Source organism: Pseudochaenichthys georgianus, chromosome 7 (genome assembly GCF_902827115.2).
Source record: "Pseudochaenichthys georgianus chromosome 7, fPseGeo1.2, whole genome shotgun sequence".
NCBI classification, from domain to species: Eukaryota; Metazoa; Chordata; class Actinopteri; order Perciformes; family Channichthyidae; genus Pseudochaenichthys; species Pseudochaenichthys georgianus.
The window spans coordinates 22131854-22203942 of record NC_047509.1 but is presented as its reverse complement, the minus strand read 5'-3'; the positions used below and the strand labels follow the sequence as shown (position 1 = coordinate 22203942).

At 41.2% G+C, this 72089-nt stretch overlaps 3 protein-coding genes across 7 annotated transcripts; 1 reads left to right on the top strand and 2 right to left on the bottom strand.

Annotated features, from left to right (window-relative positions):
- Positions 1-37374: 37374 nt before the first annotated feature.
- On the top strand, positions 37375-44513 carry amigo1 (adhesion molecule with Ig-like domain 1). The gene is made up of 3 exons (XM_034086322.1): positions 37375-37456; positions 37576-37758; positions 39031-44513. The coding sequence occupies exon 3, from the start codon at positions 39134-39136 to the stop codon at positions 40676-40678; it is 1545 nt and encodes a 514-aa protein (XP_033942213.1). The 5' UTR covers positions 37375-37456; positions 37576-37758; positions 39031-39133; the 3' UTR covers positions 40679-44513.
- A 3144-nt stretch (positions 44514-47657) lies between these two features.
- atxn7l2b (ataxin 7-like 2b) lies at positions 47658-53132 on the bottom strand. Of its 5 annotated transcripts, XR_004552468.1 has the most exons (10): positions 52992-53132; positions 52277-52348; positions 51889-52198; positions 51145-51413; positions 50965-51047; positions 50639-50847; positions 50110-50290; positions 49666-49787; positions 48118-48801; positions 47658-47916 (listed from the first exon to the last, which is right to left on the bottom strand). XR_004552468.1 is itself a non-coding variant. In XM_034086880.1 (9 exons), the coding sequence occupies exons 1-9, from the start codon at positions 53086-53088 to the stop codon at positions 48189-48191; spliced, it is 1956 nt and encodes a 651-aa protein (XP_033942771.1). In that variant the 5' UTR covers positions 53089-53132; the 3' UTR covers positions 47658-48188. The 5 variants fall into 5 exon arrangements, 4 of the variants coding, with proteins under 4 accessions (XP_033942771.1, XP_033942772.1, XP_033942773.1 ...); XM_034086880.1 differs by having other exon boundaries at positions 47658-48801; XM_034086881.1 differs by having other exon boundaries at positions 47658-48801; positions 50110-50287.
- A 3356-nt stretch (positions 53133-56488) lies between these two features.
- On the bottom strand, positions 56489-60707 carry sypl2b (synaptophysin-like 2b). The gene is made up of 6 exons (XM_034086884.2): positions 60526-60707; positions 60328-60405; positions 59194-59312; positions 58881-59079; positions 57729-57920; positions 56489-57638 (listed from the first exon to the last, which is right to left on the bottom strand). Exons 1-6 carry the CDS (start codon positions 60541-60543, stop codon positions 57516-57518), a joined length of 729 nt encoding a protein of 242 aa, XP_033942775.1. The 5' UTR covers positions 60544-60707; the 3' UTR covers positions 56489-57515.
- Between the last annotated feature and the right edge of the window lie 11382 nt (positions 60708-72089).

Genomic DNA, 72089 nt, shown 5'->3' with positions numbered 1-72089 from the left:
GATTATATATCCTTTGAGAAATTCTTTGTCGATGAGCTGGGAACCTATGTTGGGTTCTTTAGCGGCTGACTATAAGTTTCTTGCTACGAAAGTCACTGTGGGAGATGGGAGGACCCCTACCCTGAAGCCTTGGGAGAGCCCTGACAGGAGATAGTCAACAAACACGGAATCTGGGTGAGTAGATAGCGCAGCTGCTAATGGGAGTGGAGGGGTGATATTCCAAAATGTTGTTTTTTTTTCTCCACAAGGTTTCTGGCGCAGAGCTACTGTGACGGCCCGTCCACACGGTGGCGTGCGTTAAAGCTTCCAACGCATCTGCCCATTCACTTTGAATGGGGTGACGTCACTTTTAGCAGAACTGTATTTTGGGAAGCGACGTGGAGCGTTGCTGGCGTTGCTCGCTTCAAAAGTTGAGCAATGTTCAACTTTTGGCGCCTCGGCAGAAGCGTCAGCCAATGAAATCCCGTTTATGCAAATCTGCCAGTAAAAGCGCTAGCCAGTCAAACCGCGTGTATGCTGGGAGAGACGACGCAGGTCATTTCCTCATATTCCAAAAATGGAGGGAAAATTCATTATAGCGGTAGTGAATCACCCGGTGCTGTATGATCAGTGTCTGTTCATCTACCGGGATACAAACCAGAGGAGCGAGGCATGGAGGGAGGTGGCAGAGACAGTGGGTGAAACTGGTAGGTTTTCGCCTGTTGGGGATTCTTTCCAGTTTACTTCGTTTTAACATTGCTATTGCTTTGTATGTTGGGGGCAAGAGATTCATGTGATTGGTTGTTGGTCGCTTTGCTCGCAAAAAAAAATCCCCAAGCTTCAGACACGCCGACCGCCAGATTTTTCTTCTGCGCATCAGAAGCTAACAACGTCCCCGCCGGTACCGGTGGCAGATTACTTTTAGAATACTTCCTTTTCTTCTCTTTTTTTTTTTTCCTTTCCTCTTCTTTCTTTTTCTTCTTTTCTTTCTTTTTTTCCTTCTTCTTCTTCTTCTTCTTCTTCTTCTTCTTCTTCTTCTTCTTCTTCTTCTTCTTCTTCTTCTTCTTCTTCTTCTTCTTCTTCTTCTTCTTCTTCTTCTTCTTTTTTCTTTGGAATACTTTCTTTTCCATAACAGATGGGTATGTTTTGGTGAACGGGAGACACGTATTTTACTGTTTTAATGGCTTATCAAGAGCACAAACACGACATCTTAGTGTCATTCTGGACAGCTCTCTCATCTGCACCCCACATAAAAAACTCACCCAGACTGCATTCTTTGTACTGTCTTAAAATCTTTCCTTGGAATATGTTATGCATTGTAAGGTGTCCTTAGGTGCTTTGAAAGGCGCCCCTAAATAGAATGAAATATCATTATTATTTATTATCTGAAACGATGTAATAACTTTTAAAACTTTTCCCAGTCACTTTCCCCATGCATTCAGCAGCAGCAGTCCGTTCAGTTTGATTTGATCCCGTTATAAATGTCATCATTTCGACAATAAATAAATGCTACATAAACGTTATCTTCCACGTTTTATCTAACCATCTCCGTTTCTACCTTTCAATATATTTTGAAGAGAACTCTCTCTCTCTCATCTGCGTGCGGGGGCGGGGCCTCACAGACACGCTGCATCTCTCGCTGCAGCACACGGTTCTGCCGGTAATGAATATTACATTTTGTGAGGAAACTTTTCCACCAATAATTCCAATAAGTATTCACTTCAGGTTTATGAAAGTAACTGTATTCAGATTACTCGTTTTTCAAATGTAACGCCAGCTGAATATACTTGATTTTTTGTATTCTGATTACGTAACGCCGTTACATGTATTCCGTTAAAACCCAACCCTGTGTAAGGGTGAGTGCAAACATTTTCGTTAAAACTAATACCTGAGTGCAACGGAAGTTGAAGCTCCTGTGACGGAGTAGAAGCTCCTGTGACGGAGTCTTCCAGGGCCTGGAGGCGAGCATTGATAGCTATCATGGAGCTAGCCAGGGATTGCAGGGAGCCGGCCACGCTACTCTCCAAAAGGGGTGTGTTAGTGACACTCCCGGACTGGCGAGCCTGGGAAGGGGTGGATTTTGGAGGTGGACGGGATCCTGGAGGGCTCGACTTCCTGCCCTTTTTTACCTCCGCGGCTGTGGCCGTGTCCTCGCCCTGCTCTCTGGGGAGCTGACTGGAGCTGCTGCCCCGGACTGGGGAGCTACACTGGAGACCTGGTCCGAGAGCTCTCGGAGTTGAGAGAGAGTGAGGCCTGGGGCTGTGGGAATGCCCTGCTGCAGGAGCCGGGCGATGAGGAAGTCTGCCTCTGTTGGTAAGCCGCTGTGGGGAGCCGAACCGGGATCGGAGACTTCCAGAGAAGGTTCGTGTTCCGAATTGTCCGAGTTGGACATCTTGAGCTAATTGTTTTCTTATGGTTTTTCTCATGAGGAGGAGTATTGTAGTACTACCACGGCGTGTAGTCAGCCTGTGCAGCAATTGGCTGCTGAGGGGTGACGCCCTCATATTTAATGAGGGGGGAAGGGAGCAATACACTCACTAACATGAGTGTAAGTGACTCATGTTAGGTCTTCCTTATTGAACTTACGCTAAAGCTTTCATTTAGTGTTACGGTGTGTGAAGCAGGCAGGAAGAGTCAGGGGGCCGGGCTCGAGGGCGAAGACCGCGGCTCTCAGGGGGCCGGGCTCGAGGGCGAAGACCAGACAGCTCCAGAGGCCGGGCAGGAAAGCGCTGACGGGACAGCTCCGGAGGCCAGGCAGGACCCAGTGTCGGCCGGACAGGAACCGGAGCCGGTGGGACAGGCTTCGGCAGGATCCCCCACGGAAGAGGACAAGGAGTTGGCAGGACCACCGGCGATACAGGTGATGGCGGGGCCATCAACGGAACAGGACAAGGGGTTGGCAGGACCCCCGGCAGAAGAGTTGACGGCGGGACCCCCAAAGGAACAGGACATAGGATTGGCAGGACTCCCGGCAGGAGAGCAGTCGGCGGGACCCCCAACGGGACTGGACATAGGGTTGGCAGGACCCCCGGCAGAAGAGTAGTCGACGGGACCCCCAACGGGACAGGAAATGGAGCTAGCAGGAACCCCAGCGGAACCTCCAACGGCACAGGACATAGGGTTGGCAGGACCCCCGGCAGAAGAGTCGTCGGCGGGACCCCCAACGGGACAGGACACAGGGTTGGCAGGACCCCCGGCAGGAGAGTAGTCGGCGGGACCCCCAACGGGACAGGACATAGAGTTGGCAGGACCCCCAGCGGAACCTCCAACGGCACAGGACATAGGGTTGGCAGGACCCCCAGCGTAACCTCCAACGGCACAGGACATAGGGTTGGCAGGACCTCCAGCGGGACCTCCAACGGCACGGACATAGGATTGGCAGGACCCCCGGCAGAAGAGTTGACGGCGGGACCCCAAGAGGAACAGGACATAGGATTGGCAGGGCCCCCGGCAGGAGAGCAGTCGGCGGGACCCCCAACGGGACTGGACATAGGGTTGGCAGGACCCCCGGCAGGAGAGTAGTCGGCGGGACCTCCAACGGCACAGGACATAGGGTTGGCAGGACCCCCGGCAGAAGAGTCGTTGGCGGGACCCCCAACGGGACAGGACACAGGGTTGGCAGGACCCCCGGCAGGAGAGTAGTCGACGGGACCCCCAACGGGACAGGACATGGAGCTGGCATGAACCCCAGCGGAACCTCCAACGGCACAGGACATAGGGTTGGAAGGACCTCTGGCAGAAGAGTCGTCGGCGGGACCCCCAACGGGATAGGACACAGGGTTGGCAGGACCCCCGGCAGGAGAGTAGTCGGCGGGACCTCCAACAGCACAGGACATAGGGCTGGCAGGACCCCCAGCGGAACCTCCAACGGCACAGGACATAGGGTTGGCAAGACCCCCAGCTTAACCTCCAACTGCACAGGACATAGGGTTGGCAGGACCTCCAGCGGAACCTCCAACGGCACAGACATAGGATTGGCAGTTAGTGACTAAAACCAGGCGAGCATTTAGAAGTTTAAGATCAAAATAACATTCTCAGAGGTTTGTGGAGATTAAAACTGAGCTAAAAGGAGAATGAAATGTTGGACATTCATCACAACTCAAAATGAATAATAATGTTGGCCCATAGCTGCTGAATGTGTCAAAAGCTAAGGTGTGCTAGCATGTTTAGCATATCAACTTAAAAGGTAAGGATAATATGTGTTGTCAGCATGTTTCTGTTGCCCCCAAGTGGCACAAATCTACATTGATGCAGAATTAAGTCAATTAATGTGTTATTGACTCATAAAAACTCATCATTACTGTATAACTACATGTAGCACTAGCAACGCCTAAACCTAAAAACAGAAATACAATGTTGCAGATGTATGAGATGGAGCTACTAGATGTCAACTACATACCGATCAAAGGGTTTGTTTTTACATTACTCACCTGGAAGGTAGTAAGTCCAGCTGTCAAAAAAAGATTGTGTATAATGGTTTCCTCCTATTGTAAATGTATTTTAGTAGTAGGGTGTACATAGGAACAGTAATTGAGTAAGTACTTACAATAGTTACTTGGCAGCACAGTGCAATGGGTTGAAAATGCATATATAATACATAAGGCTTTATTGAAGTCTCTAAAAACCACAACAAGAAAACACACTCAATGGATGCAGGAATTGTGTATCCAGCTTTTTTTTAAACTATAAAAAACCTACAGAAATTGCCAGATGAGAATCAACTATACTCAAATACATTTCAGATTGGTGTATTGTATGAGACAGTGAGTCTTTTCGCCCCAATACTTGTCACAGCTGAGTGTGCAGTCTTACTGGAAATTGGACCCATGGAATAGCAACCGAGGGCGAACCTGCACCTGAATAATGGATACATCCTTCCTCACTAAGGTAACTTCCTCATCGTAAAGGGCCCTCAGCATCAGTACACTACCCATTATATAACAACTGCAAAGGCCATCTGCAGCTTAACAGGGTCTGACTGTCTGGAGCGCTTGCTGCTGAATTGGCTTTTTTGGGCTGACTTCCCACTACTGCATCATGGGATTAAACAAACAACGCTGGCAGGATAGAGCCATGAATGAGAGGTTGTTGAAAGTTTAAAATCTGATTATAAAATCGTCTCACTCCTAATGGAGTCACTGAAGTGGATTCATGCGAGAGGAGTGTGTGTCTGGTTTTGTTTTAGCCGGCGCTGTGAATGCCAGAGTTCAGGGGGAATAAGAGGAGGTCAAGCTCATCGCAGAAAATAGTCAACAAGCTAATGATGAGAACCGAGAAGGTGCGTGCCTGAGCACTTTGAGGGTGATGACTACATTTAGTAGCAGCATAGAGCCACGACGTGTTCATGAGAAGTTCACTCAATTACATTTCCAAACACACATCGAGTCGTCTGACATTCTCAAAAACAAAAATAGAGAATTGATTGGCCGGCTGTGTCTTGACCTCTGCTGTCAAGGAACCTGCTCAGTGTGCTTTTTAATTTACAGCCCAATGAATAAAGGCACACAGTAAACACCTCTGCTGGCTCTAATGATGCAACAGGACACCCGTACAACTCCTTTTCGCTCTGCCAACATCCCTCTTCCATCAACCATCTCCCCTTTCAGCCCTGTGTGTCCTCTCGTGCTCCATCAAGGCCTCTAACGCTTCCCTCTGCCCTGCCACTGCCTTTGTTTGGGGGACATTTTATCAGCATTTCATGCAAAGTGCAGCAGGTTTGTGTTTTCAGGCTCGGTAATCTCCTATGACTTTAGAGGTAAAGCCTCTCAGCCTCTTAATTACACTCTATTCCTGTATCGTGTGGCACTCTACCCATCATAATGTAATGTTTGCATATTTAGCTCAGATCTGCAATAAAGATCTGCAATTAAGTACGATTTAATATGTGCAAGTTGTAAAAGCAAGTGTTGTTCCATTATGCTTTCATATTTTAAAACCGCATTGATGTTACTGTTGTTAATCACTTAGCTTCTTGTCTAAACATTTGAATCTACACATAGCACCACCATCTCCTGTTTTAACGCGATTCAGTACTGCACCCTGTTACTTCCTTGCATGCTTTTCTCTCAGCACTCCACTCCAAAACGCAGATGCAATTTTCTGCCTCCCCTGGAGCACAATCATTGCCGTTTGACTGGAGACTGTAGAGAAGACCTCTTGGCCCAGGCTTGATGTATCACCATTGGCCACAGGCAATGAGAAATGAAAAAAATAAAAGCCAACAGAGACTCAGCACACAAGACCAGCAGAACAGCATTTCAAGCTGATCACTTGATCAGCATGAAGGTTGTGTGTTGTCTTAGTCCTTTGCGAGAGATAGGAAGACCTCTCTGCCAAGTAATGAGCTGCGGTGACTGCTGCTGCACCTTTTTGACACAATCTTAAAATGGCTCAAGAGCAGAGTTATAAGAGACACGTCTAAGTGGCTTGTTATAAGAGACGCTGAGTGAAAAACTCAAGAAAGTGGAGAAAATGCTTTAGAGCTGAGTGATGCATTCAGGATTAAGTGTGTGTGAAAACCAGCAGCACGTACCTCCATGATTCGATCGGCATTAATTCTGAAATTCCTGATTATGAAACAAATAGGCAGGGAGTCAAAGACTATTTAGAGTCTTTTCCTGGTTTCTCCAGGGGGCCTCATTTCATTTCATTTCAAACCTTTATTTATACAGATAAATCCCATTGAGATCATTGATCTCTTTTCCAAGGGAGACCTGCACAAGTAGTTCCACATGAAACATAAAAACATAAATAGAACAACAAAAGGACATCATACAGCATCATTTACAAAATTATCCACATAAACAGGTACCAATAGCTTCCGATTGAGTAGCATCCAACCGAGCTTTAAAAACATTTAGTGGCACCAGATTGTTCAGTTTCCATTTAATTTGCAGACTATTCCAAGACAGAGGAGCTGCGCATCTAAAAGCTGTCTTCCCTAAGACAGTCCTAGCAGTTGGCACATTTAATAAAACCACAGCATTCGATTTCAGACAGTAGCCACTTACAATTCTCCGTGAGATCAGGGAGCAGATATAAGATGGAAGTTTCCCTAACATGGCTTTGTATATAAAAATGTACCAGTGACTGAGCCTCCGTACAGTTAGTGAAAGCAAACCAGCCCTTGCATACAGGGTACAGTGATGGGTTAATGCTTTACAGTTTGTCACAAATCTCAGTGCACTGTGATACGCAGCATCTAACTTGACCAGGCAATTGGCAGGTGCATTCATATAGACCAGATCCCCATAGTCCAGCACAGGTAAAAAGGTCACAGTGACTAGCCTTTTCCTGGCCTCAAGCGAGAAACAGGACTTGTTTCTGAAAAAGAACCCTAGCCTAACCCTCAGTTTTTTTAGCAGGTTATTGACATGAAGTTTAAAAGTGAGACAATCATCAAGCCAGATACCAAGGTATTTGTAACAGGCAACAACTTCAAGTTTTGTTCCTTGCGTAGTTACAATATCTAAAACAGGCTCTGGTGTCTTTTTTGCTTTTGAAAAGAGCATTACTTTGGTTTTATCCACATTTAAAAGAAGCTTTAATTCAGAGAACTGAGTCTGAATAGTGTTAAAAACAGCCTGTAATTTAACAACAGCCTCCTTAATGGTGGGACCTGCACAATACATCACAGTATCATCCGCATACAAATGTAAAGTAGCTTCATCCACATTATCACCTACGCTGTTAATATATATGGAGAATAAAAGTGGTCCTAAAACAGAACCTTGTGGTACACCATTAGAAATGTTTAACCACTCAGAAGACAGTCCATCAAAATGAACACATTGGGACCTTTCAGAGAGGTAGTTCACAAACCACCCCACTGCAAGGCTGGATATGCCAATACTGAGTAGCCTCTGCTTTAAGATGCGATGATCAACGCCGGTGTCAAACGCTTTGGAAAGGTCAATAAACAGAGCTGCACAACTCTGCTTATTATCTAAAATACTAGTAATGTCATTCACCACTTTCATTGTGGCAGTGATGGTGCTGTGTTTCTTTCTGAAGCCTGACTGATGTTTAGACAGGATGTCATTTGTACATAAAAACTCCTTTACCTGTTGTAAGGAAATATTTGTATGTATTCATGCAAACTGTGAAGAAGCTTGAAAATGATTTGTGTAGAAAACTGGGCTGGTTTTGGGCCTGCTAACATGTGGTTTTTTGAGGACAAAGGAAGAGGGGGAAGGTCAGGAGTTAACATACAGTCCTCCCTGATGTGGGGTGTTGATGATAATTTGGGCAGCCAATCACTGGTCTGGAAGGGAGGCGCAGATAACTCCTCCGGTCAGCGAGGTATTTAGACAGGAACCCCGTTGTGTGCTCGCCCTCTTTCTCCTCTGGCTGGCTGGCTGGCTGGCTGGCTGGCTGGCTGGCTGGCTGGCTGGCTCACGTGAGTATCAGGTAAATGTGGGATCCCACAGAACTGTATGTAATTTGTACTGTATTGATTGTACTTGATTGTATTGCATTGTATATTACCATTAAAGTGGATTATTGTTTAACGGTTAAGTGTATGCTCTGGATTCCCTTCATGTAAGATAACAGCTATGTTTAGGGACGCGGGGGGATTTGGAAATGCGGCCAAGTTATCATTTAAATCTCCTAACAAATGGTGATCTCGACATGCCGAATAAACATGAGCTGTGGAAGGATTCAGGCGACCAGACTAGGTCGGGAACAAACACTTTTAGACGCCTCGGACAATAGCAGGGCCCTGTAGGATTGTCTGTAGGCGTTTCAGAGTGTTTTTGAAGTTTGAATGGAGTATACAATGCATATTTTTTACCATGTTAGGAAAGTTATATATAACACGTGAACGTTGATCGCAAGGTATAGAGAGTCCTGCGTGACGAGAAATATAGAGCAGTTAGCGTGGATCTCAGGTAGTATATTCCTGAAGTGACGTAGAAGCGGTGCAGTTCGTGGGCTTTAGGTGTAAGTCCTACACGACGGAACCTGGATGATCGATATTTCAGATCGATCCGCCGTTTATAACTGGGGGTAAAATAAGAGTCCAAGACCAAATAAGCGAAAGTGTCAGCGGACTGTTATCTGTTAAATCCTTGGGAGAGAGCGCTAACGTCACCTACATTGTGACGAGACCGGCTCCCGTTTCCCTTGTCTGTAAAAATTAATTTGAAAGGCTGACGTAAACATAACGTTGATCGCAAGGTAGGCAGAGAGTCCTGCGTGACGACATATGTAGCACGTTATCAAGCCGGACAAACTGTACGGGGAATAAATCTGTGTGATTTTTACCTAAATAACCTGTGTGACCGATTGTCTGTGATAATCAGACATTCGCTCAGAAGAGTGAAGCTCATTTGTGCTCTGCTGCTGCCATCTAGTGGCTGAAAGGGGGGGAAGCACGTTAATTAAGTCAGATAAATAAAAGCGAAGTCAATATATTGCGTATATTTAAATAAATGAGCTGTCTGTAGGTTGTCATTGTTGATTAGTACAGACCTTGTTTTATGTTGGTAAATGTAATGATACAAAAGCAAGCTATTCATCACAATTGTATTTTTAGGTTATGAATAAAACAAAAAGTAGTGGCCTAAGGGATAAGCGGAAAGGTTTTTTGAACGCTTGTCAGTTAGGACAGGGGTGCTTATGCCCGCTTAGGTTTTCAATGTGCGCCATCATGTTAAAATAGGATTGGTGGCATTTTCAGTTCATTGCTTGCTTCCACACGCCTTCCCCCTCCTTGTCTCTTTCACGACTATAGTTAATGCATTAGAACGATTGTCGCTGTTCCGGAACGGCCTTTCAAAATAAAAGCCAAAGGCCGCTGTTCGCCAGAGAGGCCTTCACAATAAAACAGTAATTAGCTTAACAATATATTTAACTTATATTGCGTCTTTAAATATTGATTTTAATTCATTACAGATCTAACCTGCTTGTAACACAACTTTGATCAAAATAATAGGATAAGCAAGTGGTTAAAGGGGGTTTCCTGTCTGGCTCATTTGATTTAGAACTGAAGTAAGGGAGAATAGTGTTTTCATTCCTCATGGTTTATAGAGATAAATCATCAGTTTGTCTGGACTTTGATATAGAGATAGGATCATGGTGGAGAAGGAAGACCTTTTTTGGTTTCAAATTAAAGAAGAGTTTAAGGATGAAGTAAGCAGGACTTCAACTGGTCAAAAGAGATTTTAAAGTTTAATATTCTTGGTTAGCAACCAACACATCTGATTATTATGTCACACATGATAATCTTGTTATAGAAACTAGCTTAAAATATTGGAGAAAATATGTGGATGTTCTTTCGTAGTGTGTGGAATATGTGATGCTGGAAACATGTACGTTTTTCAATGTATAGGAGAAAATGGTTTCCTGAAACAGTTATGTTGGGTAAATATGTAGCAATGGATGAAACAATTTTTAGAGTGAGTTTGTAGTATCATTTGTAGACATCAATTAGGTTGTTTAGATGGCATTTAACAATTAAGACAGATAGTATGATTACAAAGAGTCAGAGTGGAAAGGGTTGGATTTATTTAACCTCAGTGTGCTAGATTTTTTATAGGTAATGCGTCCCGAGACCTGGACTCCCCCTCTGAGTTAGAAAAGGCTACGATCCCGACCCTCCAAGCAGACAAAAGACCTAACCCAACAGGCGACTCCTCCTTCTCCATCGAACAGACAGAGAACCAGAGCTGAAACAACAACAACAAGACTTGTTAGGAGATTTAAATGTTAATTAGGCCGCATTTCCAAATCTCCTCGCGTCCCTACACAAGCCATTATCTTACAGGAAGGGAATCCAGATCATACAAGTAACCGTTAAACAATAATCCACTTTAATGGTAATATACAATGCAATACAATCAAGTACAATAAATACAGTACAAATTACATACAGTTCTGTGGGATCCCACATTTACCTGATACTCACGTGAGCCAGCCAGCCAGCCAGCCAGCCAGCCAGCCAGCCAGCCAGCCAGAGGAGAAAGAGGCCGAACACAGCGGGGTTTCTGTCTATATCCCTCGCTGACCCAAGGAGGAGTTATCTGCGCCTCCCTTCCAGACCAGTGATTGGCTGCCCAAATTATCATCAACACCCCACATCAGGGATGACTGTATGTTAACTCCTGACCTTCCCCCTCTTCCTGTGTCCTCTAAAAACCACATGTTAGCAGACCCAAAACCAGCCCAGTTTTCTACACAAATCATTTTCAAGCTTCTTCACAGTTTGCATGAATACATACAAATATTTCCTTACAATTCCCTCTTTTGCACTCTTAAAAAAGAGAGTGCAATTTATACAAGGCACTTGCAAAAAACTGCATCCTTGTCTGCTGAGTCTCCATACTTTTTATTCTCAGTGTCCACAGTGAAGGGCACTCCGTCCAGGCTCTCGTTGCAGATGACGCAGCGGAAGCAACCGGGGCGGTAAGACTTCCCCAGGGCCTGCATGTCCATGATTAGATGTCCACCTGCATTGCACTTGTCTGCAGACTGCTGGAACCCAGAGTACAGAAAGTCCTCTTCACAGAAAACCCTTCCTGCGTCATAGTAGAACGCCTTCCCTCTCAGCCTTCGACTACAGGCGCTGCAGGTGAAGCAGCTGTCATGGTAGAGGCTGCCCATAGCTTGGCAGGCCTGGCTGGCTCCATACACCGTCTTGTTGCACTTAACCCACACTCCTGTTTCAGCGGAGAGTGGAGTCCCCTGTGCCATCCTGGCTTGCCGTGTCTTTGTCCCCTCTGATCCGCTGACGGCGGCTTCCGAGTCGATGCTGAATAGATGTCCTCCCGATCTTCCTTCTCCGGTCCGATGATGATGCCTCCTGGGACGACTGCTGGATGGATGATGGATGTCCTCGAGGTCCTTCTCCTCCAATCCGCTGATGACAGCATCCGAGTCGACCTCCATGACGAGAGCCAGATCTTCTTCTTCTTTCGTATAACGTTAGATGTCCAACTCGGTGTCGTGTAGCCATGCCCGCATCTCTGGTCCTAGGTCGAAGAGGCTGGCTTCCGAGGGTGGTCTATATAAGGGGCAGATGGTGATTATATGGACAGCGGTCTGCTCGGGGTCACCGCACTCGCATGCCGCACTGTCCGCCAAGCCCCACGTCTTCATCGTGGTTTTAAAGCGACCGCCAGCCAGATCTGTCCTGATGTCGTCTAGAGTCCTCGCAGGTGTTTTCCCCCGCCGCACACTGGCTCCGCACAGTGGTACCAGTTGTCCCCCTTTCCTTGTAGGCGGACGGCATGGGATGTCCTCTGGGTCACTCGGTCGGGGCCGGAGAGCCTGGGGTTGACAGTCAGCCTCCTGCGTCTCGGGTCACCCTTTTGGCATCCACAACCTGTGTGGAGAAATCTGATACAAATCCCTCAAGCCTACGCTCCGGGCTCTGGGGCCCTCGGCTGTTTGACCCACCAGTGCGTGGCAACTTGGAGCCTGTTGGTGGGGTGTCTTACAACAACCGACATCGGTGCACAGATTTTCTAAATTAATTGTGCAGCTTCAGAATCTTAATACTTGGACTGTGCCAACTAAATAAGAACCCCAACATCTTTAGGTAAACTAAATAACATATTTCAATAGCTCTGAATTTCTGACAAGCATCTGTATTTATTTAAATGAAATCCCTGAGATCCCATTAAAAATCTAAAAATATGATTTGAACTGCTAATGTTTCTGGTAAAGAAACACACTAATCTTATGGATTCAAAAACAACCAAAATCACAATACTAACAAAGTGAATGGCTTCCTGGTGATACTGCTTCTACCCGTCAGTTCTTAGATATTATCCTACTAAAAAATGAATACAAAATTCCAACAAACTGTCATCAAATGTCTTTCTATTACAAATGTAGATGAAATGTATATCCCCATAATGACCTAAACAATAAAGTCTATGGCTCTTACTTCTTTACCAGGCTAGTTACATGATGTTGTCTGAATTACATTGTGTCTCATTACATTACTATGTTTTAGCTTAACTGTAAATATGTTCTTTCTACATTTCAAACCTCAGTTACTTTAATACCTGTTGAAACATTAGTTGACACATTACTCACCGGTCAGCCTCTCCAGTATTTCATTCTGGACTTACATCTCTCTGGCAGCCCCTTGGCCACGGATTCTCTATCTGTGTTACCTGCTATAACTCAATCAATATTAGAGACATGTCAACATTCATCAAACAGTCTCTTATCCCCAAATATGGAGCAGGTCAATTCTAAAACTGTCAATCAATGGTCAGATTGAACAATGGAGTTGGGCAGCAGGTTCCTTTCAGTCCCTAAATGAAAAATGTACATTGTAAAGTTTACACTCCCCCTTTTTTACACATTTTCTCATGTGTAAACAAAAACCTGTATGGGAAGAAAACCTTCAGGTCATAATGGATTATAAGACAATACCAAACATTTTTCCCAGTAAACACTTGAGAGTGTTTCTCTCCATCATTCAGTCCTAAAAGAAACAGAATTCCAAATTTCATAGTTTGAGTTTCACATTCTTCAAACCGCCACCTCCTGTGGGAGTGAAACATCATGAAGCAGATTAGATACGGTTTCCCCTTTTGTGCAATGTTAGGAAACCTCTCATTTCACACATTATTATCACACAAAAATAATGTGTTAGTCCAAAACATGCTTGATTAGTCATCGTTTTAAATCATGCAGTTGCACTGATCAGGTGCAGACATACACTCACTCACACTCACACTGTCAGGTTGTAAAGTCAAGTTTGGTCAGGTTCACCGCAGAGTCAGTCATTGACAGTGCCTTCCCAAGTTACCCTGTCGGTCAGTTGGTCTCAGGTCAGTTGGTCTTTTTGGCCATGTGTCGTGCCCTGCAGAGATGTTCCAGCACAGGCCAGCATCCTCCGTCTATACAAATCTGTATATATGGAGCGCCATCATTTATTAATTCACAATTACAACTATAATGTTCAAGATATCTCCAACCTCTCCTTGCTGTTTCCCACATTCCCTGAAAAGTGTCTAGCCAAAAAAATGTCACTTCCTTATTGTACTATTACTATTACTGCAATTCATTTACACCTAATTAGTATTAAAATGACTAATAGATTTATTTCAGAAACATGTGTACATCACTATCTTGTGTCAAAACATTACTAGGATCGGTAAAGATCTGCTATGTATTCCATAACTCATTCTATCAATTTATCTTCAATTCTGGTGCACTTAAAGAACAATGTTACCCTCTTTAACCGTGCGTGGAACTCTGGGTGTCTGAACATGAAACCAGTACCTCAAATTGAAATACTATATTTTGTTTAGAACCAGCTTTCCCTTCAACATGACCTATATAAATAAATATTTATCTGATCTTATAGAGCTGTTACTAAAATTCTCCCTTTGAACTGATCAATACTGTAACAAATTAAAACACTACCAAATTCACACACGAATAAAAAGTCCAGTGCATACTTCCTTCATGCCCCCCCCCCTTTTTTGTATCAGTGTGTATTAGACTGATTTTCCACTTCCCTTTAATAGTTCCCCTCTTTTCCGCTATTTTTATTTACCACTTGACTAATTTATGGTCCATACATCTTCTTATCTTCACTTATTTATCAAGTCAATTCAAGTTCTTTACAATACATTAGTAGATACCTTGTGGAGTCTTCACAATAACTAATCCCCTCTAGGATATGAAATCCATTCATCTTCAAGCAGATACTATGTCCTTATTTATGTTTTGTTCACGATAACAATGGTATAACAACCACATGTCATCCATTCTGGTCCACCCAAAAACCAATGTTAAACTCTTTAGCAGTGTGTGGAACCCTGGATGTCCGAACATGCAACCATTCCTCCCTCCTTTATCAAGGATTTAAAAACAGAAGTCATTTCATATTTCCTATGGTAATAACTATGCTACAATGGTGAAATCAATTATTTAGATTGGAATACTATATCTGGCTTGGCACCAGCTCTCCCTTTAACATTATCCATACAGATAAAGATTTGTCTTATAGAGTGGTTCCTAAAACTATCCCACTACTTTATTCACACGTGAATAAAAATGTCAAAGAATATTTTGTTAACCTGATGAAAAGATTGAATGGTTGTATTCTGAACCCTCAATGTGTTCTCATTTTACTCTAATAGTTTACTGCTATTTTTAATTTAATAAATCTTTCTGCCTTTACGTATTTATGCTTTAAATGTGCGTTTTGTGAATAAGTGTGTTTATGTGCAAACTCACTCATTCCCGTTTTCCTTTTCTCCTCCTCTGGTTTTCTCAAGCCGTGACCCCGGCCTCCTCACTTCTAATCGACCATGCCAACTCCTCTGATTCTGTGTTCTCTTCAGTCCATCAGCTGTAACTTCATCCGCTGTCAGCCATTGGCCCAGTTACATCTACATGCGCCCACATGCCAATGTTCTTGCACTGCTTTACATTTCATCTCCTCCTTTACAGTCTCCCTGCTGTTTTTATGGAGGGCGGATTCTGCTCATGTCCCACACTTTGCGCTTGTGCTCAGCTTGGAACTTCATGGTCCCCTCTGAGGGACTGATGAGCGTAGATCTCTGCCCGTCAGCATGCTGTTTGGTTCTGGATGCCACAGGTGGAGATAGTTCTGGCTGCAGTCTTGTTGTTGTTGTTTCAGCTCTGGTTCTCTGTCTGTTCGATGGAGAAGGAGGAGTCTCCCGTTGGGTTAGGTCTTTTGTCTGCTTGGACGGTCGGGATTGTAGCCTTTTCTAACTTAGAGGGGGAGTCCAGGTCTCGGGACGCATTTACCTATAAAAAATCTAGCACACTGAGGTTAAATAAATCCAACCCTTTCCACTCTGACTCTTTGTAATCATACTATCTGTCTTAATTGTTAAATGCCATCTAAACAACCTAATTGATGTCTACAAATGATATTACAAAAACTCACTCTAAAAATTGTTTCATCCATTGCTACATATTTACCCAACATAACTCTTTCAGGAAACCATTTTCTCCTATACATTGAAAAACGTACATGTTTCCAGCATCACATATTCCACACACTACGAAAGAACATCCACATATTTTCCAATATTTTAAGCTAGTTTCTATAACAAGATTATCATGTGTGACATAATAATCAGATGTCTTGTTTGCTAACCAAGAATATTAAACTTTAAAATCTCTTTTGACCAGTTGAAGTCCTGCTTACTTCATCCTTAAACTCTTCTTTAATTTGAAACCAAAAAAGGTGTTCCTTCTCCACCATGATCCTATCTCTATATCAAAGTCCAGACAAACTGATGATTTATCTTCAGAAACCATGAGGAATGACTCATAAAACACTATTCTCCCTTACTTCAGTTCTAAATCAAATGAGCCAGACAGGAAACCCACTTTAACCACTTGCTTATCCTATTATTTTGATCAAAGTTGTGTTACAAGCAGGTTAGATCTGTAATGAATTAAAATCAATATTTAAGGACGTAATATAAGTTAAATATATTGTTAAGCAAATTGCTGTTTTATTGTGAAGGCCTCTCTGGCGAACAGCGGCCTTTGGCTTTTATTTTGAAAGGCCGTTCCGGAACAGCGACAATCGTTCTAATGCATTAACTATAGTCGTGAAAGAGACAAGGAGGGGGAAGGCGTGTGGAAGCAAGCAATGAACTGAAAATGCCACCAATCCTGTTTTAACGTGATGGCGCACATTGAAAACCTAAACGCCCTGTCATAACTGACAAGCGTTCAAAAACCTTTCTGCTTATCCCTTAGGCCACTACTTTGTTTTATTCATAACCTAAAAATACAATTGTGATGAATAGCTTGCTTTTGTATCATTACATTTACCAACATAAAACAAGGTCTGTACTAATCAACAATGACAACCTACAGACAGCTCATTTAGTTAAATATACGCAATATATTGACTTCGCTTTTATTTATCTGACTTAATTAACGTGCTTCCCCCCCTTTCAGCCACTAGATGGCAGCAGCAGAGCACAAATGAGTTTCACTCTTCTGAGCGAATGTCTGATTATCACAGACAATCGGTCACACAGATTATTCAGGTAAAAATCACACAGATTTATTCCCCGTACAGTTTGTCCGGCTTGATAACGTGCTACATATGTCGTCACGCAGGACTCTCTGCCTACCTTGCGATCAACGTTATGTTTACGTCAGCCTTTCAAATTAATTTTTACAGACAAGGGAAACGGGAGCCGGTCTCGTCACAATGTAGGTGACGTTAGCGCTCTCTCCCAAGGATTTAACAGAATAGCAGTCCACTGACACTTTCGCTTATTCGGTCTCAGACTGCTATTTTACCCCCAGTTATAAACGGCGGATCGATCTGAAATATCGATCATCCAGGTTCCGTCGTGTGAGACTTACACCCACATCCCACGAACTGCACCGCTCCTACGCCAATTCAGGACTAAAATACCTGAGATCCACGCAAACTGCTTTTATTTCTTGTTACGCAGGACTCTCTATACCTGGCGATCAACGTTCACGTGTTATATATAACTTTCCTAACATGGTAAAAATATGCATTGTATACTCCATTCAAACTTCAAAAACACTCTGAAACGCCTACAGACAATCCTACAGGGCCCTGCTATTGTCCGAGGCGTCTAAAAGTGCTTGTTCCCGACCCAGTGTGGTCCTCTGAATCCTTCCACAGCTCATGTTTATTCAGCGTCGAGTCACCATTTGTTAGGATATTTAAATGTTAATTAGGCCGCATTTCCAAATCTCCTCGCGTCCCTACACAAGCCATTATCTTACAGGAAGGGAATCCAGATCATACAAGTAACCGTTAAACAATAATCCACTTTAATGGTAATATACAATGCAATACAATCAAGTACAATCAATACAGTACAAATTACATACAGTTCTGTGGGATCCCACATTTACCTGATACTCACGTGAGCCAGCCAGCCAGCCAGCCAGCCAGCCAGCCAGCCAGCCAGAGGAGAAAGAGGCCGAACACAGCGGGGTTTCTGTCTATATCCCTCGCTGACCCAAGGAGGAGTTATCTGCGCCTCCCTTCCAGACCAGTGATTGGCTGCCCAAATTATCATCAACACCCCACATCAGGGATGACTGTATGTTAACTCCTGACCTTCCCCCTCTTCCTGTGTCCTCTAAAAACCACATGTTAGCAGACCCAAAACCAGCCCAGTTTTCTACACAAATCATTTTCAAGCTTCTTCACAGTTTGCATGAATACATACAAATATTTCCTTACAGACTGCAGCCAGAACTATCTCCACCTGTGGCATCCAGAACCAAGCAGCATGCTGACGGGCAGAAATCAACGCTCATCAGTCCCTCAGACGGGACCATGAAGTTCCAAGCTGAGCACAAGCGCAAAGTGTGGGACATGAGAGCAGAATCCGCCCTCCATAAAAACAGCAGGGAGACTGTAAAGGAGGAGATGAAATGCGAAGCAGTGCAAGAACATTAGCATGATGAGGCATGCAGATGTAACTGGGCCAATGGCTGACAGCGGATGAAGTTACAGCTGATGGACTGAAGAGAACACAGAATCAGAGTTGGCATGGTCGATTAGAAGTGAGGAGGCCGGGGTCACGGCTTGAGAAAACCAGAGGAGGAGAAAAGGAAAACGGGAATGAGTGAGTTTACACATAAACACACTTATTCACAAAACGCACATTTAAAGCATAAATACGTAAAGACAGAAAGATTTATTAAATTAAAAATAGCAGTAAACTATTAGAGTAAAATGAGAACATACTGAGGGTTAAAGGGGGCCACATGACAGAGTACAACCATATTCTTCAATCTTTTCATCATATTAACAAAATATTCTTTGACATTTTTATTCACGTGTGAATAAAGTAGTGGGATAGTTTTAGGAACCACTCTATAAGACAAATCTTTATCTGTATGGATAATGTTAAAGGGAGAGCTGGTGCCAAGCCAGATATCGTATTCCAATCTAAATAATTGATTTCACCATTGTAGCATAGTTATTACCATAGGAAATATGAAATGACTTCTGTTTTTAAATCCTGGATAAAGGAGGGAGTAATGGTTGCATGTTCGGACATCCAGGGTTCCACACACTGCTAAAGAGTTTAACATTGGTTTTTAGGTGGACCAGAATTGATGACATGTGGTTGTTATACCATTGTTATCGTGAACAAAACATAAATAAGGACATAGTATCTGCTTGAAGATGAATGGATTTCATATCCTAGAGGGGATTAGTTATTGTGCAGACTCCACAAGCTATTTACTAATGTATTGTAAAGAACTTGAATTGACTTGATAAATAAGTGAAGATAAGAAGATGTATGGACCATAAATTAGTCAAGTGGTAAATAAAAATAGCGGAAAAGAGGGGAACTATTAAAGGGAAGTGGAAAATCAGTCTAATACACACTGATAAAAAAAAGGGGGGGGGGGCATGAAGGAAGTATGCACTGGACTTTTTATTCGTGTGTGAATTTGGTAGTGTTTTAATTTGTTACAGTATTGATCAGTTCAAAGGGAGAGTTTTAGTAACAGCTCTATAAGATCAGATAAATATTTATTTATATAGGTCATGTTGAAGGGAAAGCTGGTTCTAAACAAAATATAGTATTTCAATTTGAGGTACTGGTTTCATGTTCAGACACCCAGAGTTCCACGCACTGTTAAAGAGGGTAACATTGTTCTTTAAGTGCACCAGAATTGAAGATAAATTGATAGAATGAGTTATGGAATACATAGCAGATCTTTACAGATCCTAGTAATGTTTTGACACAAGATAGTGAGGTACACATGTTTCTGAAATAGATCTATTAGTCATTTTAATACTAATTAGGTGTAAATGAATTGCAGTAATAGTACATTTTTTTGGCTAGACACTTTTCAGGGAATGTGGGAAACAGCAAGGAGGGGTTGGAGATATCTTGAACATTATAGTTGTAATTGTGAATTAATAAATGATGGCGCTCCATATATACAGATTTGTATAGACGGAGGATGCTGGCCTGTGCGGGAACATCAAAGTCTCTGCAGAGCACGACACATGGCCAAAAAGACTGAGACCAACTGACCGACAGGGTAACTTGGGAAGGCACTGTCAATGACTGACTCTGCGGTGAACCTGACCAAACCTGACTTTACAACCTGACAGTGTGAGTGTGAGTGAGTGTATGTCTGCACCTGATCAGTGCAACTGCATGATTTAAAACGATGACTAATCAAGCATGTTTTGGACTAACACATTATTTTTGTGTGATAATAATGTGTGAAATGAGAGGTTTCCTAACATTGCACAAAAGGGGAAACCGTATCTAATCTGCTTCATGATGTTTCACTCCCACAGGAGGTGGCGGCTTGAAGAATGTGAAACTCAAACTATGAAATTTGGAATTCTGTTTCTTTTAGGACTGAATGATGGAGAGAAACACTCTCAAGTGTTTACTGGGAAAAATGTTTGGTGTTGTCTTATAATCCATTATGACCTGAAGGTTTTCTTCCCATACAGGTTTTTGTTTACACATGAGATAATGTGTAAAAAAAAGGGGAGTGTAAACTTTACAATGTACATTTTTCATTTAGGGACTGAAAGGAACCTGCTGCCCAACTCCATTGTTCAATCTGACCATTGATTGACAGTTTTAGAATTGACCTGCTCCATATTTGGGGATAAGAGACTGTTTGATGAATGTTGACATGTCTCTAATATTGATTGAGTTATAGCAGGTAACACAGATAGAGAATCCGTGGCCAAGGGGCTGCCAGAGAGATGTAAGTCCAGAATGGAATACTGGAGAGGCTGACCGGTGAGTAATGTTTCAACAGACAACATCATGTAACTAGCCTGGTAAAGAAGTAAGAGCCATAGACTTTATTGTTTAGGTCATTATGGGGATATACATGTCATCTACATTTGTAATAGAAAGACATTTGATGACAGTTTGTTGGAATTTTGTATTCATTTTTTAGTAGGATAATATCTAAGAACTGACGGGTAGAAGCAGTATCACCAGGAAGCCATTCACTTTGTTAGTATTGTGATTTTGGTTGTTTTTGAATCCATAAGATTAGTGTGTTTCTTTACCAGAAACATTAGCAGTTCAAATCATATTTTTAGATTTTTAATGGGATCTCAGGGATTTCATTTAAATAAATACAGATGCTTGTCAGAAATTCAGAGCTATTGAAATATGTTATTTAGTTTACCTAAAGATGTTGGGGTTCTTATTTAGTTGGCACAGTCCAAGTATTAAGATTCTGAAGCTGCACAATTAATTTAGAAAATCTGTGCACCGATGTCGGTTGTTGTAAGACACTCCACCAACAGGCTCCAAGTTGCCACGCACTGGTGGGTCAAACAGCCGAGGGCCCCAGAGCCCGGAGCGTAGGCTTGAGGGATTTGTATCAGATTTCTCCACACAGGTTGCTGACGCCGAAAGAGGGACCCGAGACGCAGGAGGCTGACTGTCAACCCCAGGCTCTCCGGCCCCGACTGAGTGACCCAGAGGACATCCCATGCCGTCCGCCTACAAGGAAAGGGGGACAACTGGTACCACTGTGCGGAGCCAGTGTGCGGCGGGGGAAAACACCTGCGAGGACCCTAGACGACATCAGGACAGATCTGGCTCTCGTCATGGAGGTCGACTCGGATGCTGTCATCAGCGGATTGGAGGAGAAGGACCTCGAGGACATCCATCATCCATCCAGCAGTCGTCCCGGGAGGCATCATCATCGGACCGGAGAAGGAAGATCGGGAGGACATCTATTCAGCATCGACTCGGAAGCCGCCGTCAGCGGATCAGAGGGGACAAAGACACGGCAAGCCAGGATGGCACAGGGGACTCCACTCTCTGCTGAAACAGGAGTGTGTGTTAAGTGCAACAAGACGGTGTATGGAGCCAGCCAGGCCTGCCAAGCTATGGGCAGCCTCTACCATGACAGCTGCTTCACCTGCAGCGCCTGTAGTCGAAGGCTGAGAGGGAAGGCGTTCTACTATGACGCAGGAAGGGTTTTCTGTGAAGAGGACTTTCTGTACTCTGGGTTCCAGCAGTCTGCAGACAAGTGCAACGCAGGTGGACATCTAATCATGGACATGCAGGCCCTGGGGAAGTCTTACCGCCCCGGTTGCTTCCGCTGCGTCATCTGCAACGAGAGCCTGGACGGAGTGCCCTTCACTGTGGACACTGAGAATAAAAAGTATGGAGACTCAGCAGACAAGGATGCAGTTTTTTGCAAGTGCCTTGTGTAAATTGCACTCTCTTTTTTAAGAGTGCAAAAGAGGGAATTGTAAGGAAATATTTGTATGTATTCATGCAAACTGTGAAGAAGCTTGAAAATGATTTGTGTAGAAAACTGGGCTGGTTTTGGGCCTGCTAACATGTGGTTTTTTGAGGACAAAGGAAGAGGGGGAAGGTCAGGAGTTAACATACAGTCATCCCTGATGTGGGGTGTTGATGATAATTTGGGCAGCCAATCACTGGTCTGGAAGGGAGGCGCAGATAACTCCTCCGGTCAGCGAGGTATTTAGACAGGAACCCCGTTGTGTGCTCGCCCTCTTTCTCCTCTGGCTGGCTGGCTGGCTGGCTGGCTGGCTGGCTGGCTGGCTGGCTGGCTGGCTGGCTGGCTGGCTGGCTGGCTGGCTGGCTGGCTCACGTGAGTATCAGGTACATGTGGGATCCCACAGAACTGTATGTAATTTGTACTGTATTGATTGTACTTGATTGTATTGCATTGTATATTACCATTAAAGTGGATTATTGTTTAACGGTTAAGTGTATGCTCTGGATTCCCTTCATGTAAGATAACAGCTATGTTTAGGGACGCGGGGGGATTTGGAAATGCGGCCAAGTTATCATTTAAATCTCCTAACACTGTTCACTCACTAGGCGTTCAAGAACCTTAGCCAGAACTGACAATTTAGAGATTGGCCTATAGTTATTTAAAATATTGGCCTATAGTTATTTAAAATAGTTGACATAAGCAGACTTCCATACTTTTGGAATTGTATTTGTGCTGAGGGAGAGGTTAAAAAGAGAAGTAAGAGGTGGAGCAATAAAGTCTGCAGCTATCTTTAAAGAGAAAGGTTCTAAGTTGTCCGGGCCAGCCGGTTTCCTAGGATCTAGCTTAGATAAGGCTTCATGAACAACATCAACAGTAAAAGGAGTAAAACTGAAAGGGTTTTCCAGACCACGTTGTTCAGAGTCACAGACTGTAGTGTTCACAGAAGCAGAGTTAGTCACAGAATCAAACATAGAACCGCAGGACACAAAATGCTCATTAAAGCAATTTAGCATAGTGGCCCTGTCCGATATAGAGCCAGAAGCTGTGGTAAGGCACGGAAGTAGCTCATTACGGATCTCACCGGTTGATATCGATTTTATTGCTTTCCAAAATTTCCTAGGATTATTTAGGTTTTCTGTTGTAACTGACAAATAGTACTTCGACTTTGCACTTTTGACATTTGAAGTGAAGCTATTCCTTAGCTGCCTAAAACGCAGCCACTCTATCTCTGAGCCTGATTTCCTAGCCTTTGCCCAGACCTTGTTTCTCTCATGAAGGAGACTAGACAGCTCAGCAGAAAACCAAGGATTGTCTCGTCCCTTTACTCTAAATGTACGCAGGGGTGCATGTCTATCAATGATCTCCATAAAACCAAGATAAAAATAAGACCATGCGGTTTCCACATCAGCACACAGATCGATTTTACCCCAATAAAAATCAAACAGATCATGCACAAAACCCTGCTCCACAAAATGTTTTATGTCTCTCTTGATGATAATGCGAGGTTTAACCTTTTGGACCTTAGTGTCCCTAATTGTGGCTACAACACAGTGATCGCTCAGATCATTTGCAAATACTCCCACAGATGAATATTTATGGGGAACATTAGTTAAAATGAGATCAATTAGGGAGGATTTATTAGGGGACTTAATATTTGGGCGAGTAGGACTGTCCACAATCTGAGTAACATTCAATGAGATACAAAGGTTTTTAAAATCCTCTGACACTGCAGTTAACCAGTCCCAGTTAAAATCTCCAAGTAGGACTATTTCCTTGTAGTCTAGTTGTGATAAAAGATTTGCTAGTGAAGACAAGGAGTCTTTGACAGCTGAGGGGGGTCTGTAACAACTCACTACCATGACCTGTTGACCCTTTGCCACTTCTATATTTAAGGCTAAAAATTCAAATTGCTTACTGATCGATTTGGAAACTAATGTGGTTACACTGAACTTATTCTTAACATAAATTGCAACGCCACCACCTTTATTAGACCGGTCGGTACGATACACATTAAAACCATTTAAGGCAATGTCAGAGGCCAACATAGACTTATTTAGCCATGTTTCAGCCCAGATTTTGCCCAGATACGGACAAAATCTAGTTTAACAGACTGCGCACATTCAAGTGGATGAAACCCAACCCAGACCTAGCTTTAAAATCAGCAGGAGTAGCGATCTGACTACTACTACTGGGCGGACCAGGGTTAGGTTGTACATTTCCTGACAGTAATAACAACAAAAAAAACAGGCATCTTTTCCTCTTAAATGACACACATACATTGTCATCTAATTTAGAAACACCGGAGAAGTCTGCGAGAGTGTGATTAGAGCTTAAGAAGCAGTCCTGAAGAACCATCATCGCAGGAAAATAAAAAAGACAAACATATTTTGTCGAGCAGATTGACTGTGACAAGGCAACCGGTAATTCTTTGAGCAACACATTCGAACCTTTGCAGGGGATGCCCACTGCGGGTGGCAGAACAGACCTGAATCCAGTAGTCTTCTCAGAATGACTAGAGATCTTCTCATAGTCCAAAACTGTTAACAGGCACAGCAGAATCACGATATGGGCCATTTTCCCAGACCAGCACAGCATCCGGATAGGCGTGCAAGCAGGCCCGAAATGTGGAGGCGCTCCGTTCTCCTCGCGATATCCCCGGTGCAGAACCTCCTCAGTACAGCAGGATAGGCGAAGCAGGACCAGCTCGAGGCGTAGAGGCAATAGAGTCTGGCTGCAGACCGCAGCAAGGAGGCGGATCCTATAGGGGCGGATCCTATAGGGGCGTTTCCTATAGTGAACGACGGGAGCCGGCTCTCGCCCGCAAACGAGCCGTTTTTTGTTTTGTTTTTGCGGAAGGATCTAGATCGGCATGAAGGCACATTATGCAATGTGCAATGTGGACATTATCCCGCTTATTACACATGGCCACATTCTCAACAAAGTAACGACATGACTCCCAATAATAATTGAAATGCTTTTATGGATTTAGAAAAAGATTTTATTGATTTAAAAAATAGTTTTATGTATTGATTTAAATTGACATGCATCCGCTAAGAAAAGTAGTCCGTTGTTACTGTTTGAACTAACGTAACAACGGCAGGAACTGCTTCGATAGTGTTTTTGAGGAGCTTTTGGATTACAGATTTGAAAACATCGTTGCTTGCTTTAAAAGTAGCACAATTCATTATGTCAAACCTTGAAAGATATCCCTGCCCTAATGCCAAAAGTAACTGACAACTGAATATGTGTCGCCGTAGCTATGATGTCTATGTCTGGACCGCTGCGTAAAAAGGAGGGTTTCTGCCCCATTACTTCTCTTCTTACTTCTATAAGAATAAAACACGGAGGACGGAGATCTCTTTTTGTCCCCCTCTTCTCCCCGCTGCAGCTGATCTCAAAGCACGCTCCCCTCTCCTGCAGGGAGAAAAACTATATTTATATACTTTATATAGGTTGATACAGTAGCCCCTTTTTTTAAATAGTTTTTATAGGTGTTGCCATCTGTTTTGTGTAGCGTGGTTCTACAAGCAAGTCAATGCATTCATTGGGTGGTATCAGAGAGTTACACGGGTCTGTAAATGCAATGAAAACAATTGGCCACAGCAAATAATTTATATTAAACATGTAATTTTTATTTTTGAATACTTTAGTACAAAGGATGTCTTGAATAATTTAAGTGATATATGTGTACACATATAAATCATTAGTCAAAACAGGGCTACATTTTATTTAATTAAAAGGTATAATATGTGGTAAACTGAAGAGCCGGCTCTTCTTGGTGAGCCAAATGATCCGGCTCACCAAGAAGAGCCGGAATTCCCATCACTAGAACGAATGACTTCTTCTGCGAGGATTTATAAAAGCAGCTGGAATCCCTTAAGTTGCTATTGGATAAAAAAAGTTAGGAAACGCCCCTATAGGAAACGCCCCTATAGGATCCGCCCCTATAGGATCCGCCTCCTTGCTGCGGTCTGCAGCCAGACCCATCTCCGTAAAGGCGCTCCGGTCTCTCCGCGATATCCCCGTGGTAAAACGTCCTCGGCACCGTAGAGCACGACAGGTGGAGCAGGTGGATACAGGCCTCCACTACAGCAGGTGTAAAGCAGGCCGCAGCCCGAACGCGAAGCTGCTCCGGTCTCTCCGTTACGCCCCCCGGGGTAAAATCTCGCCAGGACAGCAGCACACGACAAGTGGAAGCAGGTCCCCACCACAGCACAACTGGGCAGGTGGAAAAAGGGGGCCCAAGCAACAACGTGCACCCGCTCCGTCTCTCCGCGACTTCCCGGGAAAAACCTCCCCACAACAGTACAGGTGCACAGGTAAACCTCCTATCCACGCCGACGGAAGAGAGGCAGCCCTGCCCCTCAATTTCCACGCTCCGTGAGGCGGATGAGAAAATGTGCTCCGCTCGCCAAAATGCGCTAATCTTGTTGGCCGAGTTCAGGGGCACTTATCGCAAAGACAGGGGATCAACGTTGTTTTCCCCCATAGTTAATTAGTAGAGAATCATCCGTTTCCTTTGGGAACAGATAGCATGCATCAACTCTTCTATCTCTGCCCTGAGGAAGGGATTAACAGGTATTAGAGGTAGGCTACAGACTGGGAAATGCCTCGTCCGCCAATATCTTTCTAATTCTCTCTCTAATCAGAATGTCAACATACATAAATATCTGTTTTTCTGTCTCTACAATTCACTTGATTGAAGATTTATTATTTCCCAAGCTTTAAATAGATATGTAATTGGTCCTTGGCTTGACATTTTCACCTGACAGAGATAATTATGCTCAGTTATAACTGCAAAGCTCGAAACTGCATCAGTGACAGCTTTAATTAGCGAGTGAAAACAGTGTGAGACCTGCCTCGTGATTGCAGCCATTGTTAATGCTCAGTGTATGCTGACACCTGCAGCCCTTTCTTCAGATTTGGAGTAGGGGTCTAACGTCTACATGGCTGATGTTCGGCCTGTTGCTAAGCAATGGGAGAAGACCAAGATTACAAACGGCTCTGCTTTATTGAAGCATGTGCATCCATAGATATATATATAAACACTAGATGACTCACCCGCGCTGCTGGCCAATTGAGACCGACGTTGCCACTTGGCCGCCATCTTGCTACAGGCAGTTCTCTCATTCATAACATTATGGTTTACTATTTAAATAACCATAGCTTGCTCAATTTTCAACCAATTTTCAAACGGTTTGGTTTTTTATAAACATCAAAGATGTAGTTATGATACTGCATACTTATAATCATGGACTTTCATATGAAAATAACATTAATCAGATAAAGCAATAGCTATACACACACACACAAGGTATTTATATTAAATATTTGCCGGTGTATATATTTCCATTTATTTTATTATATTGTTAATATTTCAAATAAATTATAAAATTAAAATACATTTATATTTTATATATAAAAATCGGTCTCATGTTACCACTCTGTAAGCCAAGAGTTGTTAATTTAGCAATGCCTTAGCTTTAAGAACAGGGACACAACTAATGACAATAGCATATGTTGGTATATTATTTAGATATTCACACCTTTATCAGAAGAACCAAACCAACATAAAATGTGCTCACAGACAGGCCAGTTCTGTCTAATTTATCACAATTATTTTTGACATGAGATCTTCATATCATCCTAGTTTTGTATTTAGTTTCTAGATTTGTAAACAAATCCAGAACCTTTGAAATATGTTATTGAAAAAAGACCAAGAATAATCTGTACCATGTGTCCTTCTGTAGTCCATTTGTGGTTTGTCTTGTCTCACCCCGGCTGATATATCACAAAATCCACTGTTTAAATTGTTCCCTATATTGTTCCCATATATTCCCTATGCAATATAGGGAACAATTTAAACATAAACTATCCTATGTGTCCTTGGGTGTTATGAAAGGCGGCCCCCCAAAATAAATGTATTATTATTATTAAGAAGAACACATGGCACACCAACAATCAATCACCGTCCAGCCTCAGCTTTGGTATTCTTTCACAACCATGTTATGGGTTTATTAGACTGAGCAAACATAAACATATGTGGGGAACATAGTGCTGCGTCTCCTGTCCGGTCAAATTCCTCACTCCTGAAGTGCTCACTGCAGAGCAGTGTACTGTCACAGGAAACAAAACCGTCCCTTCTTTGGGCGAGTTCCCACTGCCTCCTCCTCTCTTTGGTTTTGGGAAACCTTAAAAACATGAGAAAGGTAGCCAGATATATAAATTATTGTCAACATGTTCCTCCCTTCTTTCCTTTAACATTAAGGGTAGGACAAAAATACACACCGAAATTATCATATTTTTGGTATGTATGCATGTATGTATAGCCTACTTTAAGAATAAGACAACCACACTAAGAGTAATAAAAAAGGTGTCCAATAGAAACATTAAATAATTGTGTAAAGAAATGGTAACAACATATTCTAAAGAGGCTGGGTCAACAACAATCTTGCAATACTATTATCTCACATAGCCCCACTGATCCTGTGTAGCAGGACTTGTAATGTACATACATCCACTAATTAATTAACGATTATCCTAATTGTAGTCATAATATTGTCATATCTTACACGTGAAAGGTGATCCCACGGGTTCTTGTTTCCAGACTGCGGTGATTAGAGCATCCGTAGGCTGCACAAAAGTCCGGCATAGTCAGGTACTTCTGTAAACACAAAGCCAGCAAATTCCTGTATCATAATGCAAGATGTTTTTAACAAGCCAAACCACTTGGAAGAAATCATGTGTAACTTAAGTTGTGTTGAAAGAAAGAGCAGTTCTGCCTCTCCCACTGGTGGAGTTGTGGGTCAACTTTGTAATACTAGGTCTCACTGACAGCCTCTTGTTATTAGCCAGCTAATAAATACAACCACATACACAAAGAAAAGCTGCAATTTCAACATGTCCAAGCATCCTGTATCATAGCCATGCTAATCATGTTTCTAATAAACCAAACCGTTTGTAAATCAGTCAAGATTTCAGTGAGTTAAGAGTATTTTTGTGCAGATCACTCACCTTACAACAGCTACCATAACGCGAATCAGAGTAACTGTTGACTGTAGCAAGATGGCGGCCGGTCAGCTACGCTGGAAAATCTCCCATGAGCCATCTAGTGTTTATATATATCTATGTGTGCATCCATGTGGGCTTTTTCTCTGAGATATGATTGTTGAGTGACCTTGTTTTATCCCTGCTCATCTGATCAAAACCGAAAGTGTTGCCATGGAAACCAAGACCAGTCCAGACGTAGGCTAAACAAAGATTACGGTTACATTTGTGCTTTTTGTTATTGCTTTTGTTTCTCAAGGCTATTCCTGCATCCACATGTCTGAGGTCTGTTTACAAGCCACAGGGAAGTGATACTGAGCTCTGATGATCTAAACGCCTCCCTAAGCACAGCTTCCTGCGTCAGACACACAACCGTTCCACTGGTTTATTTATAACTATTTTACATTATTTACTTTGTCTTTGGTGCATGCTGTTCTTGTGTCTCCTGCAATAAAGAATTACACTAGCCAGGTAAAACCATCAAGAGCGAAGTGAACTATGTACATGGGAATAAATTAACCTGACATTAATCTTCATTTCATCAACATAAACTAGTTGTTAATAAAAATGTACAGTTATGACCCACTGAACTTTAGGATGCAAGTAAGTTGCTCCACAGGGCTTAGGTGACACGTTACTGACAAATCAGGGGAAAAGCTTAGTTTGCATATAATTACTAATATCAAACAAGAAAGGCACTGACCTCCACCAAGGCCATAAAATATATATATCCTTTATTTAACCAGGTAAAGACTCATTGAGATTGAAAGCTCTTTTCCAAGAGTGACCTGGCCAAGAAGGGCAGCATGAACAAAGTTACAAGAGATAAAACACAGACAATACAGGTAGACAAATACAGCTGTAAAACACAAATAAAATGGCACGTTAGCCAGTCAATATGCAAAATAAAAGAAACTATTAAAAATCATTAAAAACTTGCAAAATGTAAAACGACTTACATTTTGGGATATACGAACTCTCACATCTACCAATGGTTTCTTGTTTTCTGTCCTTTAAGATGGACTTGAATTCCCCCAAAGGTGAAAATAATCAACCCAGTCTCACGGCATTTCGTGTTCACCAACACGATTTTTAATCTATTGATTCGTGTGCACCAACACGATTTGCCCCTTTATTTCGTGTTGCACAGCACGATTTTAAAAGCAATGTATTTCTACTGCCTGCAGCACGTCTTTTTCTCCGGTCGGGTCGAGGAAGACCGGAAGCTGTGTGGTTCATAAAAACATGTTCTTACTCAATATCAAGCCACAGTTATTGCTTTTATTTGAAATCGTATAATTTCGGACTTTTGTTGCCGTCTGTGAGGAAAATAAATGGGGCTCAGAGCCTCAGGATACTGAAATCTGTATTTTTTAAATCCTTTTTTCCTTCTAATTCGTTATTCTTTTCAAAATAACACACTGTTATTTACTCACCAATAACACTCAATTATCCTTGCTTTTATTTATTGGTTTAATTCCATAATCTCGGGCTTTTTTGGCGTCCGTCAGGAACTACATTTCAAAATAAAAATAACCGGAAACAGACGTAGGCATTTCGAGCGATTACCCAAGATCCTCAGCTATGGTTTTAAACTCGCTTATTGGATGTTTTAGCCGCAATGCATGCTGGGATTTGGTGTTTATATGATATGAAATCCGGAAAACATTTTAAAATAATAAAATAATACTTAATTCCGAGTGTTCTTGCTTTTCTCTTTGAAAGTCATCACATAACGGCATTGTAATACACGGTTCGGCTGCATTGTATATTACAGATCTGCCGTAGTTCTTTATTTATAGAGCCCTGATGAGAAGACCTTTGGAAAAACTGAGAAAATGCCGCCGAAACTGAATACTTGACGTGGATCATAAATATATTCAACAATTAAACAACATCTTCAATTTCTCTTCACACAATACGTCTCCTTGCAGTATCAACACTAATTCGGCTGACTTTTACATTTGATCTAATTCACAGATAGGTTATATTTACACCATAACGGTGCACAGCTGATATAAAAGGACTGTAGTTTTTAAAGATATTACTGATTTTCTTTGAATGTAAGAATGTAAATACTGAGTCTGAAATAGTATAGCAATATGCTGTAAAATTATGTGAAAGCATGAATAAAACGTGTCCTACACTAATAATACAAAGTTATTATGGCTGTGTGTACCTTGTGTGCACCGCCTAGTGGTTAAAGCACGTTATTGAATTATTGTTTTTATGTGTTATAATATAACACATAAAAACAATAATGGACTCTTAATATTTTTTTCATCAAATATTATTTGAATATTTGAATAAAAATATGAAGAGTACATACTTTCATAGGGGGAAAGTAGAAGGTCTGTGATAGAAATATAGAATATAAAAAATCAAGAAGATACTACAATAAAACAGTTTAGTGCAGGATGTACAAAGATATTAATAGGAGGAGGTGCAAAACAGAAAAACGAATTAACCTTTATTTAAACATTAAATAACAGATTAAGGTCTTCTTTTAAATAAGAAAAAAACTTTGGGGGTATCTATCTACAGATAAATATTAAGCCTGACAAAGTACTTAACGTCTAATATATTGCTTTCCTGCAATGTTAACTATGTTGAAGCACTTATTGTAACTGATATTATACATATGAATTATACTCTTATGTATGTAGATAGAATAAGAAATGTGCAGAATATGAATATGTTTAATGGTGGAGGTACACACATATGATAGATGTCTTGTAATGCACTGTTGCGGAACCTGTGACCCAGTGTTTAACATTCATTGCATAAATACACCGTAGTTGTGTATAGAATGTCATAACTTTGAATAAATCTGAAAAGGTATGTGCAAAATAGCCATAATATACAGTCTTTAATTAACTATTAGTATAGCACTTATTGTAACTGATATTATACATATGAATTATACTCTTATGTATGTAGATAGAATAAGAAATGTGCAGAATATGAATATGTTTAATGGTGGAGGTACACACATATTGATAGATGTCTTGTAATGCACTGTTGAGGAACCTGTGACCCAAGTGTTTCATTCATTGCATAACTACACCGTAGTTGTGTATATGATATGTCAATAAACCTTTGAAAATCTTGAAAGGTATGTGCAAAATAGCCATAATATACAGTCTTTAATTAACTATTAGTATAGAGAATAACGAGTAATGAATATACTTTATTACTCGTTTCCATTCATGTCAATTGCAGATACATGTTTAGTCTTCTCAAGCACCAACTATCAAATATCTCTCCTGATTGTTGGCACTTGACAATCACCTTACCTGAATTTTACTCAGGTCACGTGTAACTAAAGTCTGATTTAAGGGTTGTTTATATTTCACATAATTAATCAGAATCTGCAAAGTAACTCAAATAAATACAGTGGAGTAAAAATACCAGGTTAACCTCTGAATTGTCGTGGAGTAGAATTACAAAGTAACAATGAGCTGTCATGTGGGTATATATTAATGCTGTGCATTATGGACACAAGCGATTTTCACCCATTTATTAATTATATGTTTTACATTTGATAACACCAATGTGTTTAATACTGGCAACTTCTAATTGTGGGAAAAACGAAAACGTTCAGTAGAGACGTCCCATAGAACATTTTGCGAAACACAATAGCCAGCATGTGTAGTTCTGGGGGGGCGTTCGATTCCAGTTTTGGATAGTCTGGCGTGGTTTCGTTCCATTTCACACAGCTGTTTGACGCTCTGCGTAACCTCACGGGGACTGTAGTCCTAAACGATAGCTGGGGATTATGGGTAGTGTAGTGTCTTCGGCCATCCTAAACTCAGAAATGTTGACAATCGCAATGATGCTCGAAATGTCCCTTATAGGCCTACGTCTGTTTCCGGTTATTTTTATTTTGAAATTCAGTTCCTGACGGACGCCAAAAATGCCCGAGATTATGGAATTAAACCAATAAATAAAAGCAAGGATAATTGTGTGTTATTGGTGAGTAAATAACCGTGTGTTATTTTGAAAAGAATAACGAATTAGAAGGAAAAAAATATTTAAAAATACAGATTTCCGTATTCTGAGGCTCTGAGCCCCATTTATTGTCTGAGCCCCATTTATTTTCCTCACAGACGGCAACAAAAGTCCGAAATTATACGATTTAAAATAAAAGCAATAATTGTGGCTTGATATTGAGTAAGAACATGTTTTTATGAACCACACAGCTTCCGGTCTCCCACGACCCGACCGGAGAAAAAGACGTGCTGCAGGCAGTAGAAATACATTGCTTTTAAAATCGTGCTGTGCAACAAAAAAGGGCAAATCGTGTTGGTGAACACGAATCAATAGATTAAAAATCGTGTTGGTGAACACGAAATGCCGTGAGACTGGGTTGAAATAATGTGTGTATTTAGCCAGTTATTTAGGTCGGTTCCAAAATGTTATTGATAGTTATTAGTTCCTTGGCCCATGCTTCACCCTTTTACCCATTTCAGTCAGTGTGTCTTTGATATGTTCATTAGAAGCACATATAGTAAGAGTCTAACCTCGGGCATCATCACTCCACAGATTTACATCGAACATTGAGTGATGATTAAATAACTATTCCCCCGAGCATACAGGTGGATGCTGGAGTGGAAGCTGGGGTGGGTGGGGCAGGCAAGCAGTAGCAGCAGCAGCAGCAGCAGCATAGCGAGGCAGAGGCAGCAGACCTGGCAGCTTAAATAGAGCGGCAAGTTGAGGAGAATGTGTTTGGTTGGTTGTAAGAGGGACGAGGCACGTCACGTGTAAATGTATCATTGGTTCTCGGGTTGACTGCCTGAACTAGCTCGCAGGGTTCTCCCCATTTCATGAAAATTGTGCCAAAACTTTTTTAATAATCTTTAATAAAAAAAATGAAGGGGAGGATTTGCCTGGAAAGTTGGTTGGGGTTTAGTGTTTGCTTGCCGTGTATACATGTCTATGGAAGATCATTGTTCCCAAGATCCATCTTTTGTTTTGTCCCTTACATCCATTGGATAAACAAAGTCACATACATCGGTGATGGTTTTTCACATAATTTTTGCAAAGAAGCAGGCTACCTTAGTATTTGCATGTATTCCCACAGCAGGGTACCAGTAGTGTCTAAGGCCTACAATTTGTTTGCTTCCAGTTAATATTCAGCACCATTAATGAGATTTCTAGCAAGTTTCCTCTTATTTTGTAGCAGTCCTGTAACTACTGTGGATGGGTTTTACTCTCACGGAACATTGCTTTCAGTTGCAGCACAGAAATCGGTAGGGAGCAAACACAGAGCTAATGAGAAGAGTGAAGTGAATATTGGAACTATGTGCCAGGTGGTCAGAAACTCAACTCCAAATGAGTGATAGTGTTGCTTTGTATCTAAGATGCAAAAGTTAGCAAACATGTTTACCATACTACCCTGTGAAGGGATGATATGCAAATTATTGCATGTGTATAAACAATAATATGACAATAAGAGTTATCACAACATTGGTATTTTGTGCCATGTTGTGGACATAGCAGCTGGTCTAACTCAGCCAGCATGGAGTCTGGTTGCATCCAGTAGTGTGGACTATGTTGCGTAAACCAGTCAGCTCAGGGACAAGCGTGTGTGTTTACTATGTCAGCAGAGAGGCAGGTGGAGCTCAGAGCCTGCTGTATGTACACATAATTTACATCGCTGTGACCGTGAGATCTTGCTGATAATCCTCACAGTCGTTTAATGAGGTGACTAGCTTTCAGAAAGACTCTCTCCATGCGTTACCATTTGTGATCCGGCCATCTTAGACACAGAAATGGCTGAGCCGTTACAAGAGCCATAATCACTCAACAACACTGCCACTATTTAATGATTTATAAGATGTGGAGTCAGGGATTTCTGCCTGCGCTGCCTGACAGCTTTGCAGATAGAAAGAGGTTCGGTCCCATGTTAAACATATGCTGATAAATTATGAAGTAGGAAAGTAAATCTACTGTAGGAGCAGATGTGTGTCCCTGGGTTCATGGAGAGAAACTGCAGGGTTTTTTCTTACCCACATCCTGCAATCAATCTAGAAATCCCATCTGAGCAGGTGCACAGAGATAAACACGAGAAGGCAAGGCCACCTCAGATTTGCCACCAAGCCAAAACAGTCAACGAAAGGCCGCAGGCAGTTGCCAGGCAACACTATCCCTATCACAGCAGGAAGTGGAGTCGAACATTAATCACTTTCAGCACCATCTCACGAGAGTCAGCGCTACAGTGCTCTGGTCACACAGAGGTTTCTCTGTGTTCAGGCACACTGGTTTATACCTCCATTACAAGATTTTCTAGCAGGAATGAGATGTCTTTAGGAAGTAATTAAAGGAAAAACTGCATTTCTGAGAAATATTATTACATTAGTCCATTCGTGTCTCTCTTTATGTGTCAACTGTGTAAACACTTTGTTTAAATCTGTTTCCAATAATTTATGGTGTGCTTGGAGAATTTATTTGGCAATACATTTTCTTAAAAAACAAAGCATGAGGGATGTCTGCCTGAATTTCAGTCTGCTTCAAATATGTTTGTATTACCTGCCAAAACACAGCTTTTCAAGGCAAGTCCAGCTCCAACAGAGTTTCTGAAATCACATCTACCCTGCCATGCTCGTCTGCCTCACAAGGGCGGGGATCCAATCTTGCACCAAGACAGAAATCCTGATAACAATGTCTGCAAAACAGCTGAAATGCAAGTCGTACAGCAAGGAAAAGAGGTCAGCTGCTTTCCTCTACTGCTGACTCCGCTCTTAGTCAAACTACTTTAATTCAAAGCAAAATGATTGTCGCAGATGAAAATGACAGAGTGAATGGACTTCAAGGCTGACCGATAGTGCTGATCACCTGGTCTGTCATCCTGATATTTAGAAGAGAATATATTTCATATGACATTAAAATATTCTGTGTCCCATCCCATGTTAATATTCATTTATAAAATGATTTCTGGTGGCATTTTGAGTAGGCGGCCACATTGGTGTAGCAGCTTATTGGCCCATACTCAGGCTCTTAAAGCTTTGCCAGGCTAGCTGCAGCAGATCTATGAATTCAGGAAAACCCGAGAAATAAAATCCCAAAAGGCATGTAGGCGGATACACTTGAGTAAAAAATGACAAGGTTTTCCCCGCTCAGTCAGCGCTCATAAACAGACTTAATCAAATACATATAGAGTCTGCACATTGAGTAACAATTAAATGGGCAAAATTAGGAAACATGAAAAGGCTGAAAAAACATAGCTTAGCCATCAAGTAATGTTCTGATGTAAACAGTTAAACCAGTTTGTTACCAGGCTAATCAACAGCTGAACACCCACAGAAATGCCCTAATTTGAGGAGTATATCATCACATTTTAAAGCCCTCAAAGACTGGAATCGAATGTGCTGCTTGTTTTGTATGTTTCAGCTACAAGGCCCAAAAACACAAAGACTTCAATGCTGCTGAATCACCATTCACGAACTGACAACCAATACAGAGTATTACTCATTCAAAGCCCTAGCAGAATTAATCAACCACAGATTGTTCAGTTTATGAATGGGTACCTGTATGGTGACAAAATACAAATAGTGGCAGTAGTCAAAACATGTAGTCATTGCTAAACTATTCAGCTGTCAGATAGAATGAAGATGGACTGCATGGGGAAAAGCCAAGTGCTCAGTAGGGCCACATTCAGCTGCATGTTGGTGACCTATATGTCTCATTTAGATAAGACATACAAGTATCACTTTTAGTTGTGATGCAATGTGATGTCTCTAAATTGGACCAAAAGGCCAACAGGACATTATAATGAGGGGAAATATCAAAGGGTCACAAAGAAGATATTGAATATTGAGTCAATTACATACTGTATATATCTCCTTATTGATCATATTAGAATGAGTGTGATATTGATGAAGATGTAAAACCATCACACAGTAACTGTTTCCAACAGCTGTACAGCCATTATAATAGCTTTCTTCTAATCCCGTTGGACTTCATTTCAGCTCTCTCTGGTTCTCACTATGTTTGCGTCTTGGCTGCGCATCTTCCATGCGGCCACCTTGGGTAAACAGTGCCTTCTGGGGTTGAGAGCACCACCTCTGTCGAAAACACGTCAATCACTGCAGCAGCAGGCCTGCGAGGAGCCACAGGAAGCTGGTGAGCCGCAGACTGCTCATTATCTCCATGGCTGCTGATGAGAGCCGACAGGAGCCGAACCTGCCCGAAATGCGCCAACTCGGGTGTGCGTTCGTGTGTTTATAGAGCAATACGTCCAGCTGATTAACACACGCTCATCGGTTGTTGTCAGGAGTTAAGAACGTCTTCTCTTTGCTTAATCGTTTCCCCCCCAATTATGCACAGGTTACCGCGTGGACCAGGATTATTTTGCCGAGGAGATCTCTAGTGCTCTCCCCTCCTCCGCTGTTGTCCTCAACAGCAGACACACGGACTCATTCAGACTGGGACTTTTTGTCTGGAGCACCATTGTAAACAGGCGAGGAGCCGTTTTCATCAAATATAACATCGCTCCATCATAGGTTGAAGGTAGGTGTCTGCTCGGTCTCGTTCTCCATCTCTCGGCTCACGTTTCCATGTTGTGCGCGTTTGTTTTCGAGCAGAATGGTGCAATGCAACGTTTGCACAGCTCTTCCTCAAATTGACAAGGGCATTTCCGAAAAATTACATAACGTAGGCTTATATTTGCATGATTTCACATTTGTATGTGTTTTATTATTTGATTTCTGTGTTTTAGTGTGGAATTGTCTTGTTCTATCTGAGAAATAAGAGAGAAAGAGAGTGAGAGTGGGGGGGAGAGAGAAAGAGAAAAATAAGAAGAGGAAGAAAATCAATGCATGATCTTTCCAGAGTGTGAATGCACATGGTTTAGCTGAGTATCTGGTGTGTGCTGGCACATTTGTTATAGCGGAAGCAGCAGGAGGGAGTTTGCATTGTATACAATATGCGTGAGTAGGCTCGAGAGAGTGGATCCTTACATGTCATAATGCATGTCCAAAAGGAACACAGATGTGAGAAGTAACTTAAGACATGTACTTAAGTACTGTGCAGTATGCACAATGCAAAGGCCTACTTTACTTTAATATTTCACTCTTGGATGACATTTGAGATGTAGCTAATTCACTCAGTGGATGCTGTGCCATGATTCCAGGCTGCACACTACTTTCTTGTGATTTAAACTTTTACTTGCAAAACAACAGAATATTTAAAAAAATGCTATGGTTGTAACTATACTCCACAGCTTTATAAAGCAATTGTATTGATTGCCACTACATTAAAATACTGGTTGAAGGCAAGGCAAGGCAAGTTTATTTATTTTGAAAGGAACTAATCTTCTCAATTAATCTAATTACTGAATAAATTAAATAAATAAATGCTTCTTTGTGTTTGTTTATGACCATGCAAGGTGTGTTTATTGGAATGTTGCATATGGATGACTAATGGGATCATAATTGAAAGTGACATGTTTTTACCTATCATTACAGACATTACTAGCAAACAGTTTAAAGCTTTTGAAACATCATTAACAGCATCACTTATTTAGTGTGTATCTCTGTATTAAAAGACTTGTCATTGTGGGAGTGACAGCAGGTTCACATTTTCATTAATTTGTATCTCAGATTGTATCTCACTATACCATTGTGGTTAGTGTGGAATTTGAATATTTTTCCCTTGGCTGCATAAATGTTCATACATGTTTTCCATGTGTTTAGGTTATAATAATATTCTTATACAAAGCACAATATGCACTCCCGTCTATTAATAATATTTGTTTTCGGCTTTTGTTTTTGCTTTTTTCAGCCTTCAGTCAGCAATGCCTGGGAATCGTCCAACTGCTCCTCCCTGTTGTTCTCTGAGAATGGGATCCTAGTAGACCTCTCTGGGATTTAGATCAACTGCTAGCATGTTGCAGCCTTCCACCAGAACAGGTGACTTCCTGTTGGAAACATTACCTCATTGGAGAAAGCGTCCGAGATGGGTCCTCTCCTTGACCCTTTGCATGGCTCTCCTCTGGCTTCCAGGGGCGACGGCATCAATCCTAAACTGCCACAAGACATGCATCTGCGCCTCAAACATAGTGAGCTGCTCCAAGATGAATCTGACCTACGTCCCGAGAGGTATACCACTTTACACTGCTGTGCTGGATATCAGCTACAATGAGATAGATAGACTGCAAGCTGACTGGACCCCGGCCAAGCTCCCGAAGCTCCATAACCTCCTCCTCAGCCATAATGGTCTCAACTTCCTGTCTTCAGAGGCGTTCGTAAATGTGAAGCACCTACGTTACTTGGACCTGTCCTCAAACAACTTGGAATTGCTGGACGAGTTCATCTTTGAACCTTTGGTCAACCTGGAGGTCCTCTTGCTGTATAATAACCACATTTCCCAGATTAACCGCGCAGCCTTTATCACCGTGGTCAAACTTCAGAAGCTCTACCTTAGTCAAAACCAAATCTCCCGCTTTCCCGCGGAGCTGGTCAAGGAAAAGTCCCGCCTAGAGAACCTGAGTCTGCTGGATGTGTCCTCCAACAAAATCAAGATGCTACTCGTTGATGAACTCCAGGAACTGCCTGCCTGGATTAAAAATGGCCTCTACTTTCACAATAACCCTCTGCTGTGTCACTGTGATCTCTACACACTCCTCGCCCATTGGTATATTCGAAAGCTCAACTCTGCGGTGGATTTTAAAGATGAATACACATGTATCCTGCCTGGCCCTCAAAAAACCAAAGTGGGTGTTTTTGAACTCAGCGGTTATCACATGAACTGCAGCACATTCAAGGAGGCAGATGAAGAGGCATTTCTGGAGCAGAGGCTGATCCTTAGCTGTGACACCAAACACAAGGACATGGTAAAAACCTGGATAATGCCTGGTAATGTCGTGGTGACGCCTGGAAGCAACCAAACCGCCAAAGTCATGCAAGATGGTAAGCTGCAGATTACTTCAGTGAGGAACGAGGATTCTGGGACGTACACTTGCTTTGCGACAAGCGAGGCCTTCAATGAAACAATATATGTGGTACTGAAGGTCCACAACTTTACAATGGACGGGATTGGGGACTCCCTGAACACAGCTTACACAACCTTAGTGGGCTGTCTGGCCAGTGTGGTTCTGGTGCTTATGTATCTTTACCTGACGCCGTGTCGCTGCTTCTGTTGCCCCAACAAAGGAAAGACGCAGGGTGAGGACAGCATCCACTCGTCCATGCTCAGTGTGACACCGACCCATGAGGAACCAACGCTGAAGGCCGATTTGAACAGGCACGTGGCATTCATAGACTCCAAGGACTTGCAGGGCCAAAACGGCAAGCTAAACCCCAATGGGGATGGGGATGAGGATGAGGATGATATGGATGCAGAGGCTGGTTCACTTATGAAGGGCAAGAGGAAGAAGTCAGTAGCAGAGTCCATCAGCTCCGTCTTCTCAGACACTCCCATGGTGGTCTGAGGTGTGACCGGCAATGACGATGGATGCCACACGACTGGGTGTATATGGTACAACATTAGCCATGTTTTAGTTAATATAAACTGTAACTGTGACCTTGGCGGAGAAAACAAAAGAAGGCTGTTCATCTGTAGTTGCTGGCAGGTGGAAATAAGGATTTTAAAGGGATTTAAAAAAAAAGAACTGTCTTGTCAACAAGTACAAGAAGCAGGACTTTTCCAGCATTTTAATCTGTAGCACTTAATATTCATACTGTGAAGGAATGGCAGTGTACATGAACATTGGAAACTACTGAAGTCTTATGAGAGTGAAATGTAGATGATGTATTGTCAATATAAGCTCTCAGGAAGTGATCCATTAAACTGCGTGTGGAAAATACATATGATTCGATGCACAGGTTGAAATTTGATTGGATGTATACAGTGAACCCATGGCTGGCTCATAATTATTATTATTACAAAGACTAGAATAGATTGCATCTTACCTAAACATTAGAGCATAGATCTCTTTATACCACTCTTCTATTAACACAGGGACAGAGACTCAGAAAGGCCACCGTCACCAGGCTGTGATACATCTATCTTGAGTCATCTATAGAGGAACTGCATGCCATAAACCCACACTACAGCTCTCTAACTGATCTGTATAAGTAGGTAAAGAAAACGTGCATTAATTGGAAGTTTAGTCATTTGTATTAAGAAAAAGCAGTAGCAGATACATTAAATTAAGAAGGTAATTTCACTGTACTTCATAGCTGATACCTGCAATGTACTAAGATATAGTTTTTCAGACTGATCTTTATTTTGATTTGGGGTACATTTACATAGAGGTATGGTATAAACTAGTTAGACAGCTCGAGGCGGATCAATGCTTATGCGAAAATGGTGTATCAAACTAGTTGTCCTAACAAAAAAACCCTTACATAATGAAAAACGCCTAAAGCAGACACTCATTAGATGCAGAGAATTAAGAGTTTGACCTTATCTATTGGCCAAGTTAAAGCCTTTCTTTCTCTCCATTACACTGGGAGGAAGTGAAATGCCAAGCTAAAATGCTTAGGTTAAATTGGTTTTTCCTTCTGAATGTAAAATGTGCACCTTACTCAAAATCCTGAATATTATAATGTACATTGCTTAAAAAAATAATTAGAAAAACACTGGGAGTATTCATATAATAAATTATGTAGTAGATTTAAATATTCAATTTTGCAAACCTGCAAGATTAGAAGTGTTTTTTTTCTTGTGGTAGGTAGAAAAATCTGTATGTTGTATTAACAGGTAAAGATGCCAAATAATAAAACCTACAGGAGACTTTGAGTAATGAAGATGTTAGACGAGAGATGAGTTTGAAGCTACTGGAAACAAACTCTTGTAAAACAGGACACACATGATCCTTCAGAAAATAACTTCATCTGTAGAAGAGTGCATTTTCTAAGCAAGACACCTCATATGCTGTGCATATTACAATAACTAGGTTTTAAACAGGCAACAAGAAAGTGGTATTTAATTAAACTGTGCGGCGTTTGTGTCGTAATACAATGCTAGCACGGCGTAAAAGCTAATTGCATCGTTTGATGTGATGCGGCTTCCCTCTGCTACCCGTGTCTTTGTCTCTGTGAGCAGGAGGGGATAGGTGTGTTATCATGAGTCACAGCAATACAAAGCCATTCTCGGTGGCTCCCTGTTCACTGACAGCCTCCATTCAGCTCAGAATGTGTTAGCTTTGTTTATGTACCTCTGTCATTACAGTACAAGGCTGCCCTCACTGAAGTTCAAAAGCAATCATTCAAACAGGCAATGCATGGGATGGGATGCCCTTTAAGTAGTCTCTAATTTGGTTATGAGGGAAACGCCTGGAGCTTTCATTAAACATGTTCTCCACCACTGAGTCATATGATTGGAAAATATAATATTAGAACATGGAAATAGTAATTTTTGAAATCATTTCTCAGTGCGTTTTATTTTTCCACTTTAACACCACAGCACAAATAATAACATTTGGTATGTAAATTCACATACATATTGCAAATAGAGGTCAAAATAGCTATCAAATGGTAAAATGTCTTGAGCGTAATAGGTTTTTACGCAAAATTAATGTTATATTCACGGCTGCAGTGTGCAACTCAGCATCTTCCGTGAGTGGGTGAGAAAAGGAAGTCACACTTATCAGAGAGGTGGTGCGTGAATCATGCCACTCTCGCACACCAGGTGGAAAAATATCAAATATACCATCAGACGCATTAAAAGGAAGCCACATTTAGCCTTTCTGCTGGCTGGCTGAAGTTGGCAAAGAACCTTGCTCGCTTTTAAGGATCGAACACCGGAGTATTGCCCTCTATATTAAATTGTTCTGTTCCCTTCTTTCTCATCATGGGGCCAATATAATACATCTAGGAATTAAATCCCTGGCCACTCAAGGCAGCATGAGGATCTACTAAATGTCACAGAATCTAAAATGATACAGAGATGACTGTTGAATAGCCCACATTGAACTGGCAGACCATTTCATAAAAAAATGTTTGCCCAGAAAAAAAAGGCAAATCTAGTTAAATCTGTTGTTGCCAATGTCACTCAGAGTACTAGTCGCGTTTGTGTACACAGAAAAACTAAGTGCTATTGGTAAGGTCTTAGAGGAATAGAGTGGCTTTGTTCTCTCCAAAGCTAATCTGCCTCCATATAAATATATATATATATATATATATATATGTATTAAGACTCACTTTTCTGTGTTCAGTATCAATTAGTTGTGTACTGCTATGTTCTACCAGTGTACTGACTGTATTCTTGTACATTCTGATGTTGTTGATCATTTTGCATTTCGTCCCCCGCCGTGCTGCTGTTAATTGTTTCAACATTCAAGTCTGGATCATAAGTGTTTATTTTATAAGCGGGGTGGGTTTTATTTTATTTTTAATGACATAGGATGTATTTTACACTTAACTCTGCTTAACAATATAATTAAACAGAAAATATATATTGAACATGTATCAAAAACTATAGGAGGAGTGCCAGTTTTGAATTTGTTGATACATCTGAATGGGCAGTGAGTGTGTAGTCGCCAGTTATTTTCAGTCAGCATCATAGAGCCATGAGGAATTCAAAGAGAAAGCAGTGCTTTAGCTTGGTGGCTGTGTCAGGTGAGTTGTAGGGTTAGTTCTCAACGGGGTACTTTCCAACAATTACAGCAACAGCTTTTCTGTCTTTAAGAAGAGGCAAAACATATTTTTTATAAAAGCCACCAATGTAGAAGCAAATAAAGAAATCCATTCAAATACACCAATCTTCAAACACAATGGGTTTTTAATGGATATGAAGACAAAGGGTGAATAAATCTTCTCAGGAACGTTTCTGTGTTAAGTTCTAATGTAATATGATGCATGAATGTTTTCACATTTGCAGCATCAATAGAACAACATCTTGAGAGTTGTACAGTTCACAGGCCCTTTGCTTTTTGCAGTAATGGCACATTAACTGTTCCCTTTTTGATCACTTATCATACATTAGAGAATTAGAGAAATGAGTGGTCTCTGCCCTTAAAACATCTATCTCTGTTCATCTGACTGTAGCAGCAATTACGGAAACATTCTTGAGGTTGTGGGGGTAAATCGTGTTCTGCCTTAAAAGTGTGCAACTACAACAGTCCACAGGAAATGGATGGAGCTTTTAACAGCATTAAAAGCATTGAGTGTATTGACCACTGCTTCAAAGGTGAGCTGGTGGGTCACTGCCATAATATCGGAAAGGTCTCGCAGCTAAAGTGGAACGGCTTTGCATGGTTTGCTTAAGAGCTTCTCAAACTGCAGGATAGGTGCAACCTAGTAGGCATTAAAGATAAAGAATACTGATCATTTGACCTAATAAAAAGATCTACACTTTTTGTGGAGTCCATTTTTATTGCTTTTCAAGAAATGTTCTTTAATTATTTGCTTCTAAATCTTTGTGAAGTTTGAGGGTAAAGCTGTGACGTTTTACCCAAATTACTATGCCATACGTGGAGTGGCTAGATATTGCTAGATACATAAATTAAGTGCGCATAAACTCCGTGCCAGTAATAACCGTTTATCATGAACAAATTGTTTGTTTTAAATTACTTGTCACATGACCACAATATGAAAGACCAAGTAGGTTTATGAACAATGTTTCCTATTTTAATTTGGCAAACAAGGCTAAAGTTGCATCATGATGCTTTTTCTGGGGAGCAAAATGTATGGCCTAACACTATCTAGTGGTAAAAGTAGGAAGTGCACTACAAGACAAGAGCTGAGAGACCATGTGAGAGACATATCTTTTAGCCTTTGTTTTATGAAAGTGTATATATAATTAGTAATGCAATTTAAAATGTCAATACAACTATATTTGACGTAGATTAATTTAAAAGCATTAAACATACTAATAAAAAAATTCATTTTCAAATTGTAATATAAATAGTTAAATGGGAATAACCTGAATAGGCGCATTCACACTGCGGTACTTTTCCCACAAAGGTTCATGCGAACTTAGTTCATGATCACGTTCACACCAAAAAGAGCCGGTACGAGAGCAGGGACTTTCGAGCGGCTCTTTTGTGAGAAAAGAGCTATATTTCTGATTGGCTGGGCGGATTGCAAACCACGCCCCGTAAAACTCCCAAAAAGTGTTGTGAAGCCGCCATGTTATTATCCTTGCATTAGCATTATTAGCATTAGCATTAGCTCAGCGCAGAAACGCAGAGAGACTAATTTATGGCAACACAAAATAAAACATGGGAGCGGTGGAGATGAGGAGGTGTCGGCGTTCTGGCGATTTACTCGGAAGGCTTCAGTAGAAGCTGCTGGGACTCCCAGCAGCTTCTACTGAAGCCAGTCCCCAACTCCGGGGACTTCCGGCCGGGGACTTTGGGCGGCAGTGTACGCCGTGAAGTGGTTTGCGGCCTGCCAGTAAACCCAAAGCAGAAGAAGAAGAAGTGACGTCAGCGGCTTCATTTGCCTAATCCACCCCCAGGGACTTTTTCCGGTGTGAACGCGATCTGTACTTAGTTCATGCGAACCAAAGAGTTCGCATGAACTAAATTCGCATGAACCTTTGTGGGAAAAGTACCGCAGTGTGAATGCGCCTATTGTATGACAGATGCGGCACAACAGCACAACTCAAGGTAAGACACATTTCGTCTCCGACTGTTATTAACGATTTTTCAGTCTACACAATTTTCATCCGGGATATGAACAAGTATTTCACAAGCATTACAGCAGCATTTATATATACCGTATATTATATACGGTATATATAAATGAATAGGTAGCACCACATTACATAAGTTATTATTATAGTGTTGTGATTAGATGAATAAACACGCCTCTATTTACAACTGTGGTAATGCTTGCCTTTGCACCAAAACGTCATAAATAAGAAAGTTATTTCCCTTGATGTTCAAGTTAAAAAGTGTCAATGTGGAGAAAACTGTGCAACTTTTTTAAAGATTTTCTATACCCAGATGCCACAATCTGAAGTTAGAAAAAATTAAATATCAACAGAGCAATTGGGATAATTAGAAAGAAACTTTGAAATGCCCGTCAATTTTCATAATTTCAGTAAAAGAGTTACCATGAGTAAACTACACTCACCAACATTCAGTTTACCACCTTTAATGTGCCGATAGCCAAGGGTTAAGTTGGGATTTGATATGTGGGGGGGCTCTGTGTGGAGGTGCGAGAGGGGGGCGGAGGTCGAGGATCTCATTATTTTACCTTAAGGGATATACACTGTGGCCCTAAAGCAACTGCTCCATTATCTGTATCAAATGCACACATTGATGCCACCAAATGTCACAGTCAAAATAGAAAGTACTACAAATAAACTGGAATTCATTTACATCTTAAATTATTAATATATATACACAAAAAAAGGTTTACAAATATCCAACCTTCAAATTGCTTTTTTAAATCAACACTGCTCTGCACACTTGCTAAAAAACATTTGTCTGGAAATCTCAATTCATTTGTAGGGCTGCGTGAGTATGGCCAAAAGTATGGGAGTAAATCTCACTGTAAACTATTTAATCATCACCAAATTCTGTGTTATTATGACCGATCATAACTCAGCTTTATGCAGACATACATTTAGCATGGTGTACAGGGCCGGTTTTTGGCATAGGCGACATAAGCAGTCGCCTATGGCGGCAGATCACTGCGGTGGCAGCTCTGGGAGGGAAAAAAAATGTTTTGACTGTTTGCGCACATCCTAATTTTCGGCCTTGATGTAAAAACATTCATAATTAAGTAAATGTAACACCCTTGTCACCCCAGTTACACTTTTCATTTGCCCTGTACGATGGGCGCTGTAAGTGATGAAAGTGCAGGGGTGCTTATCAGGCACCCGCAGCTCACAGCTAAAGTGGGCGTGGGAGCGAGCGAGAGAGAGAGATAAATGCAATTTATGTTAACACATATTTCCAAGGCACTCCTTTATAATTATTGGGATGAACAGGTTTGAAATCATTTCAATGTATACTATAGGGCAGTAAACGAAAAATATCGTTTAAAACCTGAGAGATACAAAAATATGCATAAATAAATGTTAACTAGGTAAAATAAGATATGAATGAACACCAAAAATAAAATAAGTTACATTGATTTGTTATTGGTATGTTATATGTTCACACACCGCTGCAGACTCTACACGAAGGAGCTGCAGTGCTGCAGCTCCTGATCGGAGCAGAGACACACGTTCACTAAGCGGAAAAACGATATCCCGTCACAGAGATCTGCTAATTTAAAGTAAAGTCAACACATATCGACCCTAAATAAAGTCTATATTAACAACGAGAGATGTTTTAACATATGGCTTAAACAAATGACAAATGAGCGAGGGTGATGACGTCAGAGCATCGTCCTGAGCCCCGGACAGCCCCGGCCCAATTTAACCCCTGCCGTTAGCACAGATCCAAAGTTAAATGACAGGAGATGCAGAGCCATAAAGGATTCAAGAATGTTTTATTGTTTTGCCATGAGATGACTTTTAACTTTAGCAGCATGAGTAAATTGAGGTATTTATACATTCTTACACAGTAACAAACTGAGACATTTAGTCACATAGAAAAATAGACATTTAGCAAAAATACACAACATGCAGACCAATATTTATTCCTGATATCTGTGCGTAAAAATTTAAAGACATAAATATACACAAAACCACGCATGTACGCAGTCATGCGTGCACACAAACACACCTGCAGCAGGCCTCTTCCTCAAATGGCCTCTTTTTTGGCTGAGAAGATAAAAGATAAATTGTCACCTTCAAATGTGTTCACAGTTGTTCGAACCAGACACCCTAAAATCAGGTTCAGATCAAGAACATCTTCAGTGATAGTTGTGTAATTTTAGGCTTAAAGTGATGGATCCACATCATAAAAAACATTGGTGTATGCGACCTACAGTATGTTGTGTCATAGCTGGCTTGTTTACTCACTCTTTGGGAGTTGGATCTGTTCTCCAAACCCCCACACGCAGATCCCTGATATGCTTTCCATTCTGTCTGCTCTAGCGGGAAGGGGAGGACAAGCGTTGACACTTGGAGGTTCTGGACAGTGAGGAGCTGAGAGACGTTGACTCATCGCTGCCTTTGCGCTTTTCAGCAAGACCCCTGTTGTTGCAGCCCACCCCCTGCTGCTGAATCCCTGGAGCCCTGGCTTTGCTGCGGGGGGAGCGTTGGAGCGGAGGGCATGGCTTATTCACATTTGAAAAGGTATCATTAACTGCTCCTTGAGAGGAGGGGACATGTGGCTGGCCCTTCTCATTGAGGGGGGGGTCCCTGATGCATTTGGAGGATTTGCCCTCACCGCCATTTGACAGCATGGCAGCTTTCTGTAGTGCGCTCGCATCTTGCATAAGCTCCTCCTCCCGCAGCCGGGCTTTGCCGGCAGGGTTGCGCCGTCGGCCAGGCCCAAGTGTCGCCGTTGCGGGGGAAGAAGGCGATTTGAAACTGGGAGATTTGTGCAGACTGGGTTTAGTTTCCAGTTGACCCAGTGAGGTATAATCGAGGCTGAGGGAGCCAGTGGATTTGGAGGATCGGGCCTCAGTCCTGACAGCTGATCCTACAGCTGGAGATGAGACCTGACATGACCTGAGACCTGATGAGACTTGAGGCATTTTCCTGTAGGTTCAAAGGAAAAATTAAGGTCATAGGGATGTCTTTTTTTAAAAAACATAATTAAAAGCATAAAGCAAAACCTCCAGGCAGAAGATCCAAGACAGCCTTAATTGGCAGTCAGGTCAGCTATTAGTAAGATTGTAAGGCTCCAAAAGGCACATAATAAGGCAGCTAGAGATGTGCATGTTACCCCCCCAGGTGGCCTACCTGCTGTGTAAAGTGCAATTAATATTTTTTTCTCTGTAGATTTGATGTTTAAACAATATTGTTTGTGCTGTATAGGGCTAATCGTGGGTTTGTACATGTTTTAGGACTCCTGTAAGAGTAGCCCAGTTTGGCTAAAAGAGAACATAATAAATTAACCTAAATCAAATCAAGATATTCTCACTTACCCTGATGTGGTTCTGGTGGATCAATTGCAGCCTCATTTTGTTATGAGACCGAATATCCATTGGCTGATCCTTAAATATGTAAGATAAAATCCCTCGATTGTTTCTGCACTGCCTGCTTGAGTTCTGAAATCTGAATCCATCAATACTCTTGAAGCAGGCAAATATACCCTAACTTTTGACCACGGTGCGTCTATTGATAGGTACAGTGTTGAAAGGGGGAGCCAGAACGGAGTACCCACGTTATTCATAAGAGTATATTAATGTTGTTAAACAAACTATCCTTTTTTGTTAAAGGATATTTTTGCTCAGTATTAGATCAACACCTGTCCTTTTCTCATTACATAATTTAAAACTATTTAAATGGCAATGCACTATGCTCTTTAAATACTATGTCCTCTTTTGGGGTAAACTTTGAGGAACTATTTTCTTCATCCAAACGGGTGAAATATCTATAAGGTAAAGTAGTGACACTCACTTCCACAAATGTGTGCTGACATGGTGCTCCAACATGGCACTGAGGGCGAACCGCAGGTGATGTAAACGCCGGTTGAAGGTGAAGATGCTGCAGCCCAATGTGCGGCATCCAAAAGTGCATAGCTGGAGACGAGAAACCATTTTACAAATACAAACAAACTCATGTCCTTTTCAGAGGTGTAAACAGTGAGATTCACAAATCAATGAACAAATATTTGTATAGACATTTGTTTTTATATTCGGGATTGTGGGAAACGGTATTTCGATCTCTCTGTCTGTACACACAAACTGGAAGATTGACAATAAAGTTGACTTTGAAATTGAAAAAAGAGAAATAAAAATAAATGCTCAGTGTTTTTCCCTATCCAGGATTATCGAAACCGCTAAAAATGTCTCTTCCCCCCAAAAAACCTAGATACTTTTGCACTGCTACTTCTGCACTCACCCCGAGAGGTTTGGGGTGCAAGGGTGTGGCAGGCAGGTCTGTGTCTTCATCCTTCTCATCGTCTTCACTCTCCTCGGCCGACAGCTGGCTCTGGTTGAAGGCACGTTGAGGCGGGGCCTCCACTTCCACAGCGCTGTCACATTCCTCCTCTGGAACATTTTCTGATGGGTCCTCAGACCTGCTTTGAAAGCAAGAAAAACAAACAAATGAGAACAATTAATTCCACACAATCAGGCAACACAAAAATACTCAACATGGTACCGTCTGGATGATTAAACATTACCATACACAAAATATATTTTTCAAATTGTTTGTCTTGTATGCTTGTCATTTTGCTACTTTTACTGTGTTCTGTCAACTAATAATGCAACATGTTGTGATAAAAACAGGTTTAAGTAGATCGTAGTGCCCTTCTCCATCTCAGACAACATTTGAGAGAATTAAAACATCTTCTGCAGTGATAATTTATGTACTTTGTTAAATAAAATTAACTTGGTAATTTTATTATATATAAAAATATATACTATACCTGGGAATGTGAAAGTTGCTGTTAAATGTTTTACTGGTCTGAATTGTTTTTGTATCTTCAAAAGCTTCCAGATGTTGCTCTTTGTCTTTTGAATTAACAAGAAGCTGATCCAGAGCATGACCTATGGAGGCTGGTTTCTGCTCCTCTGCCAACTGGGCAAGTGTCTTACTCCTTCCCAATGCTTTCTGCTGCTGGTGGATGGAATCAGTCTGTGTGGAGAGAACAGCGCCGAAAAACAGGCATTACAAAGAAAAGTATATTTCTATGAATAATGAACAACAATGAAGATACTGGTATCAATATTGGACAAAGCACTGAGCGTTTACATTGCATATAAGCTCCCGGCTGCACAGCTTCTTCCTCTCTGGGTCCAGAACTCTGCTCTGTTTGTCCAGATCACATTCTTTCTCTATGGGAAATAAAGATAACACAGAAGTCAGTGAGCAACAGACACAGTCAGCATGATCTAAATGGTAAATGGTAGAAATCAGCAGCAGGATACACACCAGATGTATAAACAGCAGACTTACTGCTGATGTTTTTGTAAATCTGGCTGTAGGTTCTTGTTCCCCGCTGAGGACTGAGGGCCTCACTGGACTTCCCAGCTGTGGTCTTCTGCGGCGAGGGTCTCTCTGAGGGAGAAGTGGAGGAGGAAGAGTGGCCAGGGGACAGAGGTCCTAAGTGCCAAGCAGGAACCCTGGGGCGAGGCGTGGATGAGGGGGAGGAGTGAGGAAGGGGGACGTTCTCCTGGGGGAACTTCTCCACTGAAGGAAAACTGCAGGGGTAGAGTGAGAAGACAACTTAAAAATTAGCTCATGAGATTTATGCAATTCAGGATTGACATGTAGATACAGCAGGAGACCAAATTCAAGGCAATACAACTGAAAAAAACAACAACAAACAAACCACATAAACTTAAACCAAGCAGTGTAAACTTCACACAAGTACTCAACACTGATAACTGTCAATTCAATTGTGTATTTAACCTTTGTTAATATAACTTAAATACATATTGAAACAAGGCAACATCATCAAATCTATATTGCAAATATAAAGGTGTTTTTAAAAAATTATATATTTTCAGATGTAACCTCTCTGTAATCACCAACATTTGGATTGGGAAGTGAAACTTAATTATATGTTTCTCAGTGGTCTGTCATTGATTATGATTTAATTTGTTTGTGATTTCATGATGTAACACTGTTGCATGTTTCTCCCCAACACTGGAAGTAAACAATCCTAAAAGGTACCTCACTGCCTCCTTCTGGGCCGTGCTAGGCATGTGCTGGTGTGCAGGTGGTGCTGCTGAGGAGGGGGCGATGGCTTCATGACATCTGCCATCTTTCTGCCTCTCTCTGGAGAAGGAATTATTTGTGGGGGGACGAACAGAGCGGGGTCTCGGCTGTGGTGCCGGAGACTCTCCACACACTTTAGTGAGAGGACCATGCCGCCTCTCACAGTGCTTCTCGAAGGCCTGAGGTTTCACCACCTGGCCACAGTGACTGCACACCACCAGGTACATCGCATCATGTGACGGGCAGTGGCCAAATGTGTGCATGTCTATGGAGGAGAAAGCTAAATAGAATTAGAGGGAAACATCTAAGCGTGAGGGTTTCAATACAAGGGATTGAGTCTCACCTTCTCTCCTGAGGGCCATGGTCTCACAGCGGTTCCTCCCATTCTTGCTGCTGTCTTCAACATTAGACCCAGCTGTATTAAAAGCAAAAACATTCAGCATGACATTTTGGGATGGGGCATAGCTGTAGCATCTTCTAATAAGCAGGTTTATTGATATCCGGATAGCTTTGCTGAGTAAAATCCGGAACAAGTCGTTCACATCAGTACGTGCTTCAGATTTGGTGTTTCGCGGTATTTTACTCATCATTTTTAAAGTGTTCTAAATAAAATGTGAGTCTTTAAAACTCTCCTTCGATACACCCACTGCCAAAATCCTCTTGTTATGTGGTCGAGTCGCAAAAAATGTTGCTATTAGCAAACTGGATAAATTTAACTTAGAAACGTCATTGTTGTTGTTTGGTGTGACAGTAGCTGGCAGGCTAACGCTAACGGTGACATCACCTGTCCACAGGATAGAAGCTTGCATTGTATTAACCAGCTAGTGTTTTATGAATACATTACAAAATGCCTTAGAAACAATGATTTCAATTCGTTTAGTTTGCTTGTTGCCCGTTAACATTCCTAGTAAACTCCCCCTGCACTAGGACCTAACGGGTCTTTTGTTTGGGTCGCGCTTTATGCCGCCCTATGTGTATGTGGTAACAACAAATAAATCAGAGGACTTGGGCACTGAGACATGATGGAGACCAGGTCAGGGACAGGGGATGCGACTCACCGTCAGATGGCAAAATATTCGCTTTAACTACCCAACAACTCCAGTTTAATCCGACAAAATCGTCGAGATTAGGATTTCGCCGATCCAAAGCGGCCATTGCTGCTCTTGCGCGTTCACGAGGTGATACTGTCAGTTCACGCACAGCACATCCGCGTCACAAAGCTCGTCCCCGCTTTCTCAGTAGTAATATATGCAAACATGGATAACAAAGGAGTGTTTGGAATTTGAAACCATATGTTGCAAAAGGTCCACATCTGTGTTGCTTTGTCACTTCCATAAAAGGTATTAATTATAAGGGGTTTTAAATTGCAATTTCGTGTATCATTGTTAAAAAGTGTTTTTTAATATCAAAGTGTAACATTATTTTATACACAATTTAGGATGAAATTGATACTTTAGGATCATTAGGGTAGTACATTATTTTAGAATGTTTTCCACATATACTTGAGTTTTCAGGACTATATTCAATGCATGATTTAATAATGATAAACTGACAGTTTAATCAAATGTTTCTTTCTTTCTTGATCATAAACAAATACCACTACTAAACCACTACACTGTTTCCAATTCAGTAAATGACCTTATTCCTTTACCTCACTATATCCTCTAATTGTATAGATTGGATGGCAAATATGAATATTGGTGGTAATCTTATTTAGAAAAAAAAGTATTCCAACCAAAATAGGAGTTAAGGCAAGGTTGACTGAATAATTAGCATATCAGGCCATAGGCGGAGTTTGACATTTGCACTTGGGGAGGCAAACCTTTTTTACTGACGTCACACAGTCCCAACTATTGCGTGGGGTGCTACGGATACAGAAGCAATAAAACCAGCGTTTACCGCACTGAGTGACTTTTCCACATACGAACACAACTCGTCTCGTCATGCAGGCCTCATGCCCGCCTCATGCACGCCTCATGCCCGCCGTACACACACTCATATGGAATGGGCGGTCTCTCCCCCCAATATCAGTGCATTACATAACTGTAAAACTCATCATAACTGCACATCTTATACTTATTTGATAACTACTATATCCCTTGGTTACTTGAACACGCTACAATATTATTAACCAGTGTCCTACCTTAGTGCAGAAGTAGACACCTTAAACGTCCCAGAAATTGGACGTTTTAAAAATCGCCGCATATCTTATTGTAATACAATAGCTGAATCACTTGTAGGTAAAAAGAAAAGCGAGGGAACTTGTGTCCTTAACCTCATACGTCTCACACACACACACACACACACACACACACACACACACACACACACACACACACACACACACACACACACACACACACACACACACCTGCTCAAAAATGAAATTATTTCAAACAAAACATGATATTATTCAGATGTGTATTGTAACAATCATTATATTACATCTATTAAAATATTGATATACGAAATATTTGTATTGGAACAGTTTTAGAAGTAGTAATGCTGTAACATATTTCAGCCACTGGGGGGGGCAATGCCCCCCCTGCCCCCCCGCAAAATCCGCCTATGTATCAGGCCCTGATGTTTTCACATCTGCCTGAGAAAATGATCACTTGACTGGACTGATGGGTCAGGGGGTTCATTTGAAGTGAACTCCGTGGAGTGACACTCGCAGCTCAACGAGGCTCCCTCCTGTCAGATGGAGGGAGTAATTACAGCGGCAAGCTTTGGGTCAAACTCCCCTCTTCCCCTCTCTCCGGCAGAAACAGGAAATGCCGTAACTGTATGTAACAACGGTTTCAAATCAGCATCTCTTAGACAAAAAAACTAAATTAAAATAAAACTCCAAACATCTTTAATTGTGTTACTTTTTTGTAAAGCTCTTTTAGTTTTAAACCTGATTTTTAAAAGTGGGTGTTTGCTGGAACTACTTGGACGGACACACACAGCGTGGAGACCGGTCAGGTAGAGACCGGTCTCCAGTCAGCACCGATGCAGACTCGCTGTTCGAGGGCTTGATAGCCCACTCCCCCTCCACACCGCCCCACACTCGGAGGGGTAGTGGGTAGGGCCGCCCCTGGCCAACTTGGGGCCCCAAGCGACATTGTGAGCTGAGGCCCCCCCCCCAACCGACAGGAGTGAAAAAAATATATTTGGAAACAAAGTAGGCTACTTTGCAAATATAATTCCTGTTTATTATTATTATCAACACAGTTACTTTTGTATACAGTGAGGTAAATGGTAAATGTGCATGCATGTCGTTCAGTGCGTTTACAGGTGAATACGTCTGCATTTCCTGCCAAATACTAGCCTCAAAAAGATTAAAATATAATTAATGCAAATAAACTACTTCTACTAATAACAATAATAATAATCAATTCAATAATATAAATACTATATTATTTTATTATAATATAGTCAAGACAAAACATGCTTATGACATGCTCAAAAACTGATATTTCTTAAATCTGTATTCTAGTTCCCTCTGTCAGCAATGTATCAACAATACACACACATTGCTATCAGTATTTCTCTGTGTTGTGGTTGACATGATGATGACTGCAGGAGTTAAGGGGAGAGGCTGAGCATCACCATGAAATGTGCAAATTGACATAAAAATGAATAAAAGGAAAAAAAATGCTCCATGTCTTTTAAGCTGTAAACTTTAACTGTTATGTAAGCCAACTCGACAGACAGTTTATCTCTCTTCCTCCTGTACATTAGCAGATAAAAGGCATAACATACTTGAATGAATGTTAAATAAAGAATGCATGGAAATAACTGCATCTCCATTAGCCTATATGCTAAGCAGAGACTGCCTTCTTCATGTCGTGAATTGCAGCTGATGTTTTAATGGCATTTGGCAATTTGACTTATACAACTTTCGCAAGTTGTACATTTGACTCATACAATAGCCCACCTTCGAGTGATGCTCTAGTTTCTTCATGTTTTGTTTTTTTCCCCTCTTGCTTGCGCCGGACTGAAACTGTCTTTTCACCGACATCTCTTCACCTGCACTAGTGGCCATATCAAAGTCGTGATTGGTCAGATGTCGATTCATTGCAACGGTGTGGGGTTACAAACGTGCTCACTCTCGCGGGGTGCGCGAGAACTGAGCGGAGAACTGCGGACAGCAGCTGAGGCCCTCTGGGCGGGGCCCCCTGCGCAAGGCGGGGCCCCATGCAGCCTGCGTGATTGGCCTGTAGGGAGGGGCGGCCCTGCTTGGTTTGGGCCTTCGTTTTGTGTGTGAGGATGTTTCTGGTGTCAGCTGATGATGATAGAAGCAGCATGTCTGCCACCTAGTGAATATCAAACTGTATTGCATGCTTCCTAGCTTTGTTTGCTGAATGCATTATTAGTGAAAATATGAAGAAGGATGAAAGAAGAAAGTGAGGCATTTCTAGTTACAGTCCTGAGTTGTGAATCTTAGGCTCATTGCAGGATAGGAAAAATATATTATTTACCTGACTGATTCCCAAACATTATGTGATCTATGTGTGTGTGCTTTCACCGGTGCAACCACCAGACGCAAAATCAGACACGTTACAACAAGTGCAGTTCTTGTTTTAATGATGCACTGCATTTCATGTCCACACAGTATTTTCCTGGAGTAACAAATCTCCAGTCTCATCTAGGCTTTATCAAAATAGGAAATAAAAAAGAAAGCTCATCTTATAACAAAGTGGAGATAGAAAGCAAAAGCAATACAAACTGTTAATTAGTAACTTATTATTAAATTGTTTCTAACCACCAGTTAAGGCAGTACACTTTATAGTACATTGGCTTTGAAATAAGTTAGGACCTTGCTGGAGTAATTAAGAAAAATGAAACATCATAAATATCAAGGCAGAAGATTGGAAATTATTTGTAGTAAAGGCAGTTTTAAATTTAAAGTCAGAGCGAATGTTGCAACGGATAAATCCTCTACAGCTAACATGTTATTCTAAAATACAGACTTTATCCTTATATAGTGAGGTGATGAAGTGCATGCAACACAACACAAACTATTTGCTTTCACCTATTATAAATAATCTCATAAAGGCAACTGGATTATAAGGAATGGAGTAAAACTAGATTTTGGCCAGACTTGTTATAATAATTATTTCACTTCAAGTATTTCATATTTATAGCTATTTTGAAATGGAAACACTCAACAGCCCTGAGTTTCTTTTGTAAAAAATGCTGATGGCAGACATGATTTATGGATTGAAGTTTGGCAAAGTGATGCTACATTATGATTATCACAAGGCTGCACAGTTTACATCTACAGCTCCATTTAAGATAAGGGGCCCTTTAATGTGGATACCTGGGTATATATACACTAAAACATGAAATCTGAGAATCAATGAGAATAACTTTTTTGACTTTTACAATTTGCTGTATTTGTTAAGCTTTGGACAACTCAAGTTAACGTTTTTTTAATGTTTTTTGTAAAATAAAGCCTTTAATATGAAATTAATAGCAGTTAGGTTTGGAAATACTGTAATCTACACAGTATGGTTCTTAACAATTAGTATCAGTAAATGAGTTATTCAATAAAACTACATGTTAGACCATTTTGAAATGAGTAAACTGTGCAGTTACGATGGGCCGACTCCCCCCTCCACATCAGCAGGCTGGTTGGCTGATTTGTGGAAAGGTGTTTCCTTGAAAATGAACCAGCAGCTGCCACACCACAGGATTAGGTTAAGAAAACCAAAGATCTGCCAAAGAATAAGACATAAGTCAAATATCCTACACTGTGGCACACAAGTTTATGTATTTCTGGAAAAATGACTTTGAGTACAACTTACCACAGAGGCGTTGAGTCGGCCCATGTGAGGGGTAGCGCCTGGGGTACACTTGTTTGCAACATCATTGCAAACATCAGAAACGCTCACAATGTGTGAAGGACTGGTGGCCCACTTCACATCAGACAAGCCTTTAGCCCAAGCAGAAGATGAGGCCAACCACAAAAAGGCAAAGGCTGCAGTCACCAACAGGTCCTGAGAGAAGAGTGATGAGTCAAAACAATTTAACCGACACAGTGGTAGCTGCACTAAAGCAGCTTTCATGGTTCAAGTACCTAGTGCTGCTGTGTGTTTCTTGTTGCTTGGGAATGACACCCTTCCCTGTTTCATTTACACCACCCTGTTAAATGTACCTTCTCTGACCTCTAGATGCCAGGATAAGGAGGACTCAGTGAAATCCAGCAGCTAAAGTTTGATGCAACGTGTTTACACAAAAAGCAATTTAAATTCTCAATTGCCTGCCTCATTTCATTTCAAACCTTTATTTATACAGATAAAATCCCATTGAGATCATTGATCTCTTTTCCAAGGGAGACCTGCTCAAGTAGTTCCACATGAAACATAAAAACATAAATAGAACAACAAAAGGACATCATACAGCATCATTTACAAAATTATCCACATAAACAGGTACCAATAGCTTCCGATTGAGTAGCATCCAACCGAGCTTTAAAAACATTTAGTGGCACCAGATTGTTAAGTTTCCATTTAATTTGCAGACTATTCCAAGACAGAGGAGCTAGATAAGATTACATTAATTTCTGTAAAAATACATTTCTGTGGTGTCACTAGATTCAAGATTCAAAGGTTTTAATGTCACATAAGCTAAATTGTAGAAATGGAAATTAAAATCTTATGACCCGAGCTCCTCCAACAATGCAACATAGTTATATAATAAAATACAAAATAAAAATAAAAAACAGTGCAAGAAGTCTATGCACATGTATTTAGAATATGATATACAAGAACAGAATGTAAAATAAAATATTGTACAGTAAGATGAAGTTAAATAATGGTTGTTACTACTACATGTATACAGCAGCTCAAAGAAAACACATGCAACACTTTCTTGCTGCACGTGGAGAGGAGGACCTAGCTGGGCACAAGCATTTCACCAAAAACAACAGTTAAAAAGGAGAGTGCAGAAAAACATACCACAGTGGGGCCACGACTAGATTCTCTATACACATGCTGGAAGCCCAAGTAGAGAACGAGTGTGGCTGTGGTGTAGAGAAATGCCAACACTCCAATGCAGACATAAAACTGTGCAGAGGAGGTGTGGTCTCCTGTCAGGAAGTACTGAGTGGTGGTGGTTTGGTTGCAGACAGGGACATTATACGGATGCTGCATCAACCTGTGTAAACACATACATGTATTGTTAATTATGACACTCCTAAGATTAAACACTCATTACATTAAGCTGGTTGCTCACTTTGAAGGAGTGTTAGAATGGGTGGTTCACACACACCTGAATGGGTAGTTAAAGTCTGCCTGTATTTCTAGACTGGCACTCCCTTTGCATTGGACGTTGATGCTGGATGAGCCGCTGTACCCTCCAGTCGTAGCAAAGGCAAATATGGCAAACACCTGCAGCCGTAGACACAAGATAGGGAGGGACACGTTGTCATACTAGTACTGATCACAGACTTCCTTTTTTTTTTATTGTGCAACACACTTTTGACAGGAAATCGTCTTAATCAGTGGATGCCATCATTACAAAATGTTGTGCAGAATTCACAAAAAACATGTCCTTCAATGTAATACCGATAGACTATAGACCTACTAATTTGTAGCGTCAGTGATGTACAGTAATTAAGTGTATTTACTCAAGTACTGTACTCAAGTACAATTTTTGGGTACTTCTACTTTACTTGAGTATTTTAATTTGTTGCTACTTTGTACTTTTACTCCACTATATTTATTTAATACTTTTAGTTACTTTGGATTTTAGATTTGGATCACTGAAAGACGTTTAGTTGAACCTGCAGTACAATTCACAAGAGACCCTGTAGCATACAAAGTAGTTCAAACTATCTGCACCTTTACCAGCACATTAATGCATCCATAATGTAATCAAAACATATGATATATTATTCTGAAATGGGCCGCTCTGCCTAATGAGCACTTTCCTATTTTGATTGCAGGACTTTCACTTGAAACAGAGTATTCCTACACTCTGGTACTTTTATTTAAGTAAAAGTACTTTTTCCACCCCTGGCTTGCCCAATGTAGGCCTACCATTATTTGATTAGAGACGTCATCAACTTTAGCAGTTACAACATAAAGTACATTGATTTCTACATTATAATATCATTAGCTACATGTGCTACATTAAACATGCGTACACACATTAGCTGCCAGTGTGCCACATAGCTTGTGGGTTACAGATAGTGTTGAGTTGACTGATAGACACCGCCTGATCTAGCTTACATATCATATTTGAAACGGTGTTACAACTCAAATCGTGGCTGTCATAGCTTCGCAAGGCGTGCAGTGGTCACAAGACAAACAGCATAACCAATTGCTGCCTGCGATCAGGGATGGACAGCGTATGTTTAACACATCATATGCCATACGGTAAAAGAGATTTGGAAAAACGTACCCATTGTAGCAAACGAATAAAAGCCAAAGGCTCTTTCAGAGGTCCCAGGTCTAGAGTGAAACCCGAAGACATCACTTTCTGAGGAGAAATAAACACAAAATGAGAGAGAGGTACGTCTGCGGAAGAAGTAGGTGTGTTAGCTAAAAAATGAAAGTGTGCGCCATCAACCGTTTTCACTCTTCCTGTGAGCGTTGTTACCTGGGCAACGGTTTCCATCGTGTGTGTGCAGATAAAGGACTGTGTGTATCGAGGAAGTCTCTGTTTGGTCTTGCTGCTCGCCTTCGCTCTCAGATCTTCGGGCTTGTCAAACTTTTCTCCAACTTCAGCAAGTTGAAGTGTGTAACACGTGACCACTGACGGCGAGGCGTCGACAGGGGCGCTGCTACTACTGAGCAGCCACTGTGACCGAGTCAGCAGCAGAGTGCTATTTGAGTCTAAAGACTCAAATTGTATTGAGTCTAAAGACTCAAATATACTAGAACATAAAGTACTCAGATCTGAAGTAAAAGTAGAACTACCACAGTTTAGGAATACTCTGTTGCCAGAAAAAATCCTGCTGTCAAAATGTTACTTAAGTTAGTAAAAGTACAAAAATATTAGCATCGCAAATAACCAAAAGTGAAAGTACTCATGATTCAGTCGTGTGTTTATTAAAGCTGGTAAAGGTGCATCTAGTTTACTTTGTATGCTGCAGGGTAGCTTGTGAATGTAACTCCAGGTATAACTATAAAGTCTTATTTAAGTGTTGTTTATATTTCACATTATTGATCAAAATCTGCAAAGTAACTAAAGATATGAAATAAATGTATTATAGTAAACGTACACATTTTTCCTCTGAATTGTAGTGGGGTAGAAGTACAAAGAAGCAAAACATTGAAATACTCAAGTACAAGTCTCTAAAAAATAAATGTACACCACTGACTTTAGACTATAAATTGTTGATCACAAAATACAGTGGTGGATAGTAACAAACTAGATTTACACAAGTATTGTACTGTTTTGAAGTATTTGTATTTTACCTGAGTATTTTCAGTGTAAAAATGTTTCACTCCACTACATATTTTTCACCGCATTATTAACTATTATTAGAGTTAGATTATTAGCTAACGAGATAGCCTATAGCTCAATTATTAAATAAACATTGACATCTAATTATAGGTTAAGATATCCAGCAGCAGAATATAAAGTAATACAAATTAGCACTACATGTATCAGCTGTGATGAACACGCTGAACATTAATAATCATAATCCAGTAATTAAATATGATTCTAAAATGGGCCTCTACACATAACGACTACTTTTACTTTAGGTATATTAATGGAGACACTTTCACTTTTACAAGTAAGATTTTGAATGCAGGATTTTTACTTGTAACTGAATATTTTTTAACTGTATTACTGGTTGATGTCGCCAGGGAAAAGAAAGTTTGGGGCTCTCTGCTGGAACTGCTACCCCCGCGACCCGACCACGGATAAGCGGGAGAAGATGGATGGATGGATGGATGTATTACCGTCTACTTTTACTTTAGTAAACATTTTTTAGTACTTCCTCCACCATTGCAAAAATAAAACATGCTACCATAATATGGGGGTTATTCCCTATCTTTATTCAAGAGCGTGGTATTTAAATTTGAGAGCATACTATGTATTTATTTCCCTCAAATCCTGTCCTCGCACTCAAATAGTGCCTGCTTGCACTTAGATTTGCTCTGCTTGTGCTCAAACTGTACGCTTGCACTCAGATATATTGCTGCTTACAGATTTGTTCTGCTCTCAGATTTATTCTGTGCGCGCTCGAAACTTTTGTGCAACAATCCTGTCAAAATCCCTCAACCAATAGGAGGCCTGGTGTCCTTGCGGGTGCGTTCGCTTTACTTATTACAGCGTCCCGTAAGGGCGGTTACTCTTTGGTTTATAAACTCCAGCCCTCCACGGCTTTATAACATAGCATGTACTTCACTTGTTTGATTTACAACTTTTTTTGGGGGGGGAGCACAGTTAGTATATATATACCAGCACCTTACATAATATCTACATCCCAGAATAAATCTGAGAGCAGAACAAATCTGTAAGCAGCAATATATCTGAGTGCAAGCGTACAGTTTGAGCACAAGCAGAGCAAATCTAAGTGCAAGCAGGCACTATTTGAGTGCGAGGACAGGGTTTGAGGGAAATAAATACATAAAGTATGCTCTCAAATTTAAATACCACACTCTTGAATAAAGATAGGGAATAACCCCCATACCATAACACATGCAATACTCATGGTCTATCCTGGCAATAATAGGCCTACTTAATTTAATAGTGTAAATGGTACAATTCAACATTTCCTTATATCAATTTTCCCTTATATCAATTTTCCCTTATTGATTGTTGTTATACACACTGTGGCCCATAAAGTTGGAATAAAATATGTTTTACTTATTCTCATGAAATTATTGTGTGTGTAAAAAGAGGAATGCGTCTGAAAGCAACATTATTCCAACTTTATGGACAACAGTGTATTGAAGCATAATACATATAATTTAAACCCATATTTCTTAATGCTGTGTTTCTTTATAATTGCTTTAAATCCTTTTTTAAATTGATTTGTAAACCCACATTTACAGTAATATTGAATACTTGGTTTAATGAAATATGTCATTTTATACCAGAGTATGGATTAACAGATAGTTGCAGTATAAGTGGTGGTGGTGGTGGTGGCATGTTACTGAGTCATCCATAGGTTACATTTACTCAAGTGCTTTACTTCATTACACTTTGAAGTTTCTTATACTTTTCTTGAGTATATTTATGCTACCTTATCCTTACACAAGGTGTGTTTATATGTATATAATATAATGATTTAAAGTATGACATTAGATAAAGATCTCTTTTCAATAGAGGTCACCATTTCCTTATATAACATTACTTAACTAACCCCTTTTATACAGAGCAGGCCATGTGTTTCCCATGACTCTAATCAGTGTAGGCCAAACTCATTCCCACAAATGCTGTCCATGTGACATTTGGGGACTTTTTGTGTGATAAAAATGACGTGTAATTCCTCTCTATTTGGGTCGAACTCTTGTGGACAGGGAAATGTAGTTTAATCTCTTATTTGCCTACTGTCACCCTACATGACATACAAGATGCAACCAACAAGGAAAATATGGATCCTTGTGGAAAAGCATGCCTCTTATTATAACAGAGTACATCTCCAAGGAATAAGAGTGGCTTTGTTCTCCACCTTTTAATAGTTGATGCGCTGCCATGGGGGAGGGGCTGGAACTGCATTGTACAGTCTCTTTGTGGAGGAATGCTGCTCTACAGATCAGATTGTTTGGTTTTCTAAGTGAATCTGGGAATCATGAAACACACAGGCAAGAAATGATACATATAAGAATAGTCCTGATGCTCCAAAACAACAACAGAGGTGGACTTAGGTTTATTAGTGTATTCTAGAACCCTGAAGGCAGGAGAGACTGAAAAGAGTCAAGGGAAGCTTATAAAAGTTAACAGCATTTAATTACACAAAAGATGCGGTGGTGTACAAAATGAAATTGTAAGCGGGGACCCTCTCCTCATCTCCCGTCAGCCCAGGTGGCCCAGGTCAGCAGGTAGAAGAGGTCAATTATTGGCTTGCTCTTCCTGTTGTCGTCTGAGGTCTTCTCCTATTGGCCGGCGTCGTCGGGGGGCGGGTCCAATGCAATTCCTGCCTTTTTCTGTTGTTAAATTACATCATTCTGGTGTCTGTGGTTATTTAAACATTCCCTAATAAACGTTATTCAGCGGCAATAAATTAGAGCTAAACCCAGTGTGCTCAGTGTACAACATCACATGTCATTTCACCTTTGATTCACGGTTTGAAAATGTAGTATTTCACCACATGCTAATGCTAACCGGAAGTGAAGAATTTTCAGAATAAAAGTATTAAATTAATAGTTAGTGTGAACTTTCGGTTTTTCAGAATAAAACTGATTTAAATTAAATAGTGTATTTAATTCAAATTACGCCATATCAACATTGATTTTAATTTCTAAAAGGTTTCAGGATAATTAAAATTGTTCAACAGCTTTTCGTTTTAAGATGTCATGAGATGACACATTTATGTTGTTGCTGCAAGCTTGCAAACTTGTCAAACAGGTTGTGCACTCGATAGGCTAGAGATGAGCATAAGGAAATACCCAGCATGACTATTTTATCCAGAACCTCCCATGTTTTACCAACAGAGTTTCAATTGTGCTTCTGTGACAAGGCAACAAAATCCTCTCGCCCAACCGAAAGGTTATGGAGTAGATGAACTGGCAACTTCAAGGAAACCTTTTAACTGCATATTGCAGTGTTGGGATTAGAGTTTGTGTTCTGCAGTGTAAGTATGTTCAATCAGTTCCATGGCGGATACGGGTACAGGATTTCCCCCCTGCATCACATGACAGTAGTCATGGATTTGTTATGACCTGCACTGTCCCATCACATGCACACATTTAATCAAGAACCCAACATGACTCATTCTAACCAACAAAATGAAATATAATTTTACCAATGCAGCAAGCCATATCAAAAACGTCTCTTTGCTTAAGCCCCAAGGTCCCCGCCGGCGGGTACTTTGATACGACACTGTGTCTCAGGGGATCTTAATATTTAAGAACCTGTTAATGTTTTATACCAGATTAACGGGAATAATCTCAGCTAACTGACGATATAAACCATTTTTACCAAAACAAAACACAAATCTCATAACAAGCATCTAAATGACCCCTGAGCGAAAATTGGCACAGAACTCAAGATAAAAGATACCCTTATTACCAGAGATGGGGTCGTTACTAAAAAAAAGTAATATATTACATATTACATATTACTTTTAAAAAAAGTAATATATTACGCTACTTCGTTACTCTCTACATAAAGTAATTCATTACTTTACTCGTTACTTTACTCGTTACTTTACTCGTTACTTTACTCGCATGTCTGGCCCGCCCCTCCCTACAGGCAGATCACGCAGACTGCTAAAGTTTCAAATGTTCTCTTTAGTTCAGTTTCCATTGTCGCATAAGACTGATCCAGATCCTGAATGTTTTCTTATCTGACCGTGGCTGTCCTCTGTCTCCTGCTATCTGTATATTTTGCGCAGTCTATCTCTGCTCACGCTGTTGCGTCAGCGTGTTCTCCTGCGTGTTGGCCATGTGTTGCACTCATAGACTGTATATATAGGTTGCACTGGAGCCAGACTGGAGCACACCGCAAAGACTTCAGTCGAGCACGTACGAACTGCGCATGCGTGAGTGGCAATAACTCTCCTTACCAGCAGGTGGCGGTAGTGTGTATTCATCATTCAAAACAGGCAACAACCGGAAAACAGAGAAGAACAGACTACGTGTGTGATATAAATAAACAACAGCTATGTGCGTTAGCTTCACCTTAGCATGTGTTCTTTGCAGGTGTTTGTTGAGGTTTGATTATGACTGATTTTAGAAAGTAACGAAGTAATGCGTGTCGGGGCAATGTTGGTATCTGTAGTGTGATTACTGAATTATAAAAGTAGCGCGTTACACTACTCCGTTACCGACAAAGTAATATTATTACAGTAACGCGTTACTTTGTAACGCGTTACACCCAACTCTGCGTTACACCCAACTCTGCTTATTACTTATCGTAGCTGCCTGCACATACAATATATCCGATTAAAGCTGAGGTTCCACAGATTATTTAGGTATATCATCACTAAGTGATCCGAACTCTTGACAGGGGAAGCAAACACAGACATCACAACACATACCTTTATGGAGCTTTTACGGGAGATCGTCTCACCGTAGCTGTCAATCTGATCAAAAGACTGGTTCAATGGCATTAAAAGTTTTAAAACGAGAACAAACGCGGCTGAATCGGTTAATCCATAGGTTGAAAATGTTTCTGGGTAATACTTTTTTTTATTTATAATCCATAATTCAATTTTTATGTAAAAATCGGAGAGTAAAAATTAGCTGCTAATGGTAGCCACCAGAGTTATCACAGCTTCCGGTCTTGGCTATGCGCAGAGCTGCCAAGTCTCACCCTTTGAGAGTGAGAGTCACGCAATTTAACCTCTTCACACGCCTCACGCCACACTTGCCATTTCACACGCTTTCCCCCCCCTCTCACTACTTTATAATTATTTTTTTATTTAATGATATATTTCCATAACTTGTTGCTTGAGGTTTGCCGTAGTTCGAGTCAGGGATAGGGTGAGCCCGCCCTATTCTGCCCCCGATTGGCTGACCGAGAAAGGCACCGTATACAAACCAATCAGAGGCAGCTTAGGGCGGGTCATTGCGTCTGGTCTCTATCCTATGAAGAACCCATTTTCATCTGAAGCGGGAGGTCAAACGGTAGGTAATCACTTCATTTTAATTTTACAAACACATTATTTTTATTTTTATGAAGTCAACGATGAGTCTGACTACGTGAGCGTTACACAAGCTGCTGGTGAGCAGTGTGGCAGGTTGCTGTGGTGGGTTTAACAATAAACAACCGTGAGTTATAGCCGTGTTAGTTAAATCATCACGCGTGTGTGAGCTAATGGATGCTTGCTATGAGCTAAGGGAATTTACAGTACATTTCTGTCTAATAAAATATTCAATCAATCAAACAGTAACATGTAGCTATCTTTTAAGACTGGATCATTCATTCCTTAACTGTACTTCGATTTCTGTCTGATGTTTGTCTGTTAGTTTGAAAGTCTGAAAGATGTCAGATAAGAAGAAGAAGAAGCAGCATAGAGATCTGCTGTCATTCTGGGCAGTGGAGGGTCAACCACCCCCTGCCAAACTTGCCAGGTCAGAGGAAACAGTGGAGGAGGCTTTGGATCTCTCAGTGAATGACAGAGCGGAGGAAAATGAGTGTCCAGAGGGCACAGAGAATGATACTGCAGAGGAGACAGAAGATGATGATGTAGAAGAGATTAAGGCTCCAGAGGACACAGAGGATGAGACAGAAGAGCCAGCAGAGGAAACGGTGGAGATGAGAGTAGAAACAGGGAAAAAGCAGAGTGCTAAGAGTGGAGCAGCCACCTACAGGTGCACTTTTAAAAGGGAGTGGACAGCAGAATGGCCATTCATCACTATAGGCACCACCACCTCCTACTATTGGTTCTCTATATGCAGACATGAGAACAGCTGTGCCCATCAAGGAAAGGCAGATGTCATCAGGCATATTAAAAGCAAAGGCCATCGTGCCAAAGAACAGGCAATACAGCCAACAACCACGATTGCACCTTATTATGCCCCAGTCTCTGTTGGTGGCATGACAGCACAAGAGGCTAAGGTATATATTATGAACAGTGGCAGTGGCTGAATTGCACTTGTAGGTTATATCGGCATAAATAATAGTAAATGAAACAAACTGTCACAAATGCCTTGTCTAACATGTTAATTTGGACTGTTTTTATTTATGTTTATTGTTGAATGTAATTGTGTATTTCTAGGGACCTTGAGTCGGCAATAAATGCATTTATTCAATCCAAAAACACTTAATGTTTTATGGAATATTTTTACATGATTTGCTCTTTGATGACCCCCTTTCTGTTGCAGACAAGGAGAGCTGAGGTAAGGGTGGCAGTGTCAATGGTCGAACACAATGTGCCATTTGCAGTAGAAGATCACTTCAGCCCATTGCTAAAAGAATGCTTCAAAGATTCCCCTACTGCACAGAACTACAAGTGCGCCCGCACAAAAACATCGTGCATAATAAATGAAGCAGTAGCCCCACATTTTAGAAAGGAACTGGTCATGAAGATGAGGACCAATCCTTTCACATTAATCACAGATGGATCAAATGATACAGGTCATTACACTTTCCACACTTTCCAGCACCCATTTTAGATATATTATTAACCATAGAACACACACACAATTTCAGTCTGATGTGTACCTTAATATGACATATATGTACCATATCGTTGCAGGAAGAGAGAAGATGAACCCACTCACTGTGCGGGTATATGACAGTTCCACCAGTAAAGTTGTCCACAGGTTTCTGGATATGTGCCCCACCAGCGGGCCAAGCTGCGGCACAGCTGAAGTGATATACCAGAAGATGGACGAGGCCTTGCAAAAAAACGCCATACCATGGAGAAACTGTGTGAGTCTGTCTGTTGATAATGCACCTGTCAATACAGGAGCAAGAAATTCCATCGCATCCAGAATTCTTAAAGAACATGGCAGCATCTACATCCATGGGTGCCCCTGTCACGTCATCCACAACACTGCCAAACAGGCTGGCCTGGGCTTTTTGGAGGTGAGTTGAATCATGTATGATTTCTATGACCAACCGTATCCGTTATGCCTAATGTCAAGTCTAACAGGTTGTTTGTTATGCTGTGGTGTCATGTAATTATAAATCATCATGTATTGCAGGTGTGTGGATTTGATCCAGAGGATCTGACTGTGGATGTGGGATACTGGTTTAAAGGAAGCACCAATCGTAAAGGTTACCTGACAGGTATGTGCAGTCCAAATGAAATGCAGAAGAGTTAAATTAAATTGAAATTAAGATGTTCCATTCTTGTCATAGTATTCTGTGAGCTCCATGGAAGCGAGTATTTAGAAATACTTATGCACGTTTTAGGGCTGTCCAGAATACCATTTTTCGGGCTCCGGATATTCGGTAGTAATCAGCAGCGAATATTCGAATATTCGGTGCGGAGAGATTTGTATTTATTTTTTAGTAAAAAAAAATTTCACATTTTTTTTTTTTTCACATTTTTTTTTCTTTTCCCAAAAGGTTTCATAACACGCTCCGAATCCGAGACACCTGACAACACGCTGTTAAGCAGAAGCGCAGAAAGAGCATACTATTACGATTTATATGTATTTATTGTCTCAGTACTCGCAAACATTAAAACTAAATGTGTCCTCTGCATTTAACCCAGCGCAGCACCCGGGGACCAAATCTGGTTCCACATTCCGTCTATAACATTTTACAACCTGAACAGTCAAACAAAGATACAAAACACATATTGTGCTGCCAGCTTCATGTTGCTGGCATTGTCGTGGACAACGGCTACTCGCTTATAATTCGGAATGGCAAAGGCGTCCGCCACTTCTCCAAGCTGTTCTGCAATATTTACTCTCGTATGGTTTACTTCCATTACTTTGGTTTCCAAAACAAAGTTACAGAGTTTCCACTCCCGAGTTATGAAATGACAGGTGACAGCCATATACGCCTCCATACGCACCGAGGTGGTCCAAATGTCCGTTGTAAAACTTACGGCAGTTGAGTTTTCAATCTGAGTTACAATTTGGTGTCGGTGATCGCTGTACTTCAGAGACATGGCATCTAAAATACTGGAGCGTTTGGGGACAGTGTAGCCGGGCTCCATCTTCTTCATTAATTTTCTGAAGCCTTCGCCTTCGACTATGTAAACGGGTCTCATATCCATAGCGATGAAATCTACTATGGCATCTGTTATCTCTAGCTTTCTTTTCTCCGTTATCGTTTTTTGGAACTGTAGGGTCTGCTGTATTGTTGAGGATGTTGATGGCTGGGATGCGTGGGGATGCACCTATGGACACAATGTATTATTAGGCTGAGCTACTCAACTTTATGCCAATAATTGCCTTAGCCCCAGATGTTCCCACATTACTCCTATTATTTTCACTATTCTGATAAAATTAAAAAACTAATATAAAAAAACAATTCGGTTGCTTGCTTGCAACTATTTTCCAAGCAAAGTAAGTGCACGTTTTTATCATGTTTAACGTTACTGTTTAAACGGCGGATAAAGCAGCTTCATCATGGCAACTTCACAACAGCTAAGCTAAGCTAGGCTACTACTTACAGCATCCAGGTGACTTTTCAGAGTTGTTGTGCCACCGTGGTAGGCCAGTTTCTTATCACATATTTGGCACACTGCCTTCTTTTTACCGTCGTCCAATTTAAAATGGTCCCACACAGCTGAAGTCTTCGGCATTTTATGGGTGAAACGAGGTGAAGCGTGCCGTTTGCGTTCGTGACTGTGAACAGTGAACGCAATGTCAGGAGCACAGGCTGAGATTGTATATATTTCCGCATTTTAATAGTGCAATTCAAACGTATAAATATAGTATAAGAATATGGCAATTCGCCTTTATTAATAGCATACATTTAGAAAAATATATTAATTCTTTTGAAAAAATATTTTATTTTTTAAAAAAATATTTTATTTTTTAAAAAAATATTTTTTTGTTTGAAAAAAAATAAAAAAACGAATATCCGAATAATGAAATTGAAACCCGAATAGTTGGCCAACGAACGAATATTCGAATAGTCGAATATTCGGGTACAGCCCTAGCACGTTTCCATTCGATGGTTGAGCCTGGAGAGGTGTTTGACTCGTATCCTGCAGCAGTATGAGCCACTGGCCAGCAGGCATTATATTTCAATGATCCAAATGAACGAACGATTATTATAACAGACTGAAGTAAGTAAATGTATGTAGTATGCACAACCTGTGTTTTTTTTATTCACAGATGAGAAACAACCGTGGTTCAGGAGGCTGTTGGAAGCATTCTCTAACCCAATGACAGAGGTGTACCTGCTGTTCTATCAAGCAACGTTGCCAGTCTTCTCCACCTTCAACCTCCTCCTCCAGAGAGAGAAGTCCTCCATCTTCCTTCTACATGATGAGGTACATTGGGAAGGTTGGGATACAGTATGCTAGTAATAATGTACTATGTTTGTTCCTTTTTTCATTAGCACTCTACTTCTAGGTTAAATTTTCATCCGCAAGTTTCTTTCGAAGTTTCTGAAGCCCGCAGCACTGCAGCACCAGGAATTGCATGAACTCCTCTATAAGGACCCATCAAACCAACTGCCAGGTAATCCTCCAAGTTTCACATCAGCAGATGCACATAGACTATCCACTCACTGATCTCACTCACATAATACTGTTTGTGTTTGTTAGAGGGCTGCTTGTGCAGACAAGTTATGAGTTTGATAATCTCATCTCATCACACACGACCACAATGGAAACAAGTCCACAGGACTTTCCTATGTTATCCTTTTAGCCCGAATGAGTGACTGTACCTTGTGTCACTGATGTGATGAAGATACTTAAAGGGGTGCTTTCAAGTTAGCTATTGTGGTTGTTGATGATTGCTAAAGTGACTCAACACCGGTCTTATTCCCGGTCTCATACTGACATGTTGGTGTTGGGAATGAGAACATATTGCATCAATCTTTCTCCAGAATCGCATACAGCACCTTAATGAGGTGACGTTGTTGATTTATTGTGTCTCTCGTAGGAGAAAAGCTGGTGATCGGCTTCACTACTCGAGGTACACTCAACAGGCTCCTTGATGCAGGAGACATTACACCGCAGCAAGTGCAGAGGTTCCAGCAGGCAGCAGTGGCGTTTCTGGTGAGGGCTGTGGAGTATGCCATGAAGAAACTCCCCATGAGAGAGCCCCTCATAAAACATGCCATGTTTCTGGATGTCCAGCAGAGGGTAGAGTGTGGAGTGGAAGACGCCTTGTACTTTGTCGACAGGTTAGTTGGGGTATCAAGTCAAGTACATTTATCTATAGTGCCAAATCACAACACAAGTTATCTCAATATACTTAATAAGTAGAGCAGGTTAAAGACTATTGGCACATTTTCTTAACATTTTCTTAATAGATTGTAAAGTTTAATGACCACATCTGAAAAATAACCTGTTTCAGCTACATTACTTTACCAGATCAGTGCATGGACATTGCCATGCCCGAAGACCCAGCCACGTTCGACATCGAGAACTTTTGGGGGAACATGGCATCAATGAAGAATAA

Excerpts from the sequence above, each read along its gene's own strand:
- amigo1 (XM_034086322.1), top strand. The coding sequence starts at position 39,134 with ATGTTGCAGCCTTCCACCAGAACAGGTGACTTCCTGTTGGAAACATTA.
- atxn7l2b (XM_034086880.1), bottom strand. The coding sequence starts at position 53,088 with ATGGCCGCTTTGGATCGGCGAAATCCTAATCTCGACGATTTTGTCGGA. Across the intron at positions 51,048-51,144 it reads GTCTGCTGTTTATACATCTG|AGAAAGAATGTGATCTGGAC; the intron begins GTGTGTATCCTG and ends TATTTCCCATAG. Across the intron at positions 48,802-49,665 it reads GTCAGCACACATTTGTGGAA|GAAAATGCCTCAAGTCTCAT; the intron begins GTGAGTGTCACT and ends TTGAACCTACAG.
- sypl2b (XM_034086884.2), bottom strand. Across the intron at positions 59,313-60,327 it reads TTATTCGTTTGCTACAATGG|GTGTTTGCCATATTTGCCTT; the intron begins GTACGTTTTTCC and ends CTACGGCTGCAG. Across the intron at positions 59,080-59,193 it reads GACTTTAACTACCCATTCAG|GTTGATGCAGCATCCGTATA; the intron begins GTGTGTGTGAAC and ends GTGTTTACACAG.